This window comes from Tachysurus vachellii, chromosome 26 (genome assembly GCF_030014155.1).
Source record: "Tachysurus vachellii isolate PV-2020 chromosome 26, HZAU_Pvac_v1, whole genome shotgun sequence".
In the NCBI taxonomy this organism is placed as follows: domain Eukaryota; kingdom Metazoa; phylum Chordata; class Actinopteri; order Siluriformes; family Bagridae; genus Tachysurus; species Tachysurus vachellii.
The window spans coordinates 7,358,441-7,430,529 of record NC_083485.1 but is presented as its reverse complement, the minus strand read 5'-3'; the positions used below and the strand labels follow the sequence as shown (position 1 = coordinate 7,430,529).

The 72,089-nt window shown below is 39.2% G+C and overlaps 1 protein-coding gene and 1 long non-coding RNA gene across 3 annotated transcripts; one reads left to right on the top strand and one right to left on the bottom strand.

The window, feature by feature from the left end:
- The first annotated feature begins 5,147 nt into the window (after nt 1–5,147).
- Nucleotides 5,148–10,008, top strand: LOC132841020 (uncharacterized). Of its 2 annotated transcripts, XR_009647853.1 has the most exons (4): nt 5,148–5,289; nt 7,869–8,666; nt 8,768–8,946; nt 9,508–10,008. It is a non-coding gene; the product is annotated as an uncharacterized LOC132841020 (long non-coding RNA). The 2 variants fall into 2 exon arrangements; XR_009647852.1 differs by lacking the exon at nt 5,148–5,289 and having other exon boundaries at nt 7,138–8,666.
- Nucleotides 10,009–22,813: 12,805 nt separating this feature from the next.
- Nucleotides 22,814–46,071, bottom strand: ttc33 (tetratricopeptide repeat domain 33). The gene is made up of 5 exons (XM_060863205.1): nt 45,831–46,071; nt 44,884–45,105; nt 31,155–31,236; nt 24,176–24,307; nt 22,814–23,597 (listed from the first exon to the last, which is right to left on the bottom strand). The coding sequence occupies exons 2-5, from the start codon at nt 45,102–45,104 to the stop codon at nt 23,235–23,237; spliced, it is 798 nt and encodes a 265-aa protein (XP_060719188.1). The 5' UTR covers nt 45,105; nt 45,831–46,071; the 3' UTR covers nt 22,814–23,234.
- Nucleotides 46,072–72,089: the final 26,018 nt, after the last annotated feature.

The window sequence follows — 72,089 nt, the reverse complement described above, 5'->3', positions numbered from 1 at the left end:
TTCGTTTACTTGGTAGCAGTTCATTGATTTCATAAATGCAACACACTACAGTTTTTTCTATACTTTCCATAAAGGTAAAAAATGATATATGCAGTTTTATCTTCATTTTAGATGTCAAAAGGGTTTTGTGGCTCCCTGTGGTTTTTTTCTGTGGGAAACGGGTCCAAATGGCTCTTTGAGTGTTTAAGGTTGCCGACCCCTGCCCTAACCCGACGATAATTGCACAGTAATTTAAACCTTTTTTCTTTATTTTCTTGACAGTATTTTATTCATAAAGGTTGTATTACCAGAATGCATGAAATTCATACTTAGCAAGCTGACGAGCTTGCGAACGTGTTTAGAACTTCAGTGCTGACGTGAGTAACTCGACCGTTTATATTTTCATGGATTTTACTGTCACCAAACATCATTACATTGTTTTAGATTGTCTTTTGAACGTTAAATAGTGTTAATTGTTTCATGTTAAGTGTTAACCATTATTATTAGCTACACCTGCTAAAATCAGAGATAATTTCAGGTTTAACCGTGGCTTATGTTTCAAATGTGAGTGAGCAGATAATTTCAGTGTATAAAATATATACATAAAAACATTTTACTTTGATTTAATTTGCTTTGTTTATGATTTGAAGTTTAGATGCAAAGATTTGTACAGGTGGTATAAAAAACTGCTAATGTAAGACAGTTGTGTAGGCTTTTTTCCTCTAGATTTCCCGCAAAAAATTTTCCAGTCTGGTCTGTACCACCAGGCACATGAAAATTCATAAACATACACCTAATTAAATTTTTGTGTGTTTTGCCATATTGCAGTTTTCAGCATTTAAGAGTCACATTTACAGAATGACAAATCCGTGGTTAGCCTAGGAAATGTCATGAAGTCAAATTAAAATGTCATGTTGATTTCTGTGGTGAAATGTGTCAGAACTTAATCTTTTTACTCTTGTTTGAAAAAAAAAAAACACATTAAAGAGGGGAAAACAGTAAATTGCCCTTATAGAGAATATGACAAGGCCTTTAATGTTTTATTCATGCTCACATCACATGTGAGTGGAAACATAAAAATTATGCTGAAAAGCATGATTCGGTTTTGAATCCTGGCATGTTCAGTGAGGGTGAACAACAGCAGTCTGACATGCATATTGATCCTCCCAGTGACCCAACAGATGTATTGTGCATTCCATGTGCGGACACTGCTGATGAAGTCTTACATGCAAGAGTGGACCAGGTGATGTTCATGATTTCAGCCAGTCCTCCCTCCAGAAGAAAATGATGAAACTGTGGAGCAGAGCCACCAAAAACTGGTGGAAATTTACAGCCAGGAGGGTGCAGCTGGAGCTGCAAGAGCTGAATATACTGTGTTTTATGTTTATGAGTATTGTAAAATTACGTATGTGCTGCCAGAATTCTACTGTAAACTGTAAAAATATAGAAATATAATGGGTTTTATGTTTATGGTAATAAACTGTAAAAAGTTAACAGTATAAGTACTGTAAAATTACAGTAGATTGCTGGCATCTGTGCTGCCAGTAACTACTGTTATTTAACAGAAAATCTTTTTTTTTTTAATTTGGGCCTTTTCCAAAATAATCAAAATTAACCTCATAAATAACAAGTGTGCCATAGTGATGGGAAGTTCGGTTCTTTTCCGCGAACCGGTTCTTTCGGACAGTTCGATTTAATGAACCAGTTCAAAAATCCAGTTCACCAGTTCTTTTATGTCCTGACGTAATGACGTCATTCATAATGACGTAATGACGCAAATTCCATCATCCCGCTGCCGGCAGATATTAATACAATCACTTTAACACATTCGAAAAGTTCTTTGTAATCATAACTTTAGTTGAAGACGTTTCTTACATTTATGTTTTGCAACTAAAACACCCAGTACAGGCACTGATGTGCAAACATGGATGTTTTACGTGTCTTAAAGATATAATATACGTGTCTTAAAGAATATTTTCACAATTGTATCCGTGGTGACTGAAAGTTTCTCTCTCATAGCCAGTATCTCTTCGTTAGTAAGTTTTCGTACATAGTGTAAACCAAGGGTCACAACTTGATCTGTCGGTACCACTTTGCTGCTTGCACGATCCGTTATGCGCATGTGCAGATGATAATCCTGTTTACGACACTGCACGATCAAACGCCTGCGCACCTTTGCACCGTACGAGAACATATTGCGCATGCGCATAACCGATCGTGCCGGCAGCACGGGACACCGCTACTCTGAAGCCGCCTTCACACTGCACACGACAAACGGACACGACTGTCGGATTTCGCCCCCTAGTGACAGTCGCACGGAATATGCAATATAATCGTGTAGACGTCAACATGGGAGAGAAGTTAATTCTCGCGGTCTCGGAAAACCCATTACTAGATTATCGTGAAAAAAATGTTCTCCATTAAGGCGCAACTCTTGCACTAAACGGTGAGACTTTTTCTCCAGTAAAAGAGAGTAAAAGCAAGAGCCTGTATTCTCCCTCCATTTATCATGGTGAATGAAGGAATTAATTAATGAAGGAGTAAATACAAACAATCAATACAACACTAAATCCAGAAAGACCGTGAATAATTTTTGAGGAAACATAGACACAACATTAAAAATAATACAATATAAATATTAATAATTTATTACTTTTTTATCAATAACAATGTATTTAAAACAAAAAGATTGTTTTTGGTAAAGTTTAAAAATTACAAAAGTTAATATGAATACTTTTCAATAATTCTTATCATCTCGCGCACACGAACCTGATAGGACAACATTAGAATACATCACATCCGGTCGGCATATCGGATGCGGTGTAGTCGCACAAGTTAAATTTTTTTAACGGATCCAACGCTCAAATTACGGATCCGCAGGTGGTCGGCACCTCACGCAGCGACCTTGCGACTCTCCATAGGAAATGAATGACTTCCGGTTTATCGGCGATCGTTTGTCGTGTGCAGTGTGAAGGCGGCTTGAAGGCGGCTTGAAGGCGGCTTGAAGGCGGCTTGAAGGCGGCTTGAAGGCGGCTTGAAGGCGGCTTGAAGGCGGCTTGAAGGCGGCTTGAAGGCGGCTTGAAGGCGGCTTGAAGGCGGCTTGAAGGCGGCTTGAAGGCGGCTTGAAGGCGGCTTGAAGGCGGCTTGAGTCTGTGCGCACGCGCCTCAGCGGTGAGAGGAGAAAAGAAAAAAAAAAGATGAAGTTAGCACTAGTGAGCTGGTCAAAGGGGAAGGATAAAGATGCTCTCAGTATAGTCCCCGTAAATTGGATCGTAGACGTCGATCCTGAAAACTCTAAAAAGGAGTATCTTATCCAGTGCCGCAGCATCGGTGGCAAAAGGCCTACTAATTGGGTGGACGGTTGAAACAGCACACATTTTGTAGTTGGCAGGCAAGTACAGTGCTTTTTTATGTATTTTTTTTTACTTGGTTAGTCATGCAACATTTATTGATAGCAATTATCCTGTTGAGTAGTGATGGGAAGTTCGGTTCTTTTCCGCGAACCGGTTCTTTCGGACAGTTTGATTTAATGAACCAGTTCAAAAATCCAGTTCACCAGTTCTTTTACGTCCTGACGTAATGACGTAAATTCCAGCATCCCGCTGCCGGCAGATATTAATACAATCAATTTAACACATTTGAAAAGTTCTTTGTAATCATAACTTTAGTTGAATACGTTTCTTACATTTAAGTTTTGCAACAAAAACACCCAGTGCAGGCATTGATATGCAAACGTGGGTGTTTTCGTGTCTTAAAGATATAAAGATATAGATCTTCATCAACTTACAAAAAGCGGCATTTAAAAATACAGACTAACCTGCACAACAGTCAATAGTAAAATTAACTGACATATATTGAGTGAACAGTTGTATGATTTTTTTTTTAATAAAAATGTTTAATAGCCTATGACTAGTTACTATGCATATCCCAATATGTATAATTTGCTCTGAAGGTTCACGCATGCGCAGTATCAACAGCTAATCGGTTCTCAGTATGTCGGACGTGTCCGAAAGAAACAGTTCTCAGTTCAGTGTACTGATGATTCGCTGTATCAGTTCAGTGATTCAAGCATGCGAAGTATCAACAGCTCATTGGTTCTCGGCTGCATCCGAAAGAAACAGTTCTCAGTTCAGTGTACTGATGATTCGCTGTATCAGTTCAGTGATTCAAGCATGCGAAGTATCAACAGCTCATCGGTTCTCGGACGCCTCCGAAAGAAACAGTTCTCAGTTCAGTGTACTGATGATTCGCTGTATCAGTTCAGTGATTCAAGCATGCAAAGTATCAACAGCTCATCGGTTCTCGGACGCCTCCGAAAGAAACAGTTCTCAGTTCGGTGTACTGATAATTCGCTGCATCAGTTCATCGGTTCTCGGACACGTCCGATACAAGCAGTTCTTAGTTCTGTACTGATGATTCGCTGTATCGGTTCAGTAATTCACGCATGCGCAGTATCAATAGCTCGAGCTCACAGTTTTCTCAGCACAACATGTCTCAGTTCAGTGTACAGGAGTTACTTATACTCCGGGATATTAGTTTATTTAGAGTCGGACCGACTGTCAGGCATGACCGAAAGTGAGTAACTTTAGTAACTTGTGGATCAAGACGCGAACTGTTTAGAACGAATCAGTCCGAATTGGTGAACCGGTTCATCTAGTTCACTAAAAAGAACTGGTTCAAAAGAACGATTCGTTCATGAACTGGCCATCACTACTGTTGAGGTTTTTGCATTATTGGCCAAGTATCTTTTGCTGTAGGCTATTAGCTTCGGGACAGTGACGAGCTAGTTAACGGTCACGCTTCATTTGAACTTTTAGCTAGCCTAAGGGCCATTAGTCACACGAGTATGAATTTTTATTTAGAAGTGAAACATTAAACACTTACTTTAAAAGTCCTAAATTGAAGATTGTCAGCTAAGATTTGGGTTAATAAGAATACTTAACTGTCAACATTATCAGCCAATAACATTGTACAGTGAAAATCAGTTTAGTGGCTGTAAATGGCAGCAAAATTTAACGTGTTAAAATGAACAGACTAAACTTATAAAAAAGCAGGGGGAAAACAATACAAAAAACTATAAAAACAGCACAAAATTTGACAACGTAAGCCAAATAGTTTTGTTTCTAGGCATTAAATTCTGTCTTGCTACTATTTCTTACTAACAGAAAAGGAGTCTACACTTAAGACTGCTGAGCAGAAACTCTTGCAAGAGGACCTACCAAAAAGCAAGAAGAGAAAGAGGGTACCCAACAAACTTTACCTTGACACACAGGAGGACAAGTTTTTTTTGTAGAACAAGTTGCAAAAAAGGTAAGAGGGTTCTTTTCATGACAGCTGTTTTGATAATATATTTTTACATTTCTGTCTGTATATATTTGTACATTTCTGACAGTGGTTAGCACTGTCGCCTCACAGCAAGAGCCCAGCAAGCAATTTTGCATTTAAAAGACCTTGTCTAGGCTAAAACAAGGCAAAATTTGGGCTGTCAGTGAAAATTTAATAGACCAAATGAAAACACCTTGTAATCACTGTTGACTTTGCGTACATGATGGAATCATCTCGCAAGTTATTTTGGCAGAAGCGACATGTAAGCAAATTCAAGGTTATTTTGCCTAGAAGTGTTAATCATTGTACTAAATTGGGTCTCTAGTTAACCTAGACCAGGGGTCACCAACCTTTTTAAGACTGAGGGCTACTTCAAGGGAACTGAGTAGTACGAAGGGCTACCGGTTTGATTCAAACTTCCTCAAGAGCAAAATTGCACAGATCACTTTTTAATAATAATAATAATAATAATAATAATAATAATAATAATAATATTATGGTGAAGAGACAATTCTCGACAATTATTAACAATGATTTATACAACATTGATGGAAGGAATATTCACAAGTAATTTAGTCTTTTCAGAAAATGTTCACATTTCTGTGCACCATTTTTAGTTTAATGTTATGGTGTTTTCAATGAACACATATCTCTTCTTTGTCTGTAAATGTCTGTTAGTGGGAAGCCTGGCACTGCATTCTGCACACCAGTGTACTGTAATCTGGTGAATAATTTGACACTGCAAGTCTGAGTGAGTCTTATCAGTAAGGCGTGTTCTGTGTTTGTTCTTGATAAAGTTCATTTTAGAAAAGGCTGATTCACAGAGATAGGTTGAACCAAAAAGGCATGCAAATTTCATAGCTGCTATGCATACACGACTGTACTTTTCTGTGTCCACAAGGCACCAAAAGTTTGATGCAGACTGATGGGCTTTGAGGTGGAGGTCATTTTGCAATGTTAGGATTTCTATCTCTACCTGTCCAGCATCTAATTTGAACAGAGCACTTAGTTGCTCAGCAGTGCATGCCATGTCCACTTGCATGAAAGGATTTGTAACGGCTTTTTTCTGTCCTTAATGTGCCGCCGGGTGTTTAGGTAGCATTAAAACTTTTGTGACGCAGACTGAAGTGTCTCGCCACATTGTGCCGCTTTGCCGTCGCAACAGTCGTCCCGCAAATGAGACAAACACACTTTTCTTTGACTGACGTAAAAAGAACTCTTCCTGCCAAACACTGTGAAAATAGTGTTTTTTCTGTCGCTTTTCTGCCATTTTTTGGCGGGTAAATCACAACTAACTCCTCATCGTTGCTGCACCACTTCCTTGTGTCAGGAGTCGGACGTGATGTGCGCGCAATATTGACATTTGACTTCAGAAAAGGCCAGAGTTTGTTATATACATAAAACATTTTTGTTTTAAATTTTTTTAATTAAATAAAATGAAATTAAATATCGTCATTTTAAAATCTATGTTAATGCAAGCGTTTTTTATTCAAAAACTACAGCAATAAAATTTTTTTAGGCGTAGCTAACCGCGTTGGTGACCCCTGACCTAGACGATGAAATGACGGCTATTGCTTGCTGGGAGGGTTCTGGGTTCAAACCCGCTGGCTGGCTGGGGCCTTTCTGTGTGGAGTTTGCTATTCTCTCAGGGTACTCTGGCTTCATCCCACAGGCGAAAGGTTGCATGCATGTTAGGTTAATTGGTGATTCTAAATTGCCCATAGGTGTTTGTGTGTCTGTATTTGTTAGCGCTGCTGGGATGTACAAGAACGTGCCTGGCAACTTAAAAAAAAAAAAAAAAAAAAAGGAACTATAGTACTACAGCTATGAATTTAAACAGAGTCTAACCATGGACCCTATTATACTTAATGATTCATTTTAATCAGTTTTTGGTTTCATTTTCCTAACTTTTGTGTGTATTGTTTCATACATAAATGATTTTATCATTTTTACCCATTAGAAAAACTACAGACTCATAGCTGCAAGACAGTCTGAATTAGAGGTTCTTCTCCAAGAAGAACCTATCCTCAGCCCAGTGGGGACTGCTTTAGAGGCACTTGAGGAGGAGGTCAGGGCCCTCAGGGAAGAGAATGAAAGACTGCAGGACCAGCAGAGTGTAGGATCTTCTGCAGCCAGTAAAGATCTTGAGACCCAAGTCAAGGCTTTACATAAGAACACCAGGCTGCGCAAAATGGCAGTTAAAGGCAACTATCTCTTGTAGATTAAAATAGTGATTCTTTTAGATTGAATAAATCACGTCTCCTTATTTCTAGTGTTATTGTTAGAGATGTATCTGTGTCTACATTTTTAGGAGATATCTACTGATGTAGTATAGGGTTTCCTGTAGGAAAAAATTTAGCCTAGGGCAAAACACTGTAGCGCCACTGAGGCAAAATTGGTCTGGCAGAAATGCTATAATGCTTTCTGAAACCCTTACCAAAACATTTTGCTACACTTTGAGACACCAAAAAATGAGCAGAGGTGTATTTTGAGTTTTACATGTTATGTATTTATAACTTGTTTGGAGTCCTGTTGTGGTACATTCGGTGGGCCATATTTTCCAGAAATTCCATCATTTCGGACAAGATCACAGACGCCCCTTTTCCACCGAGGCAGTTTGAGTGCTGGTTCGGAGCCAGAGCCTAATTTAGAACCAGTTCTTTCTGTTTCGACAGCCAAAGCACCGGCTCTGAACCAGGAAAAGTGGTTCTTAAGTAGCACCAAAACGTTGCTGATCTAGACTTAAGAACCGCTTGCGTTAAGGGCTGGGGCGGGGCTACTGTTAGCGCATTTGATAATGTACCGTAAGTATACTAATGTTTAATACACTTTTACTTTACCACGATATGATACATTATCAGCACACATGATAGTAGGTAGCTAAAGGCTAAGGCTAACTTTTTTCTGGGTTAATGATAAAATAACGTTATGTACTTTCTCGATTACAACCTCCGTTTATACAAATTACATGGAGCTGCACGTACACGTTGGATTCGCCTCATTTGGATGTTAATGTAGGTTCACAAAGCCATGAGAATTAACAGTAAAGCAACATCCGGCATTGTTGATGTGTTTGTGTTTGCCGCTGCTGCGCTAACGGTGCTGGCACACGTGACATGTACACAGTGACGTCAGACTCGGCTCTGTGATGCTCTCTAGCCGGTGGAAAGGCAAACCAGTTCTTAGAATGTTCGGCAGTGGAACCAACTTTGAACCAGCACCGGTGCTAGCTCTGAACCAGCACCCAGTTCTTTTTGGTGGAAAAGGGGCAAGAGAGCTCAAGCAATGGAAATGAAACCGAATATGAGGCCAGTGTTGCTCTACCATCACCTCCTCAATCCACATCTCCCAAACCAACATCAGTAAGTACATTTTTGTAATGGTCAATTAAAAACATAAAACATTCTGTGGTGATTTTCTTTGTTTTTATTCTGGTTTGTCTTTCCTTCTTATAATTAATTAGGTGCCACTAGGGAATGATGACTCCACCAGATTGTCTGCCCATTATTGGCACCCTCCTGCTGGGCCTGTTCAGCATTGATGTCCTACTGAAGTCCAACCTGACGGGAGGGGTCAACAAGGTCGATCCATCTGCAAAAAGATGCCAGCCTCTGGACCCCAAGAAGCTTACAGCTTTACTCAGTAAGACAATAAGAATTTATTTTTAATGGATTAATATATTTTGCAAAGTTATTGTAAATGGTAAAGGGTAACAAACACTTTAGGACTGAAATGTACACAACTAATAGCGAAACAGATGGACGAATAAAAAGCTTTAACAGCTTTGATATTCTTTTTAGATATAAAGCGATTTCTCTATCTAGTCAGAATACATCACATCATTTTTAGCATTAAAATAGATCCCCTGTAGTAGCTTTAAAATCCCAGCACCAATTCACCTCCCATAGGCATACGCTTCGCTACAGCAAAGTACAGTTGCTTTCACTGACCACAATACTTCCTGGAAAACAAAGTGGATACAGTAGTATAACCTCCTCACTCTAAAAGCCCCTTGGAGAACCTTCCTATCTCCTTCCTTGGTTCCTTGAGAAGCCAATTCTGATTTCAGACTGAACTATTTACAGGTAACCCACTGAAGAGTGAGGACTAGGCATATAAGAAAAATATTACCAGTATTAGGATCCACCTCATCTTTTGCAACAATCATTATGGATGTCTTTCTTATTTTATTTTCTTTTACAGATGCAGTTGTTCAGCAACACCCAGGGGTGAAGATTCCAGACATACGAACGGCCATAAACAGAAGGATCTGTGAGTTAAGACACCAGGAGAAGAAAAAGTCCACTTACAACTGAAGGACTGGCCCAGGCTGGCCAACCAGAATGAGTCTTGATAAGTTAGCATGCGGGATCCATAACACTGCACTAAAGGATTGTCTTGATTTTTCCACTGAGGGATTGTTCTGTTTTTGTTGCACTAAAGACTTTTTTAATATATTATTATGATGAAAAACAATTGTCCTTTAGGAAATGTTTTATTAATTCTTTTAAGTATTTTTGTTCATTTATAGTTGTTGCCATCTATTGGATCACATAAAAATATCACATGTTTAAAAGAAGAAAAAAAAAAAGATTTTATAGCCTTGAACTAATTATGATATGGCATATATGGCACATCCCTACCAGCAAACCAGCCGTTTGCCGAGCACATTATGTACATTATGTGTACATAAGCTTCAGTTGGAACCATGGTGAATTTCATTCTGTTTGTTCTCAGGTCACTGTCCCTTCGCTGCTGCTTTTGAAATAAACCAGTTACTGTGAACTATACTGATGTCTTATTCAATCTATTATATTTTAAAATAGATTAGATTATAGTAAAAGATTAAAATTAGTATTAGATTAAAATTAGATTATTTCATATTTACCATGTATACAATATATAATATGATAATTATATATAATGTATTATGTAATATAAATCTATATTTAAGACATATGTTCACATATAAATCTGATTATATTATCTAGTACATTGAGGTATATTATCACATAATTAATTATATATATATATATATATATATATATATATATATATATATATATATATATATATATATATATATATAATGTATACAAACATACATACATACACACACACAATGACTCTTCCAATATATAATGTGGGACATATTTCAATATACATAATATATTAAATAGTATGTATTTATTCAATATATGTAAAAATAATTGCAGTATTGTCCCATATATTGCAATATATAATATATTATTATATATCATATGATATATCACTATGTAAATTTCACAATATATGGAGACGCATGAAATATATCGTCACGTAATATATTGAGAAATATATTTTTGTTGCGTAAGGGCATTCCTCAACTCTATTAGTTGGTGCCTCTTACCTGCCTTTGCCAAAACACAGAACTGTTTGTTGTCAGCATAACACTGTGTTAGATTTTCCTTGAATTTGTCTGCACGGTAATTGGGTTGCTTGCCAACATACTAGAATGCTTCTAATACGTAAAAAAAGTAAGCTACAGTAGACCAGGTTCAAAGGGAAAAGTGTTTATTGAAGATGTTCTTGTAGCATAGCAGTCATCTGATCAGCTGTTTTTTGGCAGTCTGGTCTCAAAATATTTCTCTCTATGACACTGTCATCAATTCAATTAAATTTATTTGTATAGCACTTCAATAATTCCAATTGTCTCAAAGCAGCTTTACAGAAATATAGAAACAAAAGAGAATATATATATATATATATATATATATATATATATATATATATATATATATATATATATATATATATTAGGGATGAGCGAGTACCGCATTATCTGTATCTGTTAACCATATGAATTATCCGTATCTGTATCTTTACTCGGAGTGGGTGGGGCCTAATCCGGAAGTAGACGGGGCTTGTCTTGAAATGGGCGGGGCTTTAACTGGTAATAATTAATTTGTAATATTTATAACACTAGCTTACTACCTTTATGTTTTTATGAAATACAGCAAAAACGTGTCAGACACTCAGTGTCTGGTTACTGGTTAGAGACAGCTGAAGGTTTAAAAAAGAAAAAAAAATCTCCGACAGGCAGAGACACAATGCGAGCCGCATTCTACCAAGCAAGCACCACGTCTGAACGAACCCACGTTTACCAGAACTCTACTGGTTAGTAAGTACGTATTGAGGTATATTAACGTTACGTTACAACCCGAAGTAAAAAGCTGAAGAAACCCTAAACGTTAACGGAAAAGGCCCGCGAACCCGAGTGACTGAGGGCGAGACAGAGCTGTTGTGTGTGTGACTGTGAGTGAGCAGAGCGAGACACAGCAACACAATACATCTGTATGTGTGTAGGGGAGGGGCGCTGTGACTAGCCTATCACAGAACGCTGACACAATCAGCTACCCAATGATGATTTTCATTCAATCCGAGCACAGATATTGACTCGTATTACTCGTATAATACTCGTACTCGGCAGAAGTGCTTTATCCGTACAGGATACTCGTTTCAGCCGTGTATCCGGCTCATCTGTAATATATATATATATATATATATATATATATATATATATATATATATATATATATATATACATATATATATATATATATATATATATATATATATATATATATATATATATATAGTATTGAAAATGTAAAATACTATATATCTCTAACATCTAATGAGATGAGATGATATGAGGAGGAAATCTTGAGAGGGACCAGGCTCAAAAGGGAACCCATCCTCATTTGGGTGACACTGGACAGTAAATAATGTAGATGTAAATAATATAATTTCTACAACAGTTTATAATAGTGCAACGGAGAGTTCCTGAAGAACTAAAGTTCTCTTTCTGGCAGTGTCATCACCAGAGCAACAGTGACTGCTTCCCTGAATTTTATTAGGAAGTTAAAAAGGTATATCTGTCATTCATGCCATTGGTTTTCCCTATCTGTTTGGACATCAATGCTGACATCTCCTGGTACAAATTGTCACAGGAATGCCTATTATAGAGCTGTTGCTGTCTCTCCTGCACCTGGAGAAAATGCTTCTATGATTAGTGACCCAGTGTCTAAAGTATAGCTTGCTTTAACTGGGCATGGGACCATCATCACAGATTTATTTAATGATATCAATCATGCTACAGGGCGTCCACAAATTTAACAATTCAAATGGAGGAAATGCTGTTGAAGCCTCGTGAACCTTGCAGACTACAAATATTCATTTGCTTCCAAACGTTTATCCCAATTCTGCCTATCATAACAAATAAATCATGTTCTTAAACATTCAAATAAAATGTTCCACTAACCTAGCAGTTTTTAGATGATAAATACTGAACTGCATTACTTGAATCCCTAATAATTCATACAGTAATGTATGTGAAATAAATGATGTTCCTTGGTCAGATAGGATCTCTTTTTTGATCTGAACTCAGGGAATTATGTAAAACCGAAAGCCTCTACTTCTCACTTTGCTGAAAAGCTCAATTGCACTGCCTCAGGATATTGCATTGAATATAGAAGAACTAAGACAAAGAGATATGCCTGTGCTCACCAGTGTAATGACCCAAAAAGATCCATGCCAATTCTTTCTAAGAGGGAGTAGACAGCCAACAGTTTAACTTAAATGTCTGAAATTTACCCATTTATGATTCAGACACTCCTTAATCGTTCTGTACTTCTAAACTCTTGCACTATGACCTTGCAGCTGCTGTACAGAATGGACTGTTCCTCCTTCTACTTGGCTGTTTCTGTCAACAAGAATAATGTTTGACAGCTCAATTTACTGTTGGATAAACTCTACTGTGTTAGAGCCAGGTAGAGGGGATAGAGAAACAGTGACCAATACATGAGAAAATGGAGCAGAAAGACAGAAGCACCACACAATGTCCACAGTTATAACTGATCACATAACTTTACCCCAGAAAAGAATAGAGTTCTAGCACTCCTTTTTAGAGGGTGTGTACAGACTACCTGCAGTAGGAGCACTTGCACATGTCTCACCCTGTGAATGAAGCATTTGGAACTACGCTGCTCGGTCAACCTGTGTAGTGGCTTTGCCTTCTTTGTTGTAACCACTTCCGTTAAGCGGAAAGTGTATTTTGAGAATACAAGCGAAACTTACTATTTTATTGCAATGAAAAACAAAAAGCCTCAAGAATCACTGACATCAGATATAGTAATAATAGGACGATCATTGATTGTAGCCTTTACCTCACAGAAAGCTGTCTGTAGTCCCTCTGTAGGAAAATTTAAATAACAAATTAATGTAAACTAGACACAAAAAAAGAAGAAAATCATTGAAAAAACTATTAGCCTCTCAGACTGACAGTAAAAAGCAGCTAAGGAATAGAGAGGACACATTAGACAAAGTAACATAAATCAGAATAAACATTAATTATGGTAGATGCATGCAAGAAACTATTACGTCCTTTACAATTACAGTGCACTGTTGTAGAGTAGGATATAGTATGATAAGCATACAATATAAAGTCATGAATACCATTATCACAAGAAGGAAAAAAAAACAATGACAAAACAGTGACTAAAATGGGGAAATGCTAGAGAATGTGCAGATCATCCTGTTCACCAGAGGAGGTACAAAATCAAAATATATAGCAAAACAAATAACAGACCATTGATCAAAATGTGACTAGTAATCTTTCTTGAGGACTCCTACATCACAGCCCAATTTTTTGGAACAATGTATTAAATAAACCAATATCCTTTAAGGCTCAAATGCATAGTCCATACACCAAGTCAAATCTTTCCGGTGTGAAAAGTTCCCAAAAAAGTTAAAGTTGTTAATTTCTTTGACAGAGTTTGTGAAGTAACTGGTGGAAGAAAAAAGGTTGTTCTTGAAGACAACAGAGTCTTTTTAGGATGTTGGACTTTTGTCTAACTAGAATGAGGCAAACAAATTCTTATTCTCATATCCTTAATTGGCATGTACTCTCTTGTCCTTCTCTTTCAAAAGAGATCACAGATATTTTGTCGCTTGTCTCCATCTAGAATAGAAGTCCTTTTTTAGAAACCGTCCAGATGGAAAAATTGGTTTACCTTGGCACACTATATCTACCATGGCATACCTAAGCAAAAAGTTAATCCCATTTCCCAATATCCATCCATCCATCCATCCATCCATCCATTCATCTTCTGCCACTTATCCGGGGCCGGGTCGCAGGGGCAGCAGTCTAAGCAGGGACACCCAGACTTCCCTCTCCCCAGACACTTCCTCCAGCTCTTCTGGGGGAATACCGAGGCGTTCCCAGGCCAGCCGAGAGACATAGTCCCTCCAGTGTGTCCTAGGTCTTCCCCGGGGCCTCCTCCCGGATGGACATGCCCGGAACACCTCCCCAGGGAGGCGTCCGGAACAGATGCCCGAGCCACCTCAGCTGACTCCTCTCGATGTGGAGGAGCAGCGGCTCTATTCTGAGCTCCTGCCGAGTGACTGAGCTCCTCACCCTATCTCTAAGGGAGCACCCAGCACCCTACGAAGGAAACTCATTTTGGCCGCCTGTATCTGGGATCTTGACCCAAAGCTCATGACCACAGGTGAGGGTAGGAACGTAGATCGACTGGTAAATAGAGAGCTTCGCCTTTCAGCTCAGCTCTTTCTTCACCACAACAGACCGGTATATCGACCGCAACACTGCATAGGATACACCGATCACCGAAAGGGCAGCCCTGCCGGAGTCCAACATGCCGGAACAAGTCTGACTTACTGCCGGCAATGCGAACCAAACTCCTGCTCCAGTCATATAGGGGACCGGACAGCCCTTAGCAGAGGGCCCCAAACCCCATACTCCCAGAGCACCCCCCACAGCTCACCACGAGGGCGACAGTCCAAAGACAAAGCACATGTGGACTGGTTGGGCAAACTCCCATGAACCCTCCAGCAACCTGGCGAGGGTATAGAGATGGTCCACTGTTCCACGACTGGGATGAATCACGCCCATCCTCCCAATCACGCCCCTCCATGTGTCACTGTCACTGCCTACATGAGCATTGAAGTCCCCCAGGGAAACGACGGAGTCCCCGGTCGGAGCACTTTCCAGCACCCCTCCCAGAGACGCCAAGAAAGTCAGGTACTCTACACTGCCATTTGGCCCGTAAACACAAATAACAGTGACAGACCTATCCCTGACCTGAAGGCGCAGGGAAACTACCCTCTCGTTCACCGGAGTGAACTCCAACACATGGCGGCTGGGCTGGGGGGCTATGAGCAAGCCCACACCAGCCCGCCGCCTCTCACCTCGGGCAACTCCAGAGTAGTAAAGAGTCCAGTCTCTCTTGAGGAGTTGGGTTCCAGAGCCCAAGCTGTGCGTGCAGGCGAGCCCAACTATCGTTAGTCGGTATCTCTCAACCTCCCGCACCAGCTCAGGCTCCTTCCCCCCCAGGGAAGTGACATTCCATGTCCCTAGAGCCAGATTCCGTGTCTGGGGATTGGGTCGCCGAGGCCCCCGCCTTCTACTGCCACCCAATCCACAATGCACCGGCCCCTTACGGTTCCTCCTGCAGGTGGTGGGCCCACTGGAGATCGGCCCCACATTGCTCCTTCCGGCTGAACCCGGCCGGGCCCCGTGGGGTAAGACCCGGCAACCAGGCGCTCACATGTGAGCCCCAACCCCAGGCCTGGCTCTAGGGTGAGGCCCCGGTTGCACCATACCGGGCGACATCACGGACCTTGATTTTAAGTTCCTCATAAGGGGGATTTGAACCGCTCTTTGTCTGGCCCGTCACCCAGGACCTGTTTGCCTTGGGAGACCCTACCAGGGGCAAAGAGCCCCAGACAACATAGCTCCTAGGATCATTCAGGCACGCAAACCCCTCCACCACAATAAGGTGGCGGTCCAAGGAGAGGCATTTCCCAATATATATTTTTGGCAAAACCAAATATTGTCTAAACCATCTGTTACTGATTTATTAAAAACATTTCCCAATGTTTTTAATAAATCAGTAACAGATGGTTTAGACAATATTTGCTAATGAAGTTGTTTAAACAAATTAAATGTGCAATACTGATCTGCTCCATGAAAGTCATCTTTTGATCTCAAAAGAATATTTCTGTAGTAAATAGCAAAACAAAAGAAAGGTCGTTGACATGCCAATACTTTGAAAGGGAACTGTATATAGCTGGTCCCTCTACAGGATCTCTTGAAGTTAATGAGAATTCAAAAATTATAATCAGTGGCATACTATTAGAGGAATACTCTATTAATTAGAATTAGAATTCTCAGCACACCCACTGCACGTGTGTGCTTTGAGTTGTAGGTTAACTGCTAAAACATCTGCAGGCAATGCTCATCACCCTCTGTCATGAGGAAGGCAAAAGATTTTATAAGATGCTGAAATAAAACATGATGTTAACATGAAATGGAAGTTCAGTCAGGACCACTTGAGTCAAAATAAAGACAATTCTTTTACATATTTAAATTTTTTATTTGCAAGCTTATAAAATTTACATTTGGCGGTATGGCTCTGTTCTGAATTCCCCATCCTTTTCATGAGCTCCATGAAAGCTAGTCAGGGAACAGCAGCAGCTTCGTGGGGGGCAATCTCCCATTTAACTGGGAAAGCAGCAAGAAAAAATCCCCCCCAAAGAGACCATACCAGGCAATCCTCCCTGGCTCTTCCTGCTAACTGCTAACTACTAACAGCCAGCAGAGGATTAAAGCGAGCATTTCACTAGCCAAACTTATTAGTAAAACACCAACAGAGGACTTGTTATTATCAGGCACGGAAAGCAGTTCCTTTGCCATTTACTAGCAACCACTGACCATTAAAACCCCCCCCAAAACCAACGGAAGGCGCAGCGTCTGTATACGATTCAAGGCTGCAGAAGACTCCAGAACATCATGAACATTATGCCATCCCAATTTTTTCACGGAGCAACCAGAACCTTTTTTTTAATGTTCCACTCCTGGTTCAGCTATCTTTAGGGACAGCAGCAGAGGAGGAGAGCTAGCAGCAGCAGAGAAGGAGGAGAGCTAGCAGCAGCAGAGGAGGAGGAGAGCTGGCAGCAGCAGAGGAGGAGGAGAGCTAGCAGCAGCAGAGGAGGAGGAGAGCTAGCAGCAGAGCTAGCTCAATCACAAAGAGAACACGAGAAACCAAGCGCCTCCTCCGTGAATATCCCCCGAGTAGCCATCCCTCTAGGATCCATCCAACAACCCGAGAAAGGAGACTTCCAAAAGGCCCAACAAGAAATCCAGTCTTAACAAAGAATCGACAATTTCAGGTTCTTTAACAGCAGAAAGGAAATTATTATAGGCAAACTAATGAGTAGGCAACCAAGACACTCCTGCGAAAACCTCGGATAAGTCCAGCTATTAAATAATTGAAGAAGCAGCGGTTAGGATGCTTCACAGTGCCTTTCCCAGATTTGGAACTTTTTTTTTTTTTTTTAAAACAAACACAATAACATCGATTATCAATCCACAAGGTCACTATCTTTTGCTGGACACTGCTGCAGAGCTTCTACAAGGAGGAGAGAAATTTAATCAAGCTTTTCATTTCATTGCTGGCTAGTATTTAACCATTGTCAAGTTAAGAAGTTAGACCATTTGTCAGTAAATATTTCCTGCATAACGCATCACAACAGCCTAGCGAGTCCTAACATAACGTATCATAACGCCTAGCAAGGCATGGCATAACATATCATAACTGCCTAGCAGGGCAAAGCATAACATAACCTAGCGAGGCATCGCATAACGTAACATAATGCCTAGCAAGGCATGGCATAATGCATCATAACAGCCCAGAAAGTCCTAACACAACGCAACATAACACAACACAGCCCAGCAAAGCACAGCACAACCCAACACAGTCCAGCGAGGCACAGCACAACGTAACCCAACACAGCCCAGCAAGGCACAGCACAACGTAACACAAACACAGCTCAGCAAGGCATAGCATAATGTAACATAACGCCTAGCAAGACATGGCATAATGTACCATTACAGCCTACTGTATGGAGGCATAGCATAACGTAACAAACGCCTATCGAGACACAGCATAAGGTATCATACAGCCTAGCGAGGCACAGCACAATGTAACGCCTAGCAGGCATGACCTAACGTATCATAACAGCCTAGCGAGGCACAGCACGACGCATCACAACAGCCCAGCGAGGTACAACATAGTGCAATGTAACCTACATGGCCTAGCAAGGCATAGCATAACGTAACACAACACAACATAGCCTAGCAAGGCACAGCACAACATACCATAACACAGCCCAGCGAGGCATAGCACAACGTATCACCACAGCTTAGTGAGGCACAACATAGCGTAACGTTACCCAACACGGCCTAGCAAGGCACAGCCCACCGCAACACAGCATAGCCCAGCAAGGCACAGCCCAACACAACCTAGCGAGGCATAACATCGTAACCTACCATGGCCTGCAAGGCATAGCATAATGCAACACAACATAGCCTAGCAAGGCACAGCACAACGTATCACAACAGCCTATCGAGGCACAGAACGACATATCACAACAGCCTAGCGAGGCACAACATAGCATAATGTAACCTAACACGGCCTAGCAAGGCGCAGCACAATGCAACGCAACACAACATAGCCCAGCAAGGCACAGCACCAAGCACCATAACACAGCCTAGCGAGGCATAGCATAATGTATCATAACAGTCAACGAGGCCTAACATGGCGTAACGTAACATGGCCTAGCGAGGCATAGCATAACATAACCTAACATAGCTTATCAGGGCATAGCATGACGTAACCTAACGTAGCTTAGCAGGGCATAGCATAACATAACCTAACATAGCCTGGTGAGGCATAGCATAATGTAACATAGCCTAGCAGGGCATAGCATAACGTAACCCAACATAGCCTAGCGAGGCATAGCATAACGTAACCTAACCTAGCTTAGCAGGGCATAGCATAACGTAACCTAACCTAGCTTAGCAGGGCATAGCATAACGTAACCTAACCTAGCTTAGCAGGGCATAGCATAACGTAACCTAACATAGCTGAGCAGGGCATAGCATAACGTAACCTAACATAGCCTGGTGAGGCATAGCATAACGCAACATAGCCTAGAAGGGCATAGCATAACGTAACCCAACATAGCCTAGCGAGGCATAGCATAACATAACCTAACCTAGCTTAGCAGGGCATAGCATAACATAACCTAACCTAGCTTAGCAGGGCATAGCATAACGTAACCTAACCTAGCTTAGCAGGGCATAGCATAACGTAACCTAACCTAGCTTAGCAGGGCATAGCATAACGTAACCTAACATAGCTGAGCAGGGCATAGCATAACGTAACCTAACATAGCTAGCAGGGCATAGCATAACATAACCTAACAGCCTGGCGAGGCATGGCATAACGTAACATAGCCTAGCAGGGCATGGCATAACGTAACCTAACATAGCCTAGCAAGGCATAACATAGCGCAACATAACCTAACCTGGCCTAGTAAGGCATAGCATAACGTAACATAGCCTAGCAAGGTAAGCCTAGCTAGCAGAAACATAACATAGCATAACCTAGCATACCGTAACGAGCTGGCTTAGCAAGGCATATCGAGGCATGCATTACCTAGCATGATGTAATTTAGCCTAGTATAGCAAGCATGGCATAACCTTATCTTATAACATAGCATAACATACAATATAATCTAGCATAGCATAACATGCATAGCATAGCCTAACGTAGCATAGCATAACAGACTGTACACCACTCCAGCCCTAAGGTCGCTTCCGGCTCAACAAATGCACCATTATACACGAACATGCGGGCTGTATCGATTTACCATAAGCTCAAAGCGTCTTCAAAACTTCCCCTTCGGCTCAAGTATACTAATAGTAATCAAGACCTCTTGATTACTCAAAGCGTTCAAAGCGTCTTCAAACTTCCCCTTCGGCTCGAGTATACTAATAGTAATCACGACCTCTTATAGTCCCATATTGTGAACACAAAAGGAGATAGCTTGCGGTTTAAACTCTAATCAGCTGCCGAGTTTAAATCGCCGCAGAGGAAGCAGCCCCACAAAAGACAACTTGCGGTTTAAACTCCAAATAGTCACCGAGTTTAAATCACAGTTGCAGCAATGCAGAGGAAACAGCCAAGGAGACAGACTAAAAAAAGTATTTAAATAGGGTGCCCTGTTTGAAAGGGACCAATAGCATGCTTATTAATCAGATCAACTGATGGGCGGGGTTAGAAAATTGACATCAGCTGATAGCCGAGCTTGACTATAGCCGCGATCACACTGCAAGTCTTAATGCTCAATTCGGATATTTTCCTCAGATCTGATTTTTTTGTTTGGCTGTTCACATTACCTTTTAAAATGTGGTCTATATCAGATAGCAGTGTGAACTGTTTGCTGTTTCGAACTGACCCGCACGCGCAAACGAACAATGACAATGACGTCACATGCAGCATGCCGTTGCGCTAAAGTTGGCGAGGTTATGGAGAAAGTAAGCATTTTCGCTTTTCTTTCTAAATGTTTGTGTAATGGCAGCACAGAGACGCAGTGTTTTGAAAATTTTCGGATGTCGAGGGCAACTTTTGATTATTTGATCCATTTTGTAAGCGTAGTCATGTTTGTGTGCGTACTCGTCGGCGCATAATTGTGACGAATGTTGATGTAGATTGACGTAAAAGTCGCATCAAATCCACCTTGGTTGTTCACACTGTGGCTACATTGGAAAAAAATCAGATTTGGGTCTGATTCAGGACCACATATGGAAGTGGTCTGAATCTGATTTGAAAAAATCAGATCTGGGATAGATTTGAGTGTTCACACTAGTGTTAATTTCGTCAGACGAGACGAGACGAAATATGTTCGTCAACAACCTTTTTTTTCATGACTAAGACGAGACGATGACAAGACTGCACCACTGTCCAAAAACACTGACACTAAGTTAACACTAAATTAACATGCATTATTGTTGACGAAAAAAGACGAGACGAAAATGTTTTGTATAAAATAAAAACTAAGATAAAATCTCTCTTCATTTTCATCTACAATTGTCTCTGCTTTTTCATCAGCTGTTAGGCCTTTAAAATATTCAGAACGAGTTCGCGGCTTCGCGCTGTTGCTCAAGTTACAGGTCCGCGAAGCGGATCCCGCTTATTATATTGCTACCTACCAAATAAATCGATAATTTGACTCAAAATGATGATTTAAAAAGAAGTTTATTGATTTAAAAACAATTGTATTGTTTCCGCTAAAGAAAATAGTGCGCTCCATCTCTACGGTTAGAATCCTGTTTGTCCATGGCAACGCTCTGTTTTTCATGGCAACGGTGTGTTATCAAGAAATAAAATAGTGTGTGCGTAGAAAGAATTCGTCCACACGCCGCTCAAAAAAAAAAAAAAAAAGTCATGAGCGCAAGTCCACCCTAGGTCTAGGCAGGCTTTTTGTGTTCAATTATATTTCCTGTCACTGTGCAGGCTCTTTTATTGTACATGACAGCTTATGTCCCGATGACTGGCCTTTGCATTACGATTAAAAGCAGTATCAATAAAGTAAAAAATGTGATGTGCAGTTCGAGTGTATGCACTGTTTAAACAAGTGTTCTCAACTTCTCACTGATACTTTTGTGATTCGTGGAGTTTTGACAAGTTTTATAGCCTTGATATTGTTTCTTATTCAAAAGTGGTGACAGAAAAAACTCAGCACCCCCAACCAGAAACCTCTTCCCATGCCCGTGTCACAATCACATCATAATCAAAATTAATAATTAGGCTTAAAAGCAAATGTATATGTAAAGGAATCAAGTTTAACAATTACACGTAATATTGCTCCAAATATCATCAATAATGGTGTGTGCAATACCATAACTTGCATTAAGTTGTTCATTTGTATGTGTATTACAGTTTTGATCTTAGGCTTTTCATTAAGTTATTTATTTCCACTATAACACTTGTGTTCCTGATATTATTGTATTTAATGAGGCCTCGTTGTATTTATTCTTACAATAGATTCCAGATGTGGTCAAGCTACAATTTTTTGACTAAAACTAGACTAAAATTAAAAGACTTTTAGTCGACTAAAACTTGACTAAGATACCTTGAGTTTTCTTTTGACTAAAACTAGACTAAAATGACGAGACTTTTAGTCGACTAAAACTAAGACTAACAAAAAAGATATGTGAATGACTAAATATGACTAAAACTAACAAGGACATTTGGCACAAGACTAAGACTAAGAGTAAATTAAAAATAGGTGACGAAATTAACACTAGTTCACACTACTCCTGAATAAGTCTGACCTGGTCACTTGACCCCAAAAAAATCAGATTTGGGCCACTTTTACCTGCAGTGTGAACGTGGCCTATGTGGCCTGCCTGAACTGACGCTGAACGCTATATTGATCTAAAACGAATATACTGCTAGCTCCTATGGAGTTGTTTTCTCTGTTATGAAAACCAAAATGTGTGTGTAACGATCGGGAGACACAGCTGAAAGCAGGGATCAAGCCCAGACCTCTGCAGTAATCATGATCTCCCGCATGCAGAGAATCAGACCCAGATGCAGGATCAAGTAAAGAATGGCTTTAATTACCAAAAGTAAACTACAATGAGACTTACATCAAACACAGGACAAATACAACATGAGTAACAAAACACAGCAAAAATACAGGAACCAGGACACACACTCAACCATACCATGCAAACCCAAAACAATGACTGACAAAGACAGATACAAAACTGCTATAATATATAGGGCAAAACATTTGGGTAAATGAGGAACAGGTACCATGACAGGTACCAGGAAGGTAGAACAATATGAAGGGCAAAGCACAACATGCATGGGGTATAATGTAAAATCTGGCTCTGAAAAATATTCCTGGCAGCACCCTCTGGTGGTCTGTCAATTAACTGTCCCAGGAGCTCCTAACTGTGTGTAATAAACTGCTGGACAGCTTTGTTTACATTGTGTTTACAAAAGTGTCACTTCTTATATAATTCTTGCTTTAACCAAACTATGCTTTGAAGCATTTAAGTTAGAATTCCTGACTACCATTTCATTAGGAACATCTTGCACATCCAGGATATTGTTCCTTCTTAACTCTTCATATCTCTGTTGGCGGTCTGCTATGGCTGTGCAGGCAGCTATGACCTCATCACAATCAAAGTCCCCATAATCTTGTTGCAGCTCGGGAGGATCATCAATAAGTTTTCGGGTCTGATCATCTTGTGTGGCTTTCTGCTGCATAGCAAGTTTCTTTTCACGTTGATGTAGTGCCCATCTCAAATCTTCCTCCCACAGGTGGCGCTCTAATGGGTGTAGGTGCAGTGCTACCTGGAAGGAACGTACAGCCTGAAACAGACACAGAAATGGCTGACAGGTGTCTGAATACAAAGTAGATAAGAGAAAGACATTTGTTAAGCTAAAGGTAACCATGTCCATCAAATATTTGTTTTAATCAGAATATCAAGTTAGATATAATGACATGGACATTCAATAGTAACATAAAATATGCAAAACAGCTATTTAAATACATAATACAAAACAAGCTATTGCTTAACAATTGTAATTGTCATCACAGTGTATGATTCTTTGGTCCATTATAGAGCCATTTGTGCATTATTTGTGCATTAAACCAAGTGATTCTGCATGGCTATGGCAAAGATGCAGGATAAACTGATTTTATAAGCAGGACAAACAACTAGCGGTTTCAGGTTGCAGTGGTTAAAGCTGCTCCACTCCACTCTGTTCAGTACGTGTAAACTGATTTAGGTGGGTGGTTGTGCTAACTTCTTTTGAGTCTACTTTTGGGTTGTTCTGTTGCCCATATATGGCTGTAGTGTAATGTTTCTTTTTTTCTTTCTAGTTAATATTTGTGTGGACTTTGGGTTATTGCATTTATTGTAACAGAAAGTGTCTTGTGCACTTACAAGGTCTACCTCACCAAGGTTTATTTGGGCATGTCCTAAAGTCTGCCATGCCTCCCACCACACTGGTTGAAGTTTCACTGCCATTTCTGCTGCCTGCACTGCAGCGAAGTCCTCTTGCAGTATGGTTAACACCTAGAGGATCACAGCACAAATAAGTTATGTCTTACAAATCCTTTATGTTAATTTTATGGTTTGCCAAAGTTGAGTTCTGCACAGTTTGACCTCAGATTTCTTACTGTTAAGCCTCAGAAAGTAAGAGGTTTAGAATTTACCCAAGTCTTTAGGTCTGTCAGACCTATTTCATTAATGCTGGAGCCACTAGTGTACCTGTGAGTGGTGGTATGTATATAAAATTTGGTATCACCAGCATAGCAACTGAAACTGCAGGGTGTGTCACCTGATGATATATGCAAATGAAAGACATGGCATGTATGTTTGTACTGATTGTTGTGAACTGAGCTGTGCAACACACAGCAGCTGGCTGCACTTTGTGTTGCTCTGCATTTGCTTAGGAATCGGTCTTTGTTTTGACTTGTCATGGACTGTAAATCTGAATTTTGACCATGCCTGATTTTTTTCCCTCTGCCTGCCTCTGACATCCAGATAAAGCCAAGCAACCTGTTAACAGGTTGCATACATTAATCAGTAAGTAAACAGTCAGTTCTTGAAGGTGATGTTTTGGAAGAAAAAAAATGGGCAAGTGTAAGGCTAAGGCTTTAGTCTGGCCCACTCACTCACCAGACAACAAAACAGGACAGGGACAGGAGAAAATCCCTGAAAAAAAACTGAATGACTAAATGTGGTTGCATCACAAAAGAAGAAACCAAAGATCTGCTGATGTCAGCAAGTTGCAAGCAAGGTATATGCAACGAAATATTAAATGTAAAAACTGCGTGGTCTAATACAAAATGCTCTATGCTGTCACTACTAGATGTGATACAGTGGTGTGAAAAAGTGTTTGCCCCTTCCTGATTTTTTTTTGCATGTTTGTCCCACTTTAATGTTTCAGATCATCAAACAAATTTAAATGAAGGTTTTTATTATTAATGGTAAACAAAATCCAAACCTACATGGCCGTGTGAAAAAGTGCTTGCTCCTAAACCCAATAACTGGTTTGGAAACACTTAGCAGCAAGAACTGCAATCAAATGTTTGCGATAACTTGCAATGAGTCTGTTACATCACTGAGGAGGAATTTTGGTCCATTCATCTTTGCAGAATTTTTGTAATTCAGCCACATTGGAGGGTTTCCAAAGGGGCCATGAACCGCCTTTATAAGGTCATGCCACAGCATCTCAATAGGATTCAGGTCAGGACTTTGACTAGGCCACTCCAAAGTCTTCATTTTGTTTTTCCTTCAGCCATTCAGAGGTGGATTTGATGTGTTTTGGATCATTGTCCTGCTGCAGAACCCAAGTTCGCTTCAACTTGAGGTCATGAACAGATGGCTGCACATTGCCCTTCAGGAATTTTTGGTAGACAGTGGAATTGGTTCTATTTATCACAGCAAGTCTTCCAGGTCCTGAAGCAGCAAGACAGTTCCAGTCCATCACACTACCACTACCATTTTTTACTGTTGGTATGATGTTCTTTTTCTAAAATGCAGTGTTACTTTATTCCAGATGTAATGGGACACACACCTTCCAAAAAGTTCAACTTTCGTCTTGTCAGTGCACAGAGTATTTTCCCAAAAGTCTTGGGGATCATCAAGATGTCTTCTGGCAAATCTGAGATAAGCCTTTATGTTCTTTTTGCTCAGCAGCGGTTTTCATCTTGGAGCTCCATGCAGGCCATTTTTGCCCAGTCTCTTTATGTTGGAGTCATGAACACTGACCTTAACTGAAGCAAATGAGTCCTGCAGTTCAGTTGTTGTGGGGTCTTTTGTGACATCTTGGATGAGTTGTCGCTGTGCTCTTGGGGTAATTTTGGTCAGCCGGCCACTCCTGGGAGGGTTCACCACTGTTCCATGTTTTCACTATTTGTGGTTAATGGCTCTCACTGTGACTAAAGTCCCAAAGCTTTAGAAATCGCTTTATAACCTTTTCCAGACTGATAGATCTCAATTACTTTCTTTTTCATTTGTTTCATTTGTTGTAGTAATCAGGCCTGGGTGTGGCTAGAGAAATTGAACTCAGGTGTGATAAACCAGTTTTTTTTTTTTTTGTGTGCACGTGTGTGTATAAATAAACACTATATACACACACTATAAATAAGCACTATATATACACACTATAAATAAGCACTATATATCACCCATATACAGCTGACACAGTACACAATGAAATGAGACAACATTTCTCCAGGACCATGGTGATACAAAGAATAAAATCAGACCTTCATAGAATAACACAGAGCTAAGGACTTAAGTCTTAGCCACAAAGTTGTTGAGGAGTCTGATGGCTTGTGGACTGTTACACAGTCTGGTCATGAGGGCCCAAATGCTTTGTTACCTTTTTCCAGATGGCAGGAGGGAGAAGAGTGTGTGTGAGGAGTGTTTGGGGTCATCCACATTGCTGTTGGGTTTGTGGATGCAGCATGTAGTGTAAATGTCCGTGAAAGAGGGAAGAGAGACTCCAACGATGTTCTCGCAATCCGAGATGGTGCAATTCCCAAACAAGACAGTGAGGCAGCTGCTCAGGATGCTGCCAATGGTCTCACTGTAAAACGTAGGATGGGGGAGGGAGATGTGCTTTCCTCAGCCTTCATAAGAAGTAGAGACCCTGCTGTTTTTTTTTTTGGTAATTTAGCTGGTGTTGAGTGACCAGGTGACGTTCTCTGCTAGATGAACAAGGAATTTGTTGCTCTTGACGATCTTGGATCCATCAATGTTCAGCGGAGAGTGGTCGCTCTGTGCTCTTCTGAAGTCAACAAAACATCTCTTTAGTTTTATCAACATTCAAAGACAGGTTGTTGGCTCTACACCAGGCAGTTAGCTGTTGCACTCCCTCTCTGTATGCTGACTCGTCGTTCTTGCTGATGAAACCCACAAAGGTCATGGCATTGGTGAACTTTGATATAGTTCGAGCAGTACATTGCTACACAGTCTTCAGCAAGTGTCTTTATTGTCCAGGTGGATGAGGGCTAAATAAAGGGTCGTGGCTGTGGATTGTCTGGGCATTTGCACACTTTCTTTTTTCTGATGGCTCAGGACATTTTGGCCCTTGCTGTTCTTAGGGCCGCCCTGTCTCCTGCTCTGAAGGCTAAGTCACAGCTCCTGGTTGGAGCATGTTGTGATGGTCTTGTCATCAATGCACTTGCTGACATAGCTGGTCACTGATGCCGTGTACTCCTCCAGGTTGAATCGCCGTTGGTTGCAGCCTCCCTGAAGATGTAGTCAGTGCGTTCACAGTCCTAAAGAGCAGAGGTGGCTCCTGCTTTCCAGGTTTTCCCCTGCTTCAGAACCAGTTTAGAGCATCTGACAAGTGGTCTGTATGCTGGAATTAGCATAACATAACTCATAACATAACTCATGGTCTGAGTAGCTGAGATGGGGACAGGGCTCCGTACAATACACACCGGGGATGTTTGTGATACATGCTGATGGGATTTAGGGAGCACTGATGTAAGATTTGCATAATTCAAATCTCTGGCAATAATAAACAGTTCAGCAGGGTGAGCATTCTGCAGATTGCTAATATCCTCATTGAGCTCACATAGAGCCTCTTTAGCATTAGCATCGGGGGATATGTACACTATGAAAACCGTGGTGAATTCCCGTGGTAAATAAAATGTCCTGGATCTAACACTCACAAACTTCACTAAAGCTGAGCAGTAACTAGAAACAAGCACAAACACCATTTTTTTGTTGATATAAACACACACACCAGAACCGCAAGCCTTACTGCGCAGAGCTGCATTTCTGCACGCCATGTCTCTGTGAAAACAAAGACGCAGCAGGGTCTAAACTCTCGCCCGTGTAGTCTGCTCAAGTCGGATGTAGTCCAGTTTATTGTCGAGGGTGCGAACATTTGAGAGCAGAATGGACAGGAGAGCCGGCTGGCTAGGGTTTGTTTTTAGCCTAGCACAGACACCTGCCCGCTTACCATGCTTCCACTTCCTTGAACAATGGTTACAATGCTTCCTCTCTCCCGGTCACTGACATCAGGCGACTCAGTGAACTAGATGTACTGTATCAATGTCTGGCAGTAGTATACCTGAACAGCGCTGTCTCTGGGATCCATGTATGTTATTAAAACTTAAATACACCATATTGAAATGCCTGCTGCATGCTATCATGTGTATACATCAATGGGTACAGCTTAAGAGAAATACAAAATATCTTTCCAATTTAATTGGAGGTAGGTAATCTTTAAATAGGATATAGCTATGTATTCTGTGCATGTGCATTTCCAACATAATGCACTTCTGCTGCAATAAAATGGTCCTGTAACAATACAGTATTTATGCTACCGATTTTTATTTATTTATTTAAAAATATATAAAGGGAACACTTAATTCTCACAGTATAACAAGTCAATTAAAAGTCAGGAATATCAATCTGTCTGGTTAAGAAGCATAAGTAATTACAAATCAAGAAAGTGACAACACAGGTGCACTGCAGGGGCAACTGTAACACAACCTCCAAAATGGGAATGGTTTTGCAGATGGTGGTCACAGACTATAGCTCTCTCCTTTGTCCCTAGTTTTGTGTTTTGTTAGCATCCTTGTCACTATCCTTGTAGAATGAGGCAGGACCTACAACCCAATCAGATTGAACAAGTGGTTCAGCTACTGGAAAAAATTGAAAATGTAAAGGAAAATAGCTAAAGGAAAAATCCCATATGATGCAAGATGCCTGTAATTTCACAATTTTTACTTTGATTTTCATTGTGATTTTGAATCCAGCCCTGAATATAAAATAAAGCCGCCATGGTCAACCAAAGAAGTTGAGTGTACATGGTCAGCTTCATATCCAGAGTTTGTGTTTGAGAAATAGACGTATGAATGCTGCCATCTGCTGCATTGCTGAAGATGTTGAAGGGGTGGGGGGGTCAGCCTGTCAATGCTCAGACCGTACACCGCACACTGCATCAAATTGGTCTGCATGTCTGTTGTCCCTGAAGGAAGCCTCATCTTTAGAAGAGGTACAGCATGATCCCCTCCCTTGGGAGACTGGGCCGCAGGGCAGTATTCCAACATAACATCCGCAAACACACCTCAATGATGACCACTGCCTTGCTAAAGAAGCTGAGGGTAAAGATAACAGATTAGCCAAGCATGTCTTCAGACCTAAACCCTGTTAAGCATCTGTGAGGCAAACTCAAATGGAAGGTGAAAGAGCACAAGGTCTCGAACATCCACCAGCTCCGTGTTGTCATCATTGTAGCAAAGTGTAATTTCTTCAGTGTTATCACATGAAAAGATATAATAAAATACAAAATTACAAAAATGTGAGGGGTGTACTCACTTCTGTGAGATACTGTATATGGCATAGGTCACTAACAGGCGGACCGCGGTCCGGGTCTGGACCCAGAAGCTGTCCAGTCCGGACCCGGACCTACAGCCAAAACAAAAGTTTACGATTTAAAACTTGACGAAGCGCTTCTAATTTAATCAGCGCAGCTTTACGGTAGTGGTAGTGGAAACGTACAGACCAATTGCATGCGAGTTAAACCATCCCACGTGACACCACTCAGCCAATCAAGTCTGTGCATTCCTGAAGTAAACCCTGCGACTCAACAGTGCAAGACAGATGAGAGAGAATTAGAGTAAAGTTACACGTGAAAGAAAGATAGCGATACATGTAGAAAACAAAGGGAGAGAAACAGACGAGTGAGAAGGAGAAAGGGAGAGAAACAGACGAGTGAAACGGAGACAGGGAGAGAAACAGACGAGTGAGACGGAGAAAGGGAGAATAAAGAACAAATGACGCTCTCCAAAAGAAGAAGGGTGGACGGTGAAAATAGAGAATTTAATCCAGAATGGACAGACTGATTTCTGTTCATACTTCCCACTTCACACTAAACCAGTGTGTCTCATATGTTCAGAAACCGTGGCACCTATTAAAAGTGGCAATGTGAAACACCATTATGAGACAAAACATAAAGGTTTTGAACAAACATATCCACTCAAATCTGAAGACAGCATCCCTGAGACAGCTTTCCCAGGTCTGAGGGAAGTAGCCCTATACATTCTGACCATGTTTGGCTCTACATACAACTGCGGGGCAGCTTTCTCTACAATGAACATAATCAAAACTAAATATGGTTCCAGGGTCACTAATGAGCACCTCCACATGTGTATGAGAATGGCCCTGACTCCATTCAAGCCCAGGTTTAACCCTAACCCAAGCCAAGCTAGAGCTCAGTTCTCTCACTGAGATATAAAAGAGAAAGTTAAGCACTTTATTTAAACATACACAATTTTCACATTTTATTTATTTTCTCTTATTTTGAAATGTAGCCTTACTTTTATTTATTTAATGAGAGAACGTTATACATATCTACAATCATACACATGTTCAGTTCTATGTTACGTGACAATAAATATTGTCAAAAGGTTTTTGAATTGTACTGAATTTATTTGATTTGACAGTCAGGTATTGATTGCTTGCAGATGTTGATACAACTACTAGGCTACTTAAATATATATCACATTAACTAGTTAGACATTTTGATCTTCCGGACCTTTGCTTCAAGAAATTTTCTCTTACTGGACCTCTTTAAATTTTAGTTGAATACCTCTGGTATATGGCATAATTTTAATTGCTTTCTAAATAGTGTGGGAAGTATGTTCATGTCAGACAGACAAAGCCAAAGTAAGAGGCACACCAAAAGTGATCAGATGCAGCAATCAGTCCATAGGTCTGGAGCTATGGCACAACAGACAAGAAGAGGATAACATGGACTAATGGCCAAAAGCTTTATAACAGAAAACATTAAAAAAATGAAAGAAAAGTGAAGGGTCAGCTTGGCTAAACAAAATATTGAAAAACATAGAAACGTTAATATTATATGTATGTGTTAGGAACTCACACATACCTGAGATTTCATCTCATAAATTACAGCTTCTTCTGGAGTCAACTGAATGGCCTCATCCCATTTCCTCACCGCTTCCCAGTGTCTGAAGGAAACCACATGACATATTGACCAGACAAATGATAAGAGCTCTAAACTAGGACATGTGTATTAATCAAGACAATTGTCAATGTTTGTGTGTGCACAAAGGGTAAATACCTCACAGATACCTGTGTTGTGTAATGTTAAAACACAGATGTGTTTATATTGTTTGAATAGCAATGTATTAACACTGCTTATTTAACCAGTTAAAAGGTATCTACCTTCTTCTTTCTTGACCAGTTAGATGAGCTTTGCTTTAATTAATAAGGAAAGCTCTGAGGCCTTTTTCACAGATGGAGAGGTCAAATTCCACCTGAGGTGCTGTGCAGATTCATGCACTGTATATGCAAAGTATATTCAGTGTGTTTAGGAGATGCTGATTATTCTTAATGAATTTCAAATCAATGACAATGTGTAATTTCATCCATAATGGTTCTTTATACAAGGTATATTATACATCATTATGACAAACAGTTTGTCCAGTGGTAAACATCCAGCTAGTTGCTGGATATAGTCATTCTTCCTCTGTCATTAGTAATAGTTTAACCTGTGACAAGTGTTTATTAGCTCTCTGTCAGAGAAAATTGCACCATTCGATGTGAGCAAGAGTGTAGTTTCAAGGGCAAAGTATGGTTGCCAATGATATGTGAATGACACAGTCTTGTATCCAGTGTTGTAATGTAACAGAGTACAAATACTTCGTTACTGTAAGTAGAAATTTCACGTATCTGTACTTTACTTCACTATTTAAATTTATGTCAACTTTCACTTTTACTCCACTACATTTCCTAGATAAAATGTATACTTTTACTCTGTTATATTTCTAATTTATTGATTTGGTCTTTGTCTTGTGATTTTTTTTTTTTTATTAATGACTGCATTCATGCATTAATGACACTGTTCGTAGAGAATGAACACATACATGAACTGATTTGATTCAAGACTGGCATCATTGCATCATGCATAAAATTTTGTTGTCCACTTTTGCCATTTAATAATACCATAACTTTTGGCTTACTATGTAGTCATATAATATACAACATAAAACTCTTCTTGTTTTAAATTCTCACTGAGTGCTAAACCCCCTAAAGATGAAATCCTAGAACTGCCCCTGCTGTTATGCCTACCGAAAATCACTGAAATTTTACTTCTTACTTTTACTTCAAGTACTTAAGTACATTAAATATCAGAAAATTACTTTTGATACTTAAGTACAGTATATATCAGATACTTTAAGACTTTTACTTGAGTAATATTCTAAAAGGTAACTTTCACTTCTACCAAAGACTTTTTCTAGTACGATACTTGTACTTTTACTCAAGTATTGCTTTCTAGTACTTTATACAACACTGCTTGTATCAGCAAAGCCAGATGAGAGGCATCATCAAAAACTGGATTGAAAAATGTGCTGCCTCCTACATAATTCTGACAAGAACTTGTGCTACAAACACATGCAGCTATAAGTAATTTTTCTGATTACACACACTGTAAAATCAAATAATATACTTCACTAGAAAAATGCTATTATGTTTACTAAAATCTGACTAAAATTTTGAGTTTACTAAAAATAGTTTATTATTGGTAAAATGTTAAAATAAATATTTGAGATTACTAATAAAAATTAAGTAATATTACTTGAAATGTTTGAGACATTTCATTGGGCATGCGCAAGGAAGCACAACTCCCCTCCCCCACACTTTGCTGAAGCTCATGGACTGAAGACGGTTTGAGCATCCACCGATTAAGGTAATTAATTAAGGCATATTTTTGTTTTTCTTGTTTGTTAGTTATCATCATTCAACACTTCAATTAATATTACTTTGCAGAACATGTTAGGAATGTTTAAACTTGTCTTTACATAAACATCTTTTGGACTGTTTGTAGCTTTGAGCACCTCGTGTTTGAAACCAACATCTAAAATGTTATTTTGTACTTTAGATCTGTAAAATCGGATTGCCAATGGAGCAAGACCAGCTGAATGACACACAACAAAAGCTTGAACACAATTTGGCATCCCTGTTTCTCAAAATGCGAACCATATTGCATATTTCCGATAGTGCAACACAAGAAATAATCCAGCAGTTGAATCAAATTAACTTGCTGTCCGAGTCATTGTTACATAGCACAATACGACAGATTATTGTTAAACACTATGGTGGGGCAGACAACTTAGTTGTGAAAGAACTTGTCAGGGCAGTCAGTGACAGCAGTGTGCTGCTACAATGTACAAAGGAAGGAGGTCTTCCTTCCACAACCAATAGGAGAACATCATACTTCTTGGAAGAATTTCCGGTTATCATGCCTGTTGAATACAAAATTGATGATGAGTATTACGTGTATGTCCCGATTATTGAATTGTTGCAGAAATTGCTGAATAAACAAGAAGTTCTTGATAAGGTTCTGACTACAATTGAGATATCAAAGGGATACAGCAATTACATGGATGGTACACATTATAGAGAGAATTCAATTTTTGCAGATGATGTTAAAATATTTCTTAACCTATACATAGATAATTTCGAGGTGGCTAATCCACTCAGAACATCACGGAAGAAGCACAAATTGTGTGCCATCAACTTGCCAGCAAAGCACACGTCATCTTTACACACCATTCAGCTAGCTCTTCTGTGTAAAACAAGTGTAGTTAAGAAGCATGGCTATTCAAAAATACTTCACCCTCTAATTAAAGACCTAAAATGTCTTGAACAGCAAGGAGTATTTGTTGAGCAGTTGGGGTCATGTATCAGGGGGTCTGTTCTGCATGTCCTGGCAGATAATTTGGGTGCACATTCCTTAGCAGGTTTTCAGGAGAGCTTTAGAGTGAATCTCCCATGTAGATTTTGCATGGCCACAAGGGAGGACATTAATGTAAAGGAAGTTAGGTCAGGCTGCTTTGAAATACGAACAAAAGAAAAACATCAGCAGCATGTACAAGATTTTCAACGGGACAGTACTTTGGTTGCGCAGTATGGTGTGAAGAGTAGCTGTCCATTGAGTGACAGTTTGAAACACTTTCACGCAATTGGTGGTTTCCCCCCAGATCTGTTGCATGATCTGCAGGAGGGCAATGTTCCTGTAGAGATGGCATTATGTTTGCAGGATTTAATCAGAAAACATTACTTTTCCCTGGAGTCCTTAAATAGTGTCGTAAAACAATTCCCGTACAAATTTTCAGATAGGACTGACCAGCCACAGCCTATTCCAACATCGTTCTCAAATAAAAGAACAATAGGGGGAAATGGGCATGAAAATTGGACCCTTTTGAGACTCCTCCCACTCTTGATTTGCCATAAGGTGGGAGAGAATGAACATACCTGGGAAATTCTAATGCTTTTAAAAGACATTGTTGAACTGAGTATGTCTGTCAAGCTTACTGATGACACTGTTGACTTTCTGAGTTGCAAGATCTCTGAACACAGAGCTTTGCTTCAAGAAGTGTTTCCGAACTTCACTCTGCGTCCAAAGCATCATTACGTAGAGCACTACCCCCAGTTGATCAGAATGTAACAGCTTTTCCTGACAATGTTCAAGAACATCTGCGCCTGAGAAGTCTGAATTGCTGTACAGTGCTTGTTTCGCCCAGTGTTACCATTGATGGTATTAAGTATTGCCCGGACATGGTAGAATCAGTTGGATCTTGTTCAGGTTTGCCAGAATTCATGCAGATTGAGAAGGTTTTGGCAACCAACACTGACATAATGTTCCTCTGTAAACCCCAGACTGCATGGTACATTGAGCGGTTGCGCTCTTATGAATTGTGTAGTTTGCATTCAGTGCAAGTCATTCTGCCTTCTGACCTTAATGACCCCTTCCCTTTGACAGCGTACAATGTCCGAGGTCATTTGCTAGTCACATTGAAGCATTACATCTGCTGCTAAATTACATGATTACGCTATTATTTTTTTATTATTTGTGATATTGAATTTAGTTTTTTTACTTCAGAATTTCATCTAACCATGGCAATGATACTTCGCGTTATTGTGCACGATGGTGACATCCGGAAAGTAATCATTTCTGAAAAAACAGCTGATGTTGATGCCTTGAAACATGTGCTGCAAGAGAAGCTGCAAGTGTCATATTCATTTAACGTTCAGTACGAAGACGCTGATTTTAATTATGCAATATGCAACCTCAGCGACATCAATGATTTGCCTGAAACTATACTGAAATACTCGGCTGAAACGAGTATCCGGTACGGATAAAGCACTTCTGCCGAGTAATACGAGTCAATATCTGTGCTCGGATTGAATGAAATTCATCATTGGGTAGCTGATTGTGTAGCGTTCTGTGATAGGCTAGTCACAGCGCCCCTCCCCTACACACATACAGATGTATTGTGTTGCTCTGTCTCGCTCACTCACAGAACAGCTCTCTGTCTCTCCCTCAGTCACTCGGGTTCGCGGGTCTTTTCCGTTAACGTTTAGGGTTTCTTCAGCTTTTTACTTCGGGTTGTAACGTTAATAATACGTACTTACTAACCAGTAGAGTTCTGGTAAACGTGGGTTCGTTCAGACGTGGTGCTTGCTTGGTAGAATGCGACTCGCATTGTCTCTGCCTGTCGGAGATTTTTTTCTTTTTTAAACCTTCAGTTGTCTCTAACCAGTAACCAGACACTGAGTGTCTGACACGTTTTTGCTGTATTTCATAAAAACATAAAAGGTAGTAAGATAGTGTTACAAATATTACAAATTAATTATTACCAGTTAAAGCCCCGCCCATTTCAAGACAATTTATTACCATTTAAAGCCCCACCTACTTCCGGATTAGACCCCACCCACTCCGAGTACAGATACAGATACGGATAATTCATATGGTTAACAGATACAGATACAGATAATGCTGTACTCACTCATCCCTAGTAATTAATGCCAGAATTTACATTTTACAATCAACTTTCCCTTTAAAATAAGATCACACATTCTATGCTTCATGCTTAAACAGGACAGTGTTCCAAGGTATGGAGAAATTACCACTTGTTACTTTTCTCTGTTTAGGATTCAGATGTGAATGTAGACCTGAGTGCAGCTGATGTTGGCCTGCTCACAGTTTTACCAGAAGGCATGCCTGCCCAAACTCCACATGCCCTCAATGTCGACTCATTAAGGGCAATCATTCTCGAGGGAAAAATTGTGGTTGGTGATGTCCCAAACTTGCCACATGCTGTATGTCTTCTCTTTGCTTTGATCTATGCTCTAAATTTAGACTACCCAAAGACAATGAGAAGCACATTTGATGCTATTCAGAGAGTATTTCTGTCATTGGGAAGTAAGAATCTCAAGCCCAAACTTCAAACTCTTAAAAAAACAGCTTTTAAACTAAGCTGCTGTTTTTGCTTTTGACAAACTAAATGTTACAAAGATTTAAAATTCTTTCAGCATCAGAGGGATCAGTTGGGTTTTTTTTAAAGAATTGTTATAACTAAACCTTTCAGCTAAATGTCTGTTTTAGACTTTATTTTGTAATTTTTATTTAAAAGTTGAGCACTGGAATCTAAAGGGATAGTTCAAGCAAAAATGGAACTTTTGTAATCATTTACTCACCCTATTGTTATTTTAAACATGTGATTTTTTTCTTTTGAAGAACATAAAAGATGAAAAAATAGAAGTAGCAAAAAAACTGCTGGCACTCTTTCACTTGTCATTTGGCAACAGAAGTCAACGGGTGCCAGTGGTTCTTTGGTTACCAACATTCTTCAGAATATCTTGTTTTGTGTTCTGCAGAAAAAAGTCTAATAGGTTTGAAATGACACGAGAACGAGTAAATGATGACAGAAATTTCATTTTGGGGTGACCTATCACTTGACTGTGTTTTTCTGCATGTTGCCTTTTTTGAAAGTGTTTTTGCAGTTATTTGATGTCAAGTGGCAGTTATTGATTAGGTCCCCATGCTATTTAGGTAGAAGTATATATTTATATATTTAGTATTTCTTCTGCATTGTTCTTAAAACTCTGTTGTTTATTGTTTATTTAAAAAATTCAGAGTTTTAGATTTGTGATGAGTGTCTTTTGTCTTTTCTGTTAGCAGTACTTAAAAAAAATCGTTCACTTTACCTTAAAAAACTTTGGAAACTGATTGCACATAGTTTTTTATGTTGTCATTACTTAAAATGGAATATTAACTTAATATAGTAGGCTTAATTAATTTTTTAAAGTATTATATATTAAATATTTAATTTAATTAACTACATTTAGAAGTATTTCAACTTAAATTTACTTATTATACTTGCTTGATATTTAAATAAATTTACTCAGAAATAATAAATTCAGCTTACCTGAAGCTAATTATTAACCTAACTTAGATTTTTGCCTTAAGTTTGCTTTGAAAAAATAAGGCAATCGGTTTCCAAAGTTTTTTTTAGTAAACTGAACTAATTCGAATTTACAGTGTAGTAACTCTGAATAGCCGTTTTTGTTTCATTATACATGGCAGCAAATGATCTTGGTGAGATTATTAACTCGAGACTTTCATTTGAAATTCATATAGATAGGATATCATGGATGGCCTTCTTTCATCGCAAAAGTATCGCAAAGATATATAATGTCACTACACAGTACAAAAAAAGTTTAGCCAAAGTTTAGAGAGAGCTTTTTTCTATACACCATCCTGTTTGCTGTGGCACCTCCTCTCTGAGGAGACCCACCATGGTCGTGTCAACAGGGAACTTCATTATGTGGTTTGAGCTGTGCATTGCTGTACAGTCATTGGTCAGCAGAGTTAACAGCAGTGTTAGTGCTCAGTGCGGTGGGGTTTGAGGTGCGGCTCCTGATCTGGACTGACTGAGGTCTTCTAGTCAGGAAGTCCAGAATCCAGTTGCAGACATGGGTGTTCAGGCCCTGCAGGCACAGCTTTGAATGTAAAAAATACTACACTGAAGACTATGAAACATTGTTATATTTTTCTTTTTGCCCAGGTGGGCATCTTGATATGCCTCATGAAGACAGGTGTGAGTGTGACAGGCAGATAGTTACAACCGTGCGTATGCCTTGATGATGTCACTGCTTCCAATTAACAGACCTTTTTCCAATAAAGATTGCGCCACAATTAAGAATATTTCTACAAATACTAAGATTTTATACATTTTGTGAATTCTAGCACAAACCTCATTTGAATTTAATATAAATGGGTTGGTAATATTCCCAACAGATTATACCCCACCATGAGTAAAAGGTATACTGAACCAAACGCCAAAGTCAATCCAATCTGCTTTATCGTCTATACTATGCCAGTATCTTTCAATTCTCCAAATTTAAAATGTCATTTTTCTTACCATTAATGGTACACAGAAGTATGAATGAGGCATAGGCTCATAGCTATTCAGAGCTATAGTTCAGCGTTCAGTTCAATTTTACAGAGTTCAATTATAGCTCAGACATTACACTGACTTTTCTAAAGTCTACATTAAAATGGACCGACCTCTTGACAACCAAAAGAATCAGGCTGCTCCAATCACTTTTAGAAGTTTCATTTACTCGCATGTTGAGCATAGGCTTAAGTGTCAATTCTGTCAATCTTGGGCCTGATAAATTCTCCTCTGTTAGGTGATCTAAGGTGTGTGTTTTTGCACACAGGTACAGAACACACGGAATCGAACACACAAAACACACTAACGTTTGAGGGGTTTCTTGCATGCAAGTCTGTTTCAAATCACCCCACAGGCTCTCAATAGGATTTAAATCTGGGCTTTGACTTGGCATTTACTGAATTCTCAGTTTTTTACTTTTCAGCGAGGACTTTTCAGTCCTTGATATTTTTGTGTCCAAAGCACAGATGTGTTGGCATTTCTCTCTGTGTTCTTTGGCAAACTTCAGTCTTGCCCTTGTGTTTTTCCTAGGCGGCGAACTTTTCCTCCTTGCATACCTTCCATGGTTATTAAAGTTGTGTAGTCTCTTTCTGATTGTAGATACATGCACTTTGACATAAACTGTAGCAACAGCTTTCTTGCTCTGATGATATTTTTGGGTTTTTGGAGACTTCTTTAAGCATCTTCCTTAATGCTCTTGGGGGGAATTTGCTTGGATGGCCTGATTTGGCAATTTTGGCAGTTGTTTTAAATGTTCTCCATTTTCAAATTATTTTCAGACAGTGGGATGGATGATTACAAAATCTTTTGAGATCTTGTTAAATCACTTACCAGACTCATAAGCATCAACAAGCTTTTTTCTGAAGGCCTCAGAGAGATCTTCTGTCATCATGGTGATACCTCTCTTCAACAATTTTAATTGTTAACTAAAGCAGTTCTAATCATTTACAACCGATGTGATTTCCATTTTTACAGATTATTTAAAAAAGTTTTTCCTTTCTTTGGCTTTATTTGTTTAGTTCTATAACTTGAATCTTCCTATATTGTTAAAATGCAGATAAAATGCCCATATGTTTAACTATTTTAAAAAAATAAACTTTCAGGGGGTTCCCTAATCTGCAATTAGAATGCTTTATTCCCCTTCAAAAGTAAACTAATTTCAATACCTTCATCAAAATCAGCCCTCTGCTGTTGACCTATTTAATTTAGTCTTTGATAGAAACTTTAAGTCTTCAAGGAGATTAGTTAAAATGATCTATTGAAGTATTTTCTGAATAAAAACATTGTCTAATATCATTTAAGACTGGACATTCTATTAAAATATCTTGTACTCAAAACTATATACACTCTGATCATGCCTGTTTTTAAAACAGTAATTATGTCCATGGTTTACTGCTGGATTCACTTCATAGAGATTGTTAAGTACACTTTCTCTCCATTTGCTATTTGTTTTGAATGTATTGATTCAGTACGGGTTTAACATCAGATGATGGGAGGCTACATTCTGTTACTTCCAAATGGGTTGTTTACCCAGTTCAAATGTAGATTAAAGACTCTTTAGTCAAGCGTACACATAATACTTCCCATAATCTTGTGCTCTAGTACATGCACATCATCATCTAGTGGTTGATAATATTATGAACAGCAGCTATGCCAATTCCTCTCTACTGATTCTCTTTTTCTGCCTATCCTGAGGCACCCAGAAATTGTACCAGCACCAGTTATGCTCCATGTCAAAGTTTCCGGATTCATTAAGATGAGGCCAGCCTGTGAGGATCCTGAGGCATCTAGAGATCTAGAGATCCTGAGGCATCTAGAGATGTCCTGCTGGACTCTGCTTCATAAAAAATTCTGACATTCTAAGAGGAGATGCCAACAACATGTGGTCTTTGAGGACAAAAACCTCATCTATTCTAAATTGTCAAACTGTATATTTATAATCAAACAAAACCAATTCCTAAAGTTTTGCTTCTGAACATTAGATCATTTGCACCCAAAGCACTTAATTGTAAATGAAAACATCTCGGAAAATAGTCTTACTGCGCTCTTTAGCGATTTCCTTACTGTTACTCAGAGAACAGGTTACAGATTTTATTCTAGATAGGATGTTATATATTTAGGAGTTACCATTACACTTAGACTTTCACAGTTGTATCAGGCAAACCATGACAGGTTAATCAACACTATTAAAAAGGATCTAATAAGTTGGGAATTGCTGCCACTTTCATTGTTTGGCAGGATTGAGACAATTAGAATGAATATTTTACCTAGACTGCTCTTCTTATTTCAGTCCAGAGGTGGGAGTAAGTCACACATGTGCAAGTCACAAGTAAGTCTCAAGTCTTAACCTTCAAGTCTCAAGCAAGTCAGAGTCAATTTTTGTGAGTGTCAAGTCAAGTCAAGTCAAGTCACTGCTTTATGTCAAGCAATTCAAGTCAAGTCAAGCAAGTCACTGGCAAGTCATACAGATGTTTGATGATTTAACTAAATGTATATATTAAAGTATATACAAAATCTATGAGAGTTTTATTTGCAACAAAAAATGATTATATGCATTTATTTTTAAAAAGGTGTCCACATACAGGTGCAGGTGAGTTGTAAATACAATAAAAATCTAAACTACAAAGCCTAAGATGTAAATGTAACTGAAATAAGGCACCATAAAAGCATGAAAAGTTTCAATATGCCTCAAACATGGCAGAAGACCATGGAAAAGTATATCGTCGCTGTCGGGCGGAATCCTCATATCTCCAAAACCGTTACCTTATCTGCAGTGCACATGGTTTAGTCCGCGTTGCAGTGGATTGTCTTGCGCTAAATTCCTGTCCTCAGATGAGCACCAGAACTAGCGAGGGTCAAGATTTTTTTTTATTTGAGCCCAGTGTTTTGAATACATTTACCTCAGAAGATGTGTTGATTCGTTGCGACTCTTATTAAGGAGAAATATGCCGCGAATCTCTCCCGCGGAGTGAGGAAGAGGTGGACAGTTGAAGTGTCCAATGGAGTTATGAGATTTGCACTCAGGCTATTTTCAAGACTTTAGATTGGTTAATAACTTGTAAAAATAACAGACCCACGTGGGGACTGACCAATAGCATCGATACGTGAAAAAATATGAAATTGACCAAATTTGGACATACGAGGTTTCCGCCCGACAGCGATGATATATAAAAAAGTGCAATGGTTTCTATGCAACCAAATGGCATTTTTTGAACAGGCATTCCCTTTTAATGGGACATAAACACATCCTTAAATTAGATCCTTCATTAGATCCTTTATTTTTAACAACAGAATAACAACAACAATCAATCATGTCAATCAAAAAATGTAAATTATTGAATCACACAAACCTTGAAGTGAATTAACTATTGGAGAGAGAGATGATTGGAGGGAGTGTAATTTATTAATATTAAAAGGGATAGATCACCTAAAAATTAAAATTCTGTCATCATTTTCTCACCCTCATGATGTTACAAACCTGTATAAATTTCTTTATTTTGATGAACACACATGTAGATATTTTGAGGAATGTTTGTAACCAAACCATTCATGAGCCCCATTCACTTCCATAGTAATCTTTTTTCCCCACTATGGAAGTGAATGGGGCTCATGAATGGTTTGGTTACAAACATTCCTTAAAATATCTTCCTCCATGTTCATCTAAACAAATAAATTTATACAGGTTTGTAACATCATGAGGGTGAGAAAATGATGAAAGAATTTTCATTTTTGAGTGAACTATCCCTCAGCCTTCGTGGAGAGAGCATCTATCGTAAATTTAAACTTCGGTTTGTGAACAATATTAGTGTTATTTAGCGGTCAATATAACAATTTAGTGCGTGTATATTGTATATACAATACTGTGTAAAGTCTTTTTTTTGGTTTAAATTTGTGAAAATACACTAGAAATATGGGTCCAAAAAAAGCTAGTGATGTGAAGGCCAAGTGGCATGTGATTTCTATGGAGACAAAGAGAGAAATTATCTCCAAGTATGAAAATGGTATGCGTATCAAAGATCTTGTTGCTAATTATAATTTACCTAAGTCTGCTATATGTACATATTTGGCCAATAAGGAAAAAATTAAAGAAGCAAATGTCTTACCCAGTATGTCACGCAATGTTAACTTAAAACAAAGACCACAGGCTATGAATAAGATGGAAAAATTACTTGTTCTGTGGATAAAAGAGAAACAGCGAGTGGGTGATGGTGTTGATCAGGCAATAATTTGTGAAAAAGCGAAAGAAATTTACGGAAATCTGACGAAAGACGACAAAGACAAAGTGCCTTTTGCTGCATCTCATGGGTGGTTTTGTAGGTTTAAGTAAGTACAGTACGAGCAAGTACAGTACAATAATTTTGTTACTTTTGTAAATTTTTAAGTTTTTAATTTATACTTTTTACTGTATTATATACAATATTATTTATGTACCTGTATTATTTTATGTATTATTTAGTATTAATACTGCTAAAAACGGGGCAAAAATTGTTAATTATTGGGTAGGTCGGGAACGGATTAATTGGGTATCCATTATTTCTTATGGGATAATTACATTCACTCTTCGACCTTTTCGCATTTGGACCGGTTTTAAGGAACGGATTAAGGTCGATAAGCGGTGTACCACTGTATTATTATTATTGAGCTGCTTAAATCACACATCAACAGTGGAATGCAATAACAATGATGTTGAAACAGGATGAATTATAATTTTAACAAAGCTCTGTACCAAATACCCCTTTGTCAACACTAGCCTTTATGACACACCAAAGTCAAAAAAATAGGAAAATAAAATATATTTGGGTTAAGCAAGCTCAGAGTTTGGACAAAAAAGCTGAGAAGATTGGCAACTATATCAAGAGCCACGTCCAATAACAGATTACTCCGAGGCTACTTTCAAAAGATGGACAGAGAAGGGTTATTATAATAACTGATCTGTACTCATTCTCTGATCATAAAGAAAACTGTTACCATCAAGTGATTTGGTTTGATACTTTCAAATAAGAAACTATATTACAAATCATAAAAAGGAATATAATTAAGAACGCCCCAACTAATGTGGAAAAATACTTCACTGATATAAAGAAACAATGTGCTGTGAAGTAAAACCCCAAAACAAGTCAGAGGTATCACAAAAACAGAAGTATCACTATCCACCATTCAAGGAAGACTTTGAGAGCAGAGATGCAAACCACTAGTTGCAAACCATCAGCAATAAAAAATAAATTAGAATTCAGGTCAGAATTCAGAATAGAAGGTCAGATTAGAATTTGCACAAAAATACAGAAATGAGCCTCAAAAGTTTTCGAATCAAGATGAACTTTTACTAAACTAATAAAAAGGCCAAAATGTGAGTTGAATCTGTTCATAATCCAAATGATGGCGAGCACAGTGACTGTAATATTATTGCTTGGCGTGCATAGCTGCATAGTGTGCTCGATAAACTTGACAAAGTAATTTGTGACATTAGCAGCAGAATGAATTCAGAAGTCTACAAAATACATGTCACATATCTGCCAATATACAGAGAAATGCATCCAATCTAACTGGGAGTAACCTCATCATGCAGCCAGACAGTGGCTCAAGACACAACAAAAGATTTATCAGTGGGAAAGATGTAGAGGGTTTTTAGACTGGCTAAATCATTCACCAGACCGTTACCTAATTGAGAATACATTTTAGGCCCAGAGGAAGAAACTGGAGGTAGATACCCTTTGAAAGAATCACAAAAAAGAGAGAGATGAACACAGAGCTGTATGTGTGTATAAAGCGCGGACGTTTAAAAGCAAACAGATAAAAATAAAGGTAGAGGTGACCTGAAAGCTTGCATCCAGTCTTCTTTTCCCCAAAAACACAGTACACTATCTGTTCCTATATACTTGCTTGCCAAAAAATCGGGTGGTCTTCCACCAAAGGTGCTATGTTCTAACACATCTATATGGTTATCAAATATATTCAATTCATCGCAAAAACAATTACAAAAAAATTAATTCTTGCTTCTTGCTAAAAGTACTGTATACTTTATATACATATATAAAGCCATGATCACTGATGCAACTAATACACTGGCTATAATGCCTCTGCCAGGTTAGTGTTATAACCTGATATACCATTCAAATAATATCTGATCATCTGAGGTTGTGCCTCATCATTAATTGGCATTATAGAAGAGGCTCAAAAATTACTATAACTACAAAGATTTATATTCAATATGTTAATATCTGTAAAAAAAACAACAATTATTTAATATATATCCATACATCCTGAAAAAATGGTGGAAATTTAATTTTATATTAGGTTAACCAAACTTTTGGTAATTAACACAACACAAGCAGTTGCATTACATAAACATACCTGCTTTGCTCAGCCAAGAGTGTTCCCTCATCCTTTAGTCTCTTACTTTTGGCTGCACAGTCTTCCAGCAGTACCTCACGTCTGCGCTTGATTGCATGTAGCCAATCAACTTCTTCCAGCTCCTTGTGATCTTCCACCTTTCTTGATTGAGCCTCAAACTGCTGCATTGCTGCCTTAGAAACCTTTTCCCCAACTTTCCTATTCCAGCTAAATGACGCCATCCTTTTCAAGACAACAAGCATGTATTTCAATCTTACAAAGACAACGGCTTATATGAAAAACATGACAAAACAAGACATGACAACAGATCAAGTTTTGAATTGTTTCTAAGTTTTGGAAAGAGAGGTCAAAGAAACATTCAGCAGGCTGCAACAGTTATTCTGAGCAATGATTCTAATAGCATTACTCTGAAACTCTTGACACAACATGAAGATAGATCACACAGACTCAACACAAATAAGCACAATGCACAGCATTCAAGAAAGCTCCTCTCTGTGTGCCATGCTTACTTATAATTCCCCTCTGTGTTGCAAATACACAACTATACACTGACACAAATATAAATGAAGCATTACATTGTTTTAACATTTTAGCATTATTTTATAAGTAACATTATTTATAAGCACATTGTGTCAGTAATTTCACATGACCAATTTGAAATTGCTTTTTTTTTTGCATCCCAACACTAATATATCTAAATTTATACAACACGTTCAATATATGACAAAGAGGAACTAGGGGAACTAATGAAATTCCACATAAATATCCATGCACAAGACTCCATATCATCATACACCTATTAGCATTGTTTGAGGAACATGACAATAACCTGAACACCAATCTCCTGTGTATGCTGGGCAATCACGTCAGACCTATGGAGCCCCCACTGGAGCCATAGTTATTGTCAGAAGACATTAGGTAGTATTACTTTAGCTTGTTTTGGTTACCTGAGCCGCGTCCTTTTCCTGGTTTGTGTTGATTAGATTTATTCAACTCTTATTCTAAAGTTTAAAATACTCCAGTCTGCTCATATATCATTTCTTGTGGTTAATAACTACCTTGGTTAAAAAAAATAAATAAATAAATAAATAAATATCCGCACGATGAAGGCGGCTAGTATTCAGCTAGTATCTGACTCTACTCGGCTAACCTGCTCCTGACGCAGGCTAAATCGAAGCAGCAGCTTCTTCTTCTTTGCCTGTTGTTTATTGTCTGTTGACAGACCGACTTAAAAGGTGCCTTTAGCCGCCACCTACTGGATAGAAGTGTGTATTGCAAAATAGTAGGGAAGTAGTTAGGCGACATGGGGAGATGCGGAGGGAGGGAAAAAGTGCATCTGTAAAAATTATAGACCTAACAGGCTGTACTTCCTCTACCCACTGAAGTGCTAGCACTATAGCTGATAGCTCAAATGAAATACTCCAGTCACATAAATGCTAGTTGTAGTTCTTTTGGACATTTCTGCCATTTAGCAAACACCCTTATCCAGAGTGACTTACAATTTATTTCAATTTATACAACTGAGCAATAGAGGGTAATGGGCCTTGCTCAGGAGCCCAGCAGTGGCAGCTTGGTGGACCTGGGATTTGAACTCATGACCTTCAGATCAGTAGTCAAATGCTAGACTTAAGCTTGTGGGATAAAGAATGATGCTTTTGTACATCCAGTGACTGGATCTTTAGTTTCGTCTGTATATATTTGCTCTGCTGTGTAATATGTTTGATCAATGTATTACTGCAAGGATATACTGCTTAACATGTTCTGTCCCTTGTTCTGTTTTTCATCATTTAGCTGAGTGTCCAATAGAGGCATAGCGCAGAGCCAGGGCAAAGAACAAGGCATGAACAACATCAAGAATACATATGTTGGTAGGGGAAGAGTTAAAAACACAATACCAACAAAATTACTTTTTTCGGGTTTTTTTGAAAAAAAAAAAGCAAATAAAATAATTGTAACATCAGTTGGTAGAAGTTGCCTTTCAAATGACTGGCTAAATCTGTACAATGCTCTTTGAAAACACAAAACAGTACAATACGCCGAATGATATAGAAAAGGCTGTATGTAGCACAAAATGATGTATGAATCCACACTCTACACCGAACAATATACTAAACAGTACATAAATGGTATACAACAGTAGTGGTGATACTGACAGAATAAGAAACACATACATTTAAGCTGTGGAATAGCTTGCCACCACCAGTCAGAACTGTTTCTACGTTTGCTGAATTTAAATCCATGCTAAAAACACACCTCTTTTCCTGTGCTTTTAATTGTTGGTAATTTGTACATGTTCTTTTATATTTGTTATTTTCCTTTTCTTTTAACTTTATGTACACTACTTTCACCAGCTCAGGCTGATTTTAAATGTGCTTTATAAATAAAATTGAATTGAATTGAATTTAATTGAATTGATCAATATACCACACACATACATTGCCTATTCATACATACTTTAAATCAAATTAATAAAAATGTCCTTCAGCACATGTAATGCCCACACTGGTCTTCATCACCAGGATCCTACTGTATGTGCATACAGTACTCCTAGATAGCACAAAATAGCTCATTACAACATAGCGCATTTGCGTGGTTATTTTCCCACATATGTCTATATAATGAATTATCACATAAAAAAAATATTGCATGTGTCAAACAATTACATTCCCCTTGAGTCATATCCATCACGATATAACTATGCTAGCATGTTTGCAATTAGCATTTCGTAATCCAACAACATCGTCACATGAAAGTCTTTAAACAATTTTATCTAGCATTGTAAACAATTTCTTAAGAAATCTGGCATTATTATTTATAATGAAATTCCAGCTGTTCTTAAAGCCATCGTTCTCTGTAACTTTCACGTTACCCCTTAATCCTCTACGAGTCCTACAAAATTATGTTAGTGTAGTCTGTTGGCTTTTACTTTATCCTATTCTATTAAGTAATGAAAAACTTGCATATATATATCTGACAGTGAAAAAGCAGTGTTGCTAGCAGAAACATTCGTTGAAGTGCACAGTAATGAAAAAAATTCCAAAGAAATTAAAAGGCATAGAGATCAAAAACTGTCAGCAAACGCTCAACTGGAGGAGAGAAGACCATCTGGTTGTATGTTAGTTGCAGAGTTTACTCTATAGACTAAAAATGCCTTCCAGCACTATCATAGTCTCTATGACATAGGTCACTAACAGGCGGACCGCGGTCTGAGTCCGGACCCAGAAGCTGTCCAATATGGACCCGGACCTACGGCCAAAACAAATGGTTATGATTTAAAACTTGAAGCGCTTCTATTTTAACTGCACAGCTTTTGCAATACAGTGATGCCTCGAGATACGAGTGCTTTGACATACGAATTTTTTGAGATACAAGCTGTGATTCGACCAAATTTTTGCTGTGAGATACGAGCAAATTTTTGAGATACGAGCATCCGAGCAGCCGCAGAAAAAAAGCAAAAACAAGTGAAGAGAAAAGCGATGAAGAAAATTAAGCAAAATTAATGTAAAGAAAACAGAAATTGTAGTAATTAAGTTCAGTTAAGTTAAGAGAATTTCAGTTAAGTTCGTTAATTTTAGTGAAGTTTAGTTAAGTTCCATTTAAGTGTAAAGTAGCATTAAGAGTGTGAGTAAGTGAACGAAAGTGAAAGTGTAATTCCTCCTAACTCCTCCGCCTGTTTACTCCTCCCTCAACCTCCGTGCGCATCTTCCGGAAAGTAAAACCAGTTTATTTTTTTAACATTCTCTTTTATTACTGTATGTTTTTATACAATATGTGTCATTTATAAATATAGGTACTGTACATTTTTCATATTCAAAACACATAAACAAAACAACTAGAGTGGAATTTTGCGAGCTGGAACGGATTAATGGGATTTCAATTAATTTAAATGGGGAAAATTGCTTTGAGATACAAGCAATTTGAGATACGAGCAAGGTCATGTAACGAATTAAACTTGTATCTCGAGGTACTGTATTACTGCATTTACGGTAAAGGTAGTGGAAACGCACAGACCAATTGCATGCGAGCTAAGCCATCCCACGTGATACAACTCAGCCAATCAAGCCTGTGCATTGCTGAAGTAAACACTGCGACTCAACAGTGCAAGACAGATGAGAGAGAATTAGAGTAAACTTACACATGAAAGAAAGATAGCGATGCATGTAGAAAACAAAGGGAGAGAAACAGACGAGTGAGATGGAGAAAGGGAGAGAAACAGACGAGTGAGACGGAGAAAGGGAGAATATAGAACAAATGCCGCTCTCCAAAAAAGAAAAGTGGACAGCGAAAACATTTAATCCAGAATGGACAGACTCATTTCTGTTCACACTTCCCACTGGGAGCACTAAACCAGTGGGTCTCATATGTTCAGAAACCGTGGCACTTATTAAAAGTGGCAATGTGAAACACCATTATGAGACAAAACATAAAGGTTTTGAACAAACCTATCCAGTCAAATCTGAAGACAGCGTCCCTGAGACAGCTTTCCCAGGTCTGAGGGAAGTAGCCCTATACATCCTGACCATGTTTGGCTCTACATACAACTGCGGGGCAGCTTTCTCTACAATGAACATAATCCAAACTAAATATCGTTCCAGGCTCACTAATGAGCACCTCCACATGTGTATGAAAATTGCCCTGGCTCCATTCAAGCCCAGGTTTAAAATCCTGGCAAGCCAAACTAGAGCTCAGTTCTCTCACTGAGATATAAAAGGGAAAGTTTTTCACAATTTTCACATTTTATTTATTTTCTCTTATTTTGAAATGTAGCCCTACTTTTATTTATTTAATGAGAGAACTTTATACATATCTACAGTCATACATATGTTCAGTTCTATGTTACGTGACAATAAATATTGTCAAAAAGTTTTTGAATTGTACTGCATTTATTTGATTTGACAGTCAGGTATTGATTGCTTGCAGATGTTGGTACAACTACTAGGCTACATAAATATATACTGTATCACACTAACTAGTTAGACATTATGATCTTCTGGACCTTTGCTTCAAGTAATAACTGGACCTCTTTCAAATTTAGTTGAATACCTCTGCTCTATGAGATCATCTCTGGAGCCTCCTTTTTTAATCCTAAGCACATGCTGTGGCAGTTCCTGCTGGTATATTTCCCCATGAGGATATTAAATTTTAAACAGTGTTATAAAATAACATAATAAAACTTACTATGACTTGGTATTATTTTTTTACCTTTCTTAATAAGATATAAAACATGTCTCTGCCACATACACATCACTGAATCACATTGTGGTTAAGGTGATAATAAGTTTAGACATTTACATTAAAAACACAAGCATGTACAAACAAAATAATGTGTACCTGATTCAGCATATTTAAAATGTCATGCATCTGCCGTCCAGCATTTCCTCCTTTGGTTCAAAACAAAGAAAGGAGTGTGTCTGTGTATTTGTCCATGTTTGCCATTCAAGCTCAAGAGTTTTTAACCTCCTGAATTCTTCTTTGACCTTCAAAACTACCTATGCATTACAATTAGACTTTTAACATCCTGTAATTTAAAAACTTGACAAATTTATGCCAACAAGGCAATGGCCAGTGAGATACAAAAAGCTTTTAACACAAGTTGTAAGTAAATAAGTACTTAAGAGATGTCAAACAAGGCAGGCCATCTTTGCTGAAGAAATTCTATGGGTGGACTGTCCTTTATCTCCTGTCGATGGTGGGAGAAAGTTCTGGCCATTTTGTCATTGATGTTTTTCCAGTTATCCCTTATCTTAAAAATTGTAAGGATGCTTTCTGCTTTTGTGAACAGCAAACATGCCATAAACTTTTGTCTGAAAATCACAATGGTTAAAAACACAATCAACAGTTTTACGATTTTTTAGATGCTGTCTGAGATGTGTGAACAATGCAGTGTCTATTGGAAATGTGACAGAGGCACAATGTTGACATGAGAAGGAAATGTGCTCCCCAGGTGTGTGTATATCATGAGGGACATGGTGCCTTTTCAAGTGTGAACTAAGGAAGTTTCTCTCTCTCTCTCATTTTCTACCTCTTATCCGAACTACCTTGGGTCACGGGGAACCTGTGCCTATCTCAGGCGTCATTGGACATCATGGCAGGATACACGCTGGACGGAGTGCCAACCCATCGCAGGGCACACACACACACTCTCATTCACTCACGCAATCACACACTACGGACAATTTTCCAGAGATGCCAATCAACCTACCATGCATGTCTTTGGACCGGGGAGGAATCCGGAGTACCCGGAGGAAACCCCCGAGGCACGGGGAGAACATGCAAACTCCACACACACAAGGTGGAGGCGGGAATCGAACCCCGACCCTGGAGGTGTGAGGCAAACGTACTAACCACTAAGCCACTGTGCCCCCCACTAAGGGAGTTTAACATCTTAAATGAACATGAACAATTCATTTAAACATGGAAGTAATCGATGCCAACCTAGACAATCATGGTGTAATCTGTAATGTATGAGTATTATTTATGTTTATTTGGTCCAGAGCCGATCGGCCCTATAGTTGCATAGGGCCCCGCAAATTACGCAAGGCCCCGCCTCCCCTGCCTCATTTTACAGCGCGTGTTAATGCTTACTGTGTAGATGACAATATGAAGTGGAGCTATCCATCTGGCCATGAAAAGAAAAACAGAAACAAAATGAGAGTGAAATGCGAGAACAGCAATCAGGTAAACTTTTTTCTCTTCAGGTTTGATGTCATAAGAGCAAATAACAGTCAAGTTAAGTTGATGTGATTCTGTCTCTAGTCTCTATCTGACTAGCTACATTAGCTGTGCAGTGCTGCTAGTTCATCTCTTGGCCTGTCTGTCACACAACAATTTATTGCGTGAACATTCGCGTGAATAAACGCCCAAGGGCAACGCTGTTTATAAACGGCAGCTCGATAACCGCGCCGCACGTGAACATGCGTTCATATGCGCGTGCAATCGTGCACGAAATGACACGCGTGCTTTCCAGCAGCAACATCTGTGTGGGGACCAGTACAAAAAGTAGCGTGATAGCGCTCCTAATTGACAATGTTTATAGTCTCTCAATCAAGTGTCAGTTTATTCCAGACAGTCCAAATAGACTGGTGTCAACAATGCTGAAAATGCCCAGACTGTAGAGGGAACCAAAGTTAATCCCCAAATCCAAAGCTGTGTTCTCTCTCTCTGTATGTGTCCCCCCCCTCTCTCCCTCTCTCTGTCTCTCTCTCTCTCTCTCTCTCTCTCTCTCTCTCTCTCTATATATATATATATATATATATATATATATATATATATATATATATATATAATTTTGTTATATTTTATTATTTTCTGCTTATTTAATATAATGTTAATATTTACTTTAAATTCAATTGCTAATATTCAACTCAAAATTCTATTTAAAATATTCCATTCAATAAAGATTTGTTTATTCATTCATTTAATTCTGTATTGTTTTACTCTTTGACTGAGAGATGGAGCAAGCTTTTTTAAAAAGGAGGGAGGTTTGTAGTGGGAGCAGTGGGGTGTCAAATGTGAATGTGTGGCAAATGGTTCACATGGCTCACGGGTCAGGTAGGAGGGCCCCTTAGCAGAATTTTGCTTAGGGCCCCAGGGAGGTCAGGATCGGCTCTGATTTGGTCCAAAGTTATCGCTGTTTTCATTCCCAGATACTCTGTGTGCTGAATGCAGCGTGTATGTGCGTAGAGCTTGGCATTGAACAAGTCAGTGATTTTACTCTATGTAGTGGTGGGGAGATTCCAAAACAAACACTAAATAGTTCTATTTTGATGGAATGAACACCTGTAGTGACATATAAATCAATTAAATTAAGTTTTATAGTTTGGTAGCTGAGAAAACTCTTATACTGAGGTGTGTCAACATGTGCCAAACTGGCTCAAGACAGTGTGCCTCTACAAAAACCTAATATCTGTGATACACAATATATAAACCAAACTTGAAACAGTTAATGGTGAGATGTTATGAAATAGATTTTTTTAACATGCACTGTATGAATTAAAAGAGATATAGTGTCTAAAAGTTTTATTTATTTTTTTATTTTTGCTGTGTTCCATCTTCTCTTTCTCTGATCTAGTAATTTATATACTTACAATTTTTTGGTACCAGAATTATTCAAATACACCCTGAGAAACATCAGATATTACAGAAGAATGCCATGTGCCATCATGTCTGCCTAGACTAGTGATTTTCAACCTTTTTTGAGCCGCGGCACATTTTTTACATTTACAAAATCCTGGGGCACACCACCAACCAAAATGACACAAAATGACACTCTAACACAGTACATATAATACATATAGTTAAATAATATAGTTTTTTTAATGTATTTATACTCACTTAGTCGATGAACACAAAATGGATATTTTGGATATACGCATTATGGATATACACAACAGATAACCAAAAACTGTCCAAAGGAAGATCAGCAAAGTTTAGCTTTAAACCACAATCTTGTTTCAGTTCAATGAGTTCCTCTTGCTCCATTAAAGTCATGTCCTTTCCAGCAACTGATGCTGAGCTGGGTCCCTAACCCGGTCAATGCATTCTGTGAAGGCTGAAGAGAAATAAAATGACAACTTCTCCTCAAGAGTTTTCAAATGTGTGCCAATCACTTCGCACATAGCAGCAATGTTGCCATCATGCAGTTTCTCGGTGAGTGGGAACATCTCAAGGTTGCCACGCTGCACATGTTGTTGCCAGAGCTGCAACTTTAAACGGAATCCATTCATTTTATCAGTGCGTGTAAGCACTGCTCCTTTCGACCTTGCATCCGTGTGTTCAGTTCATTCAGATGATCAAATATATCAGCCAGGTATGCCAGCTTTGCACACCACTCATCAATTGCAAGCAGCTTTGAGAAATCGGACCTCTCGTTTGTCAGAAAAACTTTAAGTTCCTCTCGCAGCTCATACACACGGGCCAGCACTTTGCCGCGCGACAGCCACCGGACCTCCGTGTGGAGCAATAAGACTTTATGTTCCGCTTCCATTTCCTCACACAAAGACGCAAATAAGCGACATTTCAAAGGTCGCGTCTTCACAAAGTTCACTATGCGCACAACATCGTCCAACACAGGAGCTAGATCTGCTGGTAAGGTCTTTGCAACGAGGGCCTCACGGTGCAAAAAACAGTGGGTAACAATAACATCTGGGTTTTTTCTTTGACTCTACTTACGAAGCCTTTGGTGCGCCCGACCATGGCTGCGGCTCCATTAGTGCTGACACCTATGCAGTTTTCCCACGTAAGCCCGCTTTTGTCAAGATATTCCGACGTGACCCGAAATATTTCCTCTCCTGTTGATTTTTCTGGCAGTGTCTTGCAAAATAGGAAGTTTTCTATAATGGCTTCTCCATCCACAAAATGAACGTTGGCCAAGAGCTGACAATGTCCAATAATATCTGTCGACTCATCAAGTTGCAAGGCAAATTTGTTACTGATGTGCATCTTTTCTAAAACAACAGTTTCGATATCCACAGACATGTCATCAATACGTCTGGCAATTGTGTTATCTGAGAGAGGCACTTTAGCTATCTCTTTGCCCGCATCAGGGCAGAGCATCTCATTTACAATGGCTTTACAAGCTGGCAGTATTAATGTTTCTGCCACAGTGTGGGACTTTTTTGATTTAGCTACGAGTTCAGCAACAAGGTAGCTAGCTTTGAGGGTTCTCTCGTTTACCTTTGTGGTTTTTCTCAAAAAAAATTGCCTGTTTCTCATTGTAAGCGTAAAAAATAGTCCATCGGCTTGTTTTGAACGGAAAGGTGGTTCGTTTAGAGATGGCGTTTAAGCTTGCTTGGCACCATGGTGCTATTGGATAGCTTCTCGCCACACACCAAGCACAACGCAGTGAAAGTGAATCCAAAAGAAAGATAGCATTTGCTGTATTGCCTCGAGCTCACCGTCTTTTCTTTTTTCTTTTGTCGACCACTCATACTAGGGCCTTCATCTGGGTCATAATTTTGTCCAGGGCCCTGTTCAGCATTTGCATTTTCCCTTCTCAAAAACGTCTCCATCACTGTCACTCGCTCGTCTAGCTGTGACCCCAAACTGCCACTGTCACGTGTCGCGCAGCACTAAATCTAACTAATTAACATTGTTTCTAACTTGGCATCTGATCGAATCCAAGATGGCGCGACGCAAGTGTGTGTAACCTGTACGTCATCGCGTCACAGACATGATGACGTAGCGAGCAGTGTTCCATTTAGGGACAGATGTGCCTTATAGTTCGGTGCGCTTTATATATGAAAAATAGACCATTCATTGACAGTGCGCCTTATAATACAGTGCACCCTGATAATTTCCCACGGCACACCTGACAATCTCTTACGGCACACTAGTGTGCTTCGGCACACTGGCTGAAAATCACTGGCCTAGACATCCCTCTTCAAAACCCTCTCTATAATATCTCTGATACACAGTAGATAAATCAGTCTTGAAACAGTTAAGGGTGAGATGTTAGAAAATAGATTTCTGGAGTTTTTATGCCTCGAAATAAATGAATTCATAGAGATATATTCTCTATAACTGGAAAATTTTGTCAGGCAAATTTATGTATTTTTGCTGTGTTCTAGTTTCTCTTTCTCTGATCTGGTATTACTCTGCAGCAATCTCACATGTTCCCTTTATTTTGGTACCAGAATTAGTCAAATACACCTTTTAGTTTCTGAGATATACTCATTTAACATTGAGCATATCGTTTTCAAAAGAGGCTCAAAAGTGTTAAAACCCATTTAAAGAACAAGACAATATATATTGTAAATTGTTACCTGTAAGTGCTTTTCACCTGGTCCAAAATTCTGCATGGCTTGTTTAGTTTTTGCTGCTGCACTGAAAGATATGCATTCATAAGCATATAACATAACATTTACATTATGTTACATTTACATTTTGTGTTATATAATTTTCAACTCTGTCCTCCCCATTATTGCAATGTAGAACTTTCTGAATGAGTCACAAGAAAATGTAACAAGTGACACAAAACACTAATGACATAAACATGACAAAAAAACAGTTATATGTGTTCTATAATGCAATAAGCTTTCCCCTTTACTTGAATCACAACTGAAAATTTATTAAAAAAAAATAAAAGTTTATATTTGAGTTGTCAGTCATGATTTTACAGGTACAAAGGTACAATTGTGGTGACAGAGGCAAAAGTTATAGACAGCAGATCCAAAAAAGCTCAGAAAAACATTGCTCACAGAGAGATGATGGTTTCTAAAAGCAAACTCAATGCAAGAAGCCTACACGTAAAAAAAACTTGACTCAAGTACGTTTACTAAAAACCCTCACATATGTATTTTAATATTTGTGCATTAGTGTAAACGCAAACTTTATGCAATCCTTATGCATAGTTGAAGCGATCAACACAGCAATGTAGCGTGGCTCCAGCCTGAGACTCGAACCCCCAACCTTACGGTTAGGAGTCAGACTCCCTAACCATTAGGCCACGACTTTTTACTTACTTTTAACAGTTTTTGTCCACACTCAGATTTTTAACTTGACTATATGCATAGTCTTAAGTTCACATAATGATTTATATTTTCAAGTTGTATGCACAAGTGTTGGCTAAAAAAAGCTAAAACTACATTATGACAATCACTTTTTACACCATACTGTTAGACTGACCAGCAGAGCAAGTGAGAACTGCAGTGTGTGGAGCTCAACTACAGCTACATGATTCACTACTGTCTCTCTATTACTGCTCTGTGTGCAGGAAAATAAATTCAATATCATCCAAATGCACTGTGTAAAGCTTTATACATGTTCTACACCACCATCAACCTATAAATTATTCTTAGGCAAAACTGTGCATATTCATTATTCTACTGTATTTATTCTTGTTTCAGAATTTTTTGTTAAGTATTAGAATGTTACCAAACGTGTATAGAAGCAACAAAAAAAAATTAATTTGTTGAATAAATCATTTAGTATATTTCATGCATCAGGCCCCACATTTCTGTGCATTGTTTCATACATACACCTTTAAGATATGCTTAGAATTTTTGCTAAGTCAAATTTGCATTAAAATAATGCTTTCCAAAGTACCACTAAATTTACATTTAAATCTAAAAAGAATTATAAATATATACAATGTTTTTCTTAAATGGTTATTCTTAAATATCAATAGTGATGATACTGATGTACAAATGTTAAATTGATTAAATATCACATTGCATTTAATATAATAAATGCCTCTGCAAGAGCTATTGGTTTATTCATGTTTCATGTCTTTTTTATTAAGGAAATGATTCAAGAAAAAACAAGAGATGGCTTTGATAATTAACTGTCTTCACAAAAAGAAGTCATTAGTGGGCAGAGTGAAGAAAGCAGCAGCCTAAATAAGGAGAAAACACAAACACACACTATTAGCACAGGGGGTGTTATTGATGAGGGAATCATCTAATCTGACTTAACTGTATAATAATACTTTCTGTATAACCTGACCTGCATTGCATCTTCCTCATCAAATACAGTGCCCAGGTTCATGTGACTCTTCCTGGGATCTGGAGCATCAGCTGATTCCCAGTTTGGATTCTGGCCAGTGTACAGGAGGTGGCTAAATGAGTAGTCCTGGACAATAAGGTGTAAAATACTGCATTACAGCCTTATTGTAGCTACACAAGCTAAAATAATTGCACTGAAAATTCCTTTCGATTAGTACGTAAACTAAAAATGTTTCTCAGCTCTCACAGGATAATAGCCACAATGAGCGTAGAAGGCAACTTCTTGTTAGGAGCAGGTCATGTTTGAGTCCAAGGACCCTGGGATACAGCAATGGTTCTCTGCAACAAAACAAACACAAAACAATGTAAGCTGACAAACGGATCACTGCTGAGTAACATGTTAACCACATCTCACTAATACGTTATTCTGGAACAATATTACAATAAAATGCGGCTCCTAGTGTCCATCTTCTGGACTTCTGGCAAGGTGAAATATCAGGTTTTAAAATAACTGTTACCCAATTTCCCCCTGGGATTAATAAAGTATTCTGATTCTGATTATAAACACTCAATGGACACGGGAATAGATCATGTGCAATTTAAATCATGACTGATATACTGGTGGGCCGAAGTTAAGGGTACAAATCAACAGAAATCATTTGCATAAAGCACCAAAAATAACACTTTAAATATTCTATATGATTGTCAGGATCAGCCCGGACTTTCGGCCATGTGTGTTTGTTGTTGTTCCTCGTCACGTGTCTGCCCCGCCTTCGTCTGCTCCTCCCTGTCACCACACCTGCTCCTCATTGTGTCATTATTGTCTTTTGTATAAATATGAGCCGCGTTGCCGATGGCAGCGCGGATTCATTAGTTACGTTTAGTCATTGTTAAGTGTCGTCATCTGTATTGTTTTAGTTCTCGTCCTTTTTTACTGTCTTTGTCTTTATCATTTATTAAACCACATATCTTTGAAGCTATCCTGTGTACGGGTCCGTCTCCTTCCTTCCCTGGGTTGTGACAATGATAAACCATATATGAAGGATTTCAAACAAAACCAAATGTGCTGCCAAGTGCAGTAATCACTTGCATTTTGTTAACAAGCAGTTTTTGCTAAGCATTGTGGGACTTGCTGGTTATAGTGCCTGCTTATGGAACTAAAGACATAAAGGTGAATCGTGTTCTATGAAAATGTTAATATTTATAATATATTTGATTTTACTGTAATATTTTGACATTCTTTGTGCTTTATACTACGCTAGACAGATCAGAAAAGCACATTGTATTTGTGTACAATATATAATAGAATTATATAGACTGATATTATGATATATGTCAACTTTATTTTCCCTAGAAATCTATATTTGGGAAAACATTTAGATAGATAAAGTGATAATTTATCTTGGACAAATACCTGTTACCTATTATCAACACTAAAATTGTGAAACAATGAACTGGCCTACATCCCAAATTGCATGCAAGCATACATCATACTAATGCCCAATACTTTGTATTTGCTACAGCAGCATGCAACTGGGCTGTATAGTAGGCTTAGAGTAATTATACTATTATATCTTCAACTATTCAGTGAGTAATGAGGTATGAAGACACTGAAATTGTTGCATTGGACTGGATGAATGAGCACAGTATGTACTGTCTATATGTACGTATTCGGTCTGTATGTACTGTCTGCTGCTTAATGTACTTAGATTTCATACCTCCTACATCCCCCCCCTTACATGCCAGGAAATGAATTCCTTATGCCAATAAATAGCACATAATAAGTGTGAATGTGTGTAATGTGCTGGCGTCTTAATAAGAGCACCCAGTTTTATTATGATAGGCTCTGAAGCCACCTTGAAACTGACCAGAGTAAAGTAGTTACTAACAATGAATGAATATACAGTATAAATAAAAGAATAAATTATAGTTTGTTCTGCCCATCTACTGACCGACCACATCAGTTGAATTCAACATGGGATAAAAAGGACTTGACTTTTTAAGAAGGACTTATGGGATAAGAAGGACTTGACCAATGAGATCTTATAGTCTTGGCAAACTTTCTGAAGCCGTACAGGTTTAGCTGGAGAACAAAACTGATGAAATTTGTCGTTCTGAAGTATTTCATCATCTGCTTGTTTGCTTTAGATAGCACTTCAGCTTTAAAGGCCTCTGGACAAATCAGTATTCCTTCTCCACTGTCATCCTAGCAGATTGAACTAATCTGATGATCATTCACCAAATGCCACAAGTTGCTGGGAAAGTTTCTTTGGTTGATCCGGACTTCCATCCCAGCTAAATGATTTGTAAACAACAGATATGAGCTCAGTGGTATTGAACTATAGATGTTTATACAGCTAGACAGTTGCTAACTAGATTGTGACAGTTGATCTCTAGCGCTAACTAGTTAGCAGGGCGGCTATCTAACACATTCATCCATCTACATTAACAAATAATTTGTAAAATAAATAAATAGATAGATGGATAGATAGAAAATAAATAAATTAATATTTATCAACAGCTCTTCTGGGTTTTCTGGCCTCCTGAGTGGAAAATAAATGAAAAAACAAAAGAAACATGGTGGGATTATTTCTGATATCTGACTATATCATATACAAATACCTGATATCTCGGCTCCTTCTGGAAAATCCTCGTTTCCACTCATGATCAGAATCGTTTAAACTTTTAAGCACTCGCTTAAAATTTATTATTATTCTTACTCGAATATTTAGTTTTGACATTTTAGACAGATGATTTTGTGATTAGTGAAGTATTTCGTTTTTACTTGTATATTTGGTTTATCGAGATCCAGTGTGTAATAGAAGTGCGCCCTTCATTTTTTCAGCAGTATATATAAGGCGATAAGTATTAAAGTTCGAGGGTTCTTTAAGTTCAATCCTGTATTAATGTGAGCGTTCGTCCTATTGGCTGCGCCGGTGGTGCTACTACGTGCTGAGTTGAATGATTTGCAGTAGAACAAGGAAGAAGTGCTGTGGGTGAGACGCATAGGTTGTAGCTCCACAATAAAAGTTACAAAATATTCATCTCATGGCGAATGTTAGTGTTACGGTTCAGCCCGGACTTTTGGCCCTGTGCTTGTGTTTATGTTCCGTGTCAAGTGTCTGCCCCGCCCTTGTTTACTCCTCCCTGTCTCTACAAACCTGTTCCTTATTGTTAATTGTTATGTCTATTTAACCGGCAGTGCAGAATCATCGTCAGTGTAACGTCAGTGTACCCGCGTCCTTTGTCCTGTCTACCCTGCTAAAAAAACCAGCATTGCTGGTCCAGCATAAGGTATGTTTTGCATGCTGGGACCAGCTTGGGATGGTGGTATGCTGGTCCAGCATTAGGTGCTGGTTGCTGGTGTGCTGGCTGACCAGCTTGGGATGGTGGTATGCTGGTCCAGCATTAGGTGCTGGTTGCTGGTGTGCTGGCTGACCACCCTGGGATGCTGGTGTGCTGGCCGACCAGCTTGGGATTGTGGTATGCTGGTCCAGCATTAGGTGCTGGTTGCTGGTGTGCTGGCCGACCAGCTTGGGATGGTGGTATGCTGGTCCAGTATTAGGTGCTGGTTGCTGGTGTGCTGGCCGACCAGCCTGGGATGCTGGTGTGCTGGTCAACATATGTTGTCTTTTGGATGCTAGTATAATCCCAGCAAGACCACAACAAAACCCATTTGTTACATATCACATTTCTTAGTGCATATTCATAGTTAAATAAAGACCAAGACAATTCTCTAGAGCAGAGGTCACTAACAGGCGGACCGCTGTCCGGGTCCGGACCCTGAAGCTGTCCAATACGGACCCGGACCTACGGCCAAAACAAAAGGTTAAAATTTGACGGGGCGCTTCTAATTTAATCGGCGCAGCTTTTGCAATCTTTACGGTAGTGGTAGTGGAAACGCACAGATCAATTGCATACGAGTTAAACCATCCCACGTGATACCACTCAGCCAATCAAGTCTGTGCATTCCTGAAGTAAACACTGCGACTCAACAGCGCAAGACAGATGAGAGATAATTAGAGTAAAGTTACACAGGAAAGAAAGATAGCGATACATGTAGAAAACAAGGGAGAGAAACAGACGAGTGAGACGGAGAAAGGGAGAGAAACAGACGAGTGAGACAGGGAGAATAAAGAACAAATGGCGAAAATAGGGGGCACGGTGGCTTAGTGGTTAGCACGTTCGCCTCACACCTCCAGGGTCGGGGTTCGATTCCCGCCTCCACCTTGTGTGTGTGGAGTTTGCATGTTCTCCCCGTGCCTCGGGGGTTTCCTCCGGGTACTCCGGTTTCCTCCCCCGGTCCAAAGACATGCATGGTAGGTTGATTGGCATCTCTGGAAAATTGTCCCTAGTGTGTGATTGCGTGAGTGAATGAGAGTGTGTGTGTGTGTGCCCTGCGATGGGTTGGTACTCCATCCAGGGTGTATCCTGCCTTGATGCCCGATGACGCCTGAGATAGGCACAGGCTCCCCGTGACCCGAGGTAGTTCGGATAAGCGGTAGAAGATGAATGAATGAATGAATGAATGGCGAAAATAGAGCATTGAATCTAGAATAGACAGACTCATTTATGTTCCCACTTCCCACTTCCCACTAAACCAGTGTGTCTCATATGTCCAGAAACCGTGACACTTATTAAAAGTGGCAATGTGAAACGCCATTATGAGACAAAACATAAAGGTTTTGAACAAACATATCCACTCAAATCTGAAGACAGCGTCCCTGAGACAGCTTTCCCAGGTCTGAGGAAAGTAGCCCTATACATCCTGACCATGTTTGGCTCTACATACAACTGCGAGGCAGCTTTCTCTACAATGTACATAATCAAATCTAAATATCGTTCCAGGGTCACTAATGAGCACCTCCACATGTGTATGAGAGCGGCCCTGACTCCATTCAAGCCCAGGTTTACAATCCTGCCAAGCCAAGCTAGAGCTCATTTCTCTCACTGAGATATAAAAGGGAAAGTTAAGCACTTTATTTAAACATACACAATTTTCACATTTTATTTATTTTCTCTTATTTTGAAATGTAGCCCTACTTTATTTAATGAGAGAACGTTATACATATCTACAATCATACATATGTTCAGTTCTATGTTACGTGACATTAAATATTGTCAAAAAGTTTTTGAATTGTACTGAATTTATTTGATTTGACAGTCAGGTATTGATTGCTTGCAGATGTTGATACAACTACTAGGCTTCATAAATATATATCACACAAACTAGTTAGACATTATGATCTTCCGGACCTTTGCTTCAAGAAATTTTCTCTTACTGGACCTCTTTACATTTTAGTTAAATATTTTATTAAATATTTTAAACAAACTTTATATATATATATATATATATATATATATATATATATATATATATATATATATATATATATATATATATATATATATATATATATAAAGTTTGTTTAAAATATTTAATAAAATATTTTATTACAAATAACGTTACACAATATAACCTTTACAACACACATTTTTGGTCTTAGCTTCTGCTCTCTCTCTTTTAGCGAGGAACAAGTAGTATGTGGTGGCGATTTTTGTTGTGTGGTGTAGTATGTGGTGGCGGTTTTTTAAGAGGTGCTACCCGGAGTCGTTTGCCTTTAGACAACTCCTGCTCTATGTCTTCTTTATTCTCTGAAAAATTATAGAAACAAAATAAGAAACAAAACTATATATCACTCATTTGTTTATATTGTGCAGTGAATGAGTTACGATAAAACAGCTACTGCTTAAGTTACATACCTTTAAGCGTCAGTATTTGTGCCCTGAAGAAGTCTTGCTTCCATCGTACCCAATAAACCTGAGTTTGGTCAAACATGTCATAGTTAAAGTCCTTAATTTCGCTAGTTGAAACAACTGCCGTGCAGCCGTCATCCAGGTACCTCACATATGCAAACATTCTGATTCCCAGTGATAAGCAGATTCGTCGTGTAGAAGCGGAAGCTTTTTATTTACCCCAAAACAAAATCCTAATTAAAGTGGCAAAAACATGATGATCTGGAACACGTGCACTTATACTAATTTCGATAAACATTGTAAGGTATATTATGTAGTCGAAAACATTGCGAGATTTATTTTTGGAAAGTGTAGGAACTACATTTACCTTCGTGAACTTGTTTGATTTAAAGTTTGCATAGCAACGCTGATGCTGGGTAACATCTCTTCACATTACCGCTTTACTAAAAAAACAGACTTCTTAATTGAGAATTCTGTAGAAAAAAAAATGCTGGGAATTCATGCTGGTATATGCTGGATTTTTCAGCAGGGTAGTTCGTCTGTGTTCCTGTTCAGTGTATTATTATTAATTATATAACCCTGTTTATTTGAAGCTGTCCTGTATCTGGGTCTGTCTTCCTCCTCCTGGTGTGACAGTTAGACACAGTATGAAAAGGATTGCACACAGTAAACATTGATTATCAGAGTGGGTGGTCTGTTCATTTGGACGGGTATTTCAATAGTTTTTTCCGTGTTAATGAACTATATGATCTCTCCATGTGCCCCATATTTCCATATGCTTTCTAACGAGATGAAACGTGTTTTGATGGTGGAGCTCAACTACAACTACAGTATTATTTAAAATAATAGCAGTAGGGGAGAGTGGGGTAAGATGAGCCAGTTTTTACTTATGTGGATCTCCAGGCAAGGGAAATTTAGAGATAAGTTCAATGAAGACATCTACTGTTAATTTGGCATGTTGCCTATCAAATAAAAATATAAGAATGCAGAAAAAAAAGTGTTCATGTGACTCAACTTACCCCAGGCTAGGGGTAAGTTGATCCCAGTCAGTGGGTAAACTGAGCCATTTGGGGGTAAATTGACCATTCTATTTTATGCAAGTATAATACAAAAAAACTTTTAAAAAAGTCATTTAACAATACACTTACCTTTCCAAACAATGTTATTTATTAAAGCTACCCAAAACAACACAAAACAAACCAATTAAAGTTGAATTTTAACTTTATCTATTATTTGTTGTATTGGTGAACAATAGCTTTAAACATTTCTGTTAAGTGAAGGTAGCATAGCTTTCAGGAACAAGAAATATGGTTATATATGCTGTATTTCTTATGCTGTTAATCAAGTCATGTCCAATCACACACATATACACACACACGAACGTGTTTGGCAGAAAGAACGTCCCACCAGTGTGTTCAGTTCTAATTTCCAATTTTGTTAAACAGTTTCAAATTTTGAACTTGTGAGAAGAAAAGAACAGTGAACTTTCAGACCTCAGCAAAATGAAAATGACTATTGAACCTTCCATCATCGAGGTTGCAGGGAAATATGAGATGTTTCACCCTCCTTGCAGCTCCTCCAACCTTTCGAGGTTTAGAAAGCTTCTTCAGCACATCATTCAGTGGGACAGATCCTTCATCATTTTCTTTGAATGCAATGGTGGCTTTGTCTTTGCCAGTGCTCCCTTGGATTTTTCTAGGAACCTTGCATTAACTTCATTGCCCTCAAGACTCTCACCCAAGCCAATATAATGGTAGTTGCAAAATTCACAATTATAAAGTCACCAACTGACAGATCTGAGATGTCTGGTTCACTGCTCTCATCCTGGGAGCTCTCACACTCAGAAGTGTCATTGAGTGGGATGGGAACATCACTCTCCTCAGAGTTGCTGTACACTAGGGTTTTCTACTTGGTTTGTTTCTTCTTGGACTTTCCCTGTTCTTTGATGCTGGTTACTTGTTTTCCCTTCAGTTTGTTTTTTCTCTTTTCGTGTTCCATTTCTTTTGCCTGCTTTTCAGGTGTATCAGTCAGGATCCTTGTCTTCACCTGCTTTCTTTTTGTCTGTGCCCAAGGCTGCTGACTTTTGGGAAAGGGTAGAATTTCAGTGGGAGACACATATCCAGGGGAGGTTAGGAGTGAATTTGCCCCACATGTTGAAGAACATGCCTGTGAAGGCAACTCAGCAGAGGTGGAGGTTGATGCCATAGGTTGATCTTCTTAGACAGCACATCAGGGTTTGGTCTGTCTGACACCATGGATGGTTCAAACTCTGCAGGAAAAATCCTTGTGGACCTGAATCCAGAACAGATATTCCATGGTGTCATTGCTGACATGAAAGCCTCGTTCACACATACAGGATTGTGGTATATGCTGGCTGTTTTGTCTGGGTTAGATCTCATCCAACCATCAAGAGCTCTTTTGTAATAGGTCTTGAATGGACCATAGACACTCTTGTCCAGAGGCTGCGATGTGTGGGGTGGAATTGTGAGCATAACAATCCTTTTTCTCTTTGCTAAATCCAATGCCCTCAGTGAAATATGGGCCTTGTGGTTATCAAGGAGTAGCAGTATGGGATGGTCAGAGGAGCACTTGGTATGCTAAACCAGATGTTCAAGGAACTCCGCAAAGGTGTCTTCATTGATCCAACCACTCGTTCAATTTACCCCACATCATCTGGCTCACTTTGCCCCATAGCCACCATTTTGGTAAAAACGGCCTAGCTTAGCAATTCAGGCTAACCTTTAGCTTAATGATTCACATGGTTTTATATGTTGACAAATCGCCAACATGTACCATACACAACTTTAGACCTAGATAAATTTGCTTTGGCACAACAGCTACAGTAGTATACCTGCAATGCAGAAAATTTACTTGGACAAGCAAGTAAGTGTTTTTGTGGAAAAAAAACAACTTATCTCTTGTCCCATGTGCTTCTCCTCTTCACAACAGTGTAAAAAAAATGATGTGTTCAATTACTTAAACTATGTTTGCACCATTTTTCAACATTTTTAAGTAAATTCAACTTGAATAGGTTTTAAATAAAACTAACAACAAAGTATTTGTGTTACGACCCAATTATGGTCTAGGAGTGTTTAGGGAAGTAACATTCAAGAAAGGATTTAGTCCCAGGTGTATGGGTGTATGGGCAGGCAATACAACAACTACCACAGATAAGGGTGTTTATTAAACTCAATAGTAGTAAGGGAAAGAAAATATATATAATAATAATGGAAGGTGAAAACATATACAATATATATAGACCAATTAACGAAATTAGAGGTATGGGGAGGGGGAAAGGGACGAGAGTGGTGCTAAAAGAATGAAAGTAACAAAACAAAACAATACTGACTAATTTGATGGGACTCCCATAGCCTGACTAATAAATCAAAATGTAGAAACAAAAGGTCTTCAGCGTAAAACGCCCTATCTAAACTACTCTAATCTATCCCAAAACCAAAACGTACAAGAGGTGGCACTCACTCCTAATCTAGTGTGTCTAATATAAAAATAAGGTAACCTACATGTGCACAATGTATGTCGCGCGACCTCTTACCTGTCCACTTTTCCCCTCTAACCGGAAAACGAGTCACCCGCGATATACGCAAACAGTGACAGAACAGAACAAACGGACGAGTATGACACACAGTACGCCGACTCACAAACATTCAGCTTAGACAAAGTAACAACAAGACTTAATGAGACGTTCAGAGCCGCTTGCACTCCTCCGGTGGCGTTTCTTAAAGTACCGGGATGACCGTGATTGGAGCAGAGACTCTTGACGTCAGTTTTGAAGCCGGGAGATTGACGGTTCAACGGACCAACGGGAAACTGCAGATGGACCTGAAGAGAGAGATAGCGTGAGAGAGCAAAAGACAGAAGCAAAACACAGGCACAGCCACACAAACGTAACCCCCCCACCCCCCCCCTAAGAACGAACCCCAACTCACGAATCACAATACAAGAGTACTTTTCACGCTCTAGAAAGAGCATCAGCCAGAACATTTTCCGTCCCCTTCTTATGTTTAATTACTAAGTTGAAATTCTGTAATGATAAAGACCAACGCATCAATCGTTGATTTTGATTGAACATGCGCGACAAGAAAACCAGAGGATTATGATCGGTGAAGACTGTAACGGGCAGATTGCTAGAACCAACGTAAACTTCGAAATGCTGCAATGCAAGTATAAGGGCTAAAGCTTCTTTCTCGATGGTGGAATAGTTAAGCTGATGTTTATTAAACTTGCGTGAAAAATAACTAATGGGGTGATCTATGCCATTTTTATCCTCTTGAAGAAGGACAGCTCCAGCACCAACACCACTGGCATCAACTTCTATTTTAAATGGTAAGGCACAGTCTGGAGACACAAGAACAGGTGCATTACAAAGAAGGGCTTTAACATTGCTGAAAGCATACTGACACTCTTTAGACCATACAAATGGCTTAGATGGACTAAGTAGTGAAGTGAGAGGATATACAACCGTAGAAAAGCTTTTGCAAAAACTTTGATAATATCCAGCCATGCCTAAAAACCGCAGTTCATGTCGAGTAGTGGGAGAGGGAAAATTTACGATGGCCGTAACCTTGGCCTCAACCGTGCGAACCTGACCATGACCGACCTCTTTACCGAGGTAGGTGACAGTCGCTTGACCAAACTCACATTTGGCTAGATTAAGGGTTAACGAGGCCTTGTCAAGCCGCTCAAATACCGTCCTCAGTGAAAGAATATGCTCAATCCAGTCCCTTGAATAAACCACAACGTCATCCAGATATGCATTACAATTTGGCACACCTGCCAATACTAAGTTCACGAGATGTTGAAAGGCTGCTGCTGCATTTCGTAAGCCAAATGGTAAAACAGAATATTGCAGTAGGTGATCTGGGGTTACGAATGCAGAAATTTCAGAGGCTTGGGATGTGACTGGAACTTGCCAGTAACCTTTTAACATGTCTAATTTACTGACAAAATTTGCTGATCCCACATGGTATATACAGTCCTCCATGCGGGGCATTGGATAGCTGTCAGGCACCGTCACTGCATTTACCTTTCGGTAATCGGTGCAGAATCTAAATGTTCCATCAGGCTTGGGAACGAGCAGACAAGGGGAGCTCCAAGGACTACAACTGGGTCTAGCTAAACCATTTTCTAAGAGGTAACCCACCTCTTGGCGCATAACCGATCTTTTAAAGGCATTAACGCGATAAGAATGCTGTTTAATAGGACGCGCCCCATTTACACTGATGTCATGATACAACACATTTGTTTGTCTAGGAGCATCACTAAAAAGAGAGGGAAAATCGGAAATCAATTGAATTACTTCAGACCTCTGTCCTGTTGATAAATGCGTGAGAAATGATGGAAGATCTTTTAACAACTCAGAGTTCGCCAGTCTCGCGCATTGCTGCGGAGCATAACGGAGAATAACACCATCCTCATCCGCACCTGAGATATTATGAGGGGTCGTCACCTCTACCGATGCAGCTACCGAAGAGACAGTGGGCCCAACAGTCTGATCTGCAGCATCAGACGAAGTCTTTTCTCTGTCGTGGTACGGTTTTAACATGTTTATTTGACAAACTCTGGTTTGGCGTTTCCTATCAGGAGTGCAAATCATACAATCTGTATCACTTATTTTCTTTTTATGATATATGGTCCGAAGAAACGTGCAGAAAGTGCTGAACCTGGTACAGGTAAAAGCACAAGCACACTATCACCTGGTTGAAAAAAATCTTGCAACCGCCTTGCGATCACACCGACGTTTCATACCTTTCTGTGCGGTCGTCAATGATTCCTTAGCCAGCGCACAAGCACGATGCAGACTTTCACGAAATTTACTGACATAATCTAACACATTCATTTCCGGACTGGAATTGGTCATCATCTGATCTTTCATAACTTTTAAGGGACCTCTAACATTATGTCCAAACACTAGTTCAGAAGGACTAAAGCCTAGGGACTCTTGTACTACTTTGCGTGCCGCGAACAATACCAGAGGAACACCGTCGTCCCAATCCCTACCTGTCTCCATACAATATTTGCGCAGCATGTACTTAAGAGTCTGATGAAAACGTTCTAATGCACCTTGACTCTCAGCGTGATACGCGCTGGAAACGCGGTGAGTTATTGCAAGAGACTTCATTACCTGTGTGAAAGGTTTCGAAAGAAAATTGGTACCCTGATCTGTCTGTATAATCTTAGGGAGACCAAAAGTGGAGAAAAATGTAATCAGTGGTAGGTGACAGTCGCTTGACCAAACTCACATTTGGCTAGATTAAGGGTTAACGAGGCCTTGTCAATCCGCTCAAATACCGTCCTCAGTGAAAGAATATGCTCAATCCAGTCCCTTGAATAAACCACAACGTCATCCAGATATGCATTACAATTTGGCACACCTGCCAATACTAAGTTCACGAGATGTTGAAAGGCTGCTGCTGCATTTCGTAAGCCAAATGGTAAAACAGAATATTGCAGTAGGTGATCTGGGGTTACGAATGCAGAAATTTCAGAGGCTTGGGATGTGACTGGAACTTGCCAGTAACCTTTTAACATGTCTAATTTACTGACAAAATTTGCTGATCCCACATGGTATATACAGTCCTCCATGCGGGGCATTGGATAGCTGTCAGGCACCGTCACTGCATTTACCTTTCGGTAATCGGTGCAGAATCTAAATGTTCCATCAGGCTTGGGAACGAGCAGACAAGGGGAGCTCCAAGGACTACAACTGGGTCTAGCTAAACCATTTTCTAAGAGGTAACCCACCTCTTGGCGCATAACCGATCTTTTAAAGGCATTAACGCGATAAGAATGCTGTTTAATAGGACGCGCCCCATTTACACTGATGTCATGATACAACACATTTGTTTGTCTAGGAGCATCACTAAAAAGAGAGGGAAAATCGGAAATCAATTGAATTACTTCAGACCTCTGTCCTGTTGATAAATGCGTGAGAAATGATGGAAGATCTTTTAACAACTCAGAGTTCGCCAGTCTCGCGCATTGCTGCGGAGCATAACGGAGAATAACACCATCCTCATCCGCACCTGAGATATTATGAGGGGTCGTCACCTCTACCGATGCAGCTACCGAAGAGACAGTGGGCCCAACAGTCTGATCTGCAGCATCAGACGAAGTCTTTTCTCTGTCGTGGTACGGTTTTAACATGTTTATTTGACAAACTCTGGTTTGGCGTTTCCTATCAGGAGTGCAAATCATACAATCTGTATCACTTATTTTCTTTTTATGATATATGGTCCGAAGAAACGTGCAGAAAGTGCTGAACCTGGTACAGGTAAAAGCACAAGCACACTATCACCTGGTTGAAAAAAATCTTGCAAACGCCTTGCGATCACACCGACGTTTCATACCTTTCTGTGCGGTCGTCAATGATTCCTTAGCCAGCGCACAAGCACGATGCAGACTTTCACGAAATTTACTGACATAATCTAACACATTCATTTCCGGACTGGAATTGGTCATCATCTGATCTTTCATAACTTTTAAGGGACCTCTAACATTATGTCCAAACACTAGTTCAGAAGGACTAAAGCCTAGGGACTCTTGTACTACTTTGCGTGCCGCGAACAATACCAGAGGAACACCGTCGTCCCAATCCCTACCTGTCTCCATACAATATTTGCGCAGCATGTACTTAAGAGTCTGATGAAAACGTTCTAATGCACCTTGACTCTCAGCGTGATACGCGCTGGAAACGCGGTGAGTTATTGCAAGAGACTTCATTACCTGTGTGAAAGGTTTCGAAAGAAAATTGGTACCCTGATCTGTCTGTATAATCTTAGGGAGACCAAAAGTGGAGAAAAATTTAATCAGTGGTAGGTGACAGTCGCTTGACCAAACTCACATTTGGCTAGATTAAGGGTTAACGAGGCCTTGTCAAGCCGCTCAAATACCGTCCTCAGTGAAAGAATATGCTCAATCCAGTCCCTTGAATAAACCACAACGTCATCCAGATATGCATTACAATTTGGCACACCTGCCAATACTAAGTTCACGAGATGTTGAAAGGTTGCTGCTGCATTTCGTAAGCCAAATGGTAAAACAGAATATTGCAGTAGGTGATCTGGGGTTACGAATGCAGAAATTTCAGAGGCTTGGGATGTGACTGGAACTTGCCAGTAACCTTTTAACATGTCTAATTTACTGACAAAATTTGCTGATCCCACATGGTATATACAGTCCTCCATGCGGGGCATTGGATAGCTGTCAGGCACCGTCACTGCATTTACCTTTCGGTAATCAGTGCAGAATCTAAATGTTCCATCAGGCTTGGGAACGAGCAGACAAGGGGAGCTCCAAGGACTACAACTGGGTCTAGCTAAACCATTTTCTAAGAGGTAACCCACCTCTTGGCGCATAACCGATCTTTTAAAGGCATTAACGCGATAACGAAGATACGTTGATACTTGTCAATGAAGTAAGTAACTTTCTTATCTGCTGCAAGATACGGAGAAAGAACAGAGGCATAACATGGGGCAAGCGAGTTATCCTCCTTCTGAGCGACAATAATCTGTGCTCTGGAGATTGACATCTTGGAGTCTGCCACATCTAAACCTTTTGGGTAATGAAGCTTTTTACAAGAACCACCCATTTCTAATGAGGCATCATCACTCAAAAGGGGAGCTAAGAACGAGCCAGACAAATTAACCCCTTCGCCGCTTTTCCGCGCCTGTGCGCGAGTCACTGCGCATGCAGGAAAAACCTTGAGATAGGTGTCAGACATCTCTTCAGGTTGGCTGTTTAATTCAGGTTTATCAATCACCTCCAATACTGGCATTACTTTACCTCCAGCGAGATCGTTGCCCAGAATAAAATCAATGCCTTTTAGTAAAGGCCGCACCGCCACTCTCACGAATCTGGAGAACAAATCACAACACAAGTGCATACTATGTAGTGGTGCTTTCACAGAACCCATCTCAATGCCTTGAACAATTACGCTAGAGCCGCTGAAAGTTTCCCCAGAGAAAGGCAGTACATTGGTTAAAATGA

Excerpts from the sequence above, each read along its gene's own strand:
- ttc33 (XM_060863205.1), bottom strand. The coding sequence starts at position 45,104 with ATGGCGTCATTTAGCTGGAATAGGAAAGTTGGGGAAAAGGTTTCTAAG. Across the intron at positions 31,237-44,883 it reads CTCTTGGCTGAGCAAAGCAG|ACACTGGGAAGCGGTGAGGA; the intron begins GTATGTTTATGT and ends GGTTTCCTTCAG. Across the intron at positions 23,598-24,175 it reads ACCTTGGTGAGGTAGACCTT|GCTGTACGTTCCTTCCAGGT; the intron begins GTAAGTGCACAA and ends TGTCTGTTTCAG.